This window comes from Mauremys reevesii, linkage group 1, assembly GCF_016161935.1.
Source record: "Mauremys reevesii isolate NIE-2019 linkage group 1, ASM1616193v1, whole genome shotgun sequence".
Lineage (NCBI taxonomy): Eukaryota > Metazoa > Chordata > Testudines > Geoemydidae > Mauremys > Mauremys reevesii.
The window spans coordinates 106,569,921-106,642,009 of record NC_052623.1 but is presented as its reverse complement, the minus strand read 5'-3'; the positions used below and the strand labels follow the sequence as shown (position 1 = coordinate 106,642,009).

Below are 72,089 nucleotides of genomic sequence, written 5' to 3'. Positions count from 1 at the left end.
TGTTGAGATCTTATTAGGTACACCTATCATATTAGGGTAACACTAATTACTTTTTTAAAAAAAATTAAATATCAAACTCCAGTGACAAACAGTTCTCATTTTACTACAGAACAACCATATTTTCTCTTCTCCTTGGTGTCTCACTGTGTAAAAACTAATACTAAAGATCCAAGACACTTGATTTGCCTCATTTTTCTGTGGCTCACAGAGAGAAATAAACACTGGCTCAGATCCTCATACTTCAATGGCTTCACTGACTTCAATGGTAGTACATCAGTTTCCATCTCTGGAAGCCCTGGCCCGGCCCATTGTCTTATAAATTCAAGGAGACTATCCAGTACAGGTATGACCACATAGGAACACTGTAATAAGCTTTCTGGTCCATTATTGCGTGCTTTACTCCCCCTTAGGCTGATATAGATGGAGAGGATTGAGCCAAAAATTGTCACTGGTGAGTCATTGACACAGCTTAGCACCTAGCTAATAGATCTAGTCTAGATGTGGCATGTTTGTAGAAATTTTGGTGGTGCCCAGAACCCACTTGTGCCCAAACTCCGCCTCCTCCCACCTGCCCAAGGCTCTGGGAGGGAGTTTGGGTGAGGGAGGAGGTCTGGGGTGCAGGCCCTAGGCTGGGGCAGGAGATTGGGGTGCAGGCTCTGGAAGGGAGTTTGGGGATGGGAGAGGTGCAGAGGGATGGGGTGCAGGGGTGAGGGCTGTGGGGTGTGGCGTGAGGGCTGTGGGGTGTGGCTGCAGATAAGGGGTTTGGAGTGTGGGAGGGGCTCAGGGTGAGAGTAGGGGTGTAGGTGGTGAGGGCTTTGTCTGGGGCTGGTAATGGGGAGTTTGGGGTGTGGGAAGGGCTCAGGGCGAGCGTGGGAGTGTGGGGGTGAGGGCTCTGGCTGGGACTGGGGATGTGGTGTTTGGGGTGTTGGAGGGGCTCAGGGCTCGGGCAGAGGGTTGAGGGTGACGTGGAGGGTGAAAGCTCTGACTGGGAGGGTGGGCTCTGGGGTGGAGCAGGGCTGGGGATGAGTTTGGGGTGCAGGCAGGCTGCTCCGGGACAGGGGCCAGAGAGGAGGACTCCCCCCAGCCCTTTCCCTGCTGGCAGCAGCAAGCTTTGGGGGAGGAGTCCCCCTTTCCTGCCCCCCCAGCAGCACACTCACCCCCACCACTGTCACTACATGTGCTCCTAGGGCCCCTCTCAGGTCCAGGAATCTCCCTTGCCTCCCCCGTGGTGGGTGCCGGGGGGGTACTGCGTGCGCCTCCTCCCCTGCTATTGCCCCTGACTGTAGCCTCACTAGGGGTGAGGGATGGGGCTGTCTCCTTGCCCAGCATGGAGCAGGAGTAGTGACTGTGGGCAGGGGGGGGGGGCTGTGCTGATGGAGGGTCCTGCTGGAAAAGGGAAGGGTCTGAGGTGGAAGGGCAGGCTCAGAGTCAGCCCTGGCAGTGGTGTAAGGGGGCACTAGGACCCTGCGACAGCAGCTGCTGCAGGGAAGCAGCATGGAGGAGATAAAGACAGAGATGCTCTGCTCTGGGCCCGGGAAAAGGCGAGCGGGGGGTGGGGGCAGCAAATCGGGACACTCGGGGGAGGCGTGGGGGGGGTGTCCCGGCCCCAAATTTTGGTGGAGCTGGACCCCTGGCTCTTCATATTGCTGGTGCTGAGCACCATGTGGGTATGGAACTCACCACTTATGGAGAGTACCCCAAAACAGAAGTCATGTCCAAGGATCATAAATATGATGACTGGGAGAGTGTGTGAGAGCAGCAATTGAGAAAGCTGAGGACCGGTCAGATAACAGCGCTTGCTAGATGGCTGCAAATAGCACCTAGGAGACCTGAGGCTAGTAAAAGCAGCCCCCGAGAGGCTGGGGAAACCTATGTACTCTGGTACAAGTATGGTCTCCATCAGAATAATATCTAAGCAGAGAAAAGTATACATGGGCTGACCTAGCCGAAAGATGAAAAGCACCTAGCAGAGAGGCAGCAGTGGAGTCACATAGTAAGAGTGGGAGGGGCCCAGGGAAAGTTTGAGGGACAGCTGCTGTGATCAGTAAAGCTAGCACTGGAGAAAGACAGCCATGCTGTTGGCAAGGGGGAGCAGCAGGAGTTGGCACAGCAGGCACAAGCAGCCTCCAATCTGCAGGGTAGCGACTGGCAGCAACCCAATTTTACAGAGAAACATCATTTTAGTTACAGAAATTCAAGCAGAAATCTCTCAGCGGGTATAAAAAAAATGGAATGACTTTAAATACACTTGGAAGAAAACACAATTAGTGAGGAACCGCTGCCAATTCAACACCAAAAAGAAACATTGTCAAGTAAGAGCCCTTGATCCAGTTTTTCCATATGAATTTCCCTAATTTGTAATATTTGTCGAGATTCCCTGTCTGCCTCTCTCTGTTCAGCTGATTATTCCTCCTGATATTATTTGTTAAGCATCAAAAGTGTGCTCAGCACTCTACAAACACAAGCAACCCCTTTCTCAAGGAGATTGCCACATGAGTTTTAAGGATGGAATTGAATGAAGAGAGCTTAGATGCTCTCCAATATTAGTAGCAGGTGTAAGGGGCAGCTTGAAAGAAAGCATCAAGATGAGGCTAAGAGATTGCAAAAGGAGCAGTTCAGTGAGAATCTGAGGCTCAGCACAGGTACCAAGGATCAGGAGTTACAGGGAATGGAACTTTCCATATAATAATTAAAACGATTGCAGCACTGCTTAAATGGACACAGCAGCTTTTCTTGTTGATGTTATTTTATTGTAGTAGTCTGCCAAGACAGTCAGGGCATTCACCAGCTGCTTCTGATAGGTGACCAGAACTGCCCTTGTCAACACAAATTCCATGTGCGGAATGATGGCCCATAAGGCTCCATTCCTGTTTCTTTTGTAGTCAGTAGTAGTTTTACATGGGAGAAGGAGCAAGCAATTCTGTATTGCCAACCCAATGATCTTCCTTTACAAAGTTTTAACTGCAATTAACAAACCTTTTTAAAAATAATTACTGTTTTAATGTGGGGATCTATAAATCCTAGCACAAATCACATACATTCCTCTTCCCCTATACATACAGTATTTTTTTTGTGAAAGGAAAAAAATTGATATATGCCATTTTGAGGGGCCTTCAGGATCTATAGGATGCAGACAGAGGCCTAATTCCTTCAACAACTTTGAATCTTACCCCAAACATTGCCAAAAACATTGTCTTTTACTTACCAGACCATTTTCCTGTGATATATAGATGTCGTATTGGGTCTGTCTCCAAATATAAATCTCCCTGCTGTGCTACAACATATACTGAGACATTACTAATTATCAGTAGTCTATATTATTGTTCAGTCTGCCATCCTGTCCTTATATATTTTGTTACAACATATCCACACCCAAGAACTACCTACTTAAATTTTGCTAGATGCCTCAGTCTACTAACTAAACCCATACAGGAGCTACTGATTTTTATTTTCAATACGAAAAATATTTTACCTCTGCATCAGCTAAACTTAGCCAATATTCTTCCTTGCCTCACCAGATATTTGTGTACGTATCCTTTACATTCTATTTAGCATAAAGACATAATCTATAACATTTTTTTAGCTTTAAATACAGTTTATCAATAAGGAAAGAGGACTTGCCATGTAATAAAAACGTCTTTCAGATTTGTTCTAAAATAACAATATTTTTCCCTGAGTAGTGCGCTTTAATATCACTTATGTTTCATAAACTATTTTATTTCTGTCTGTAAACATTTATAATTTCCATGCCAGTAATGATAAAAAGAATAAGACCTCTAGAACTTTATTACTCTCTGGACCATGCCTTAATTATATCTATTCTAATTCAGGAAGATAGGACCACAAATATTGTAAAGATTTCAAAATCCTACAATGGCCAGTTCCTCAGGGGCATAGCTCCATTTGCTTCAATGGGACTATTTTAATTTACACCAGCTGGGGATGTGGTCCTAGATGCTTTATTTCTTCCATATGCCCTTGATTAAAGTAAACAAAAAAGAGAAGTTACAGGCTTGTTTGTTGTTGTTTTCAATCAAACATGAATGCACAACATGAAGTGTTAGTGCTCTTGTGGTCTGTGGTGAGAGAGGGTTCTGCCTGCAGGGCGTGGAGTATCAATACTCTACCCCCTGTCTCTGCAGTGTGTCTGGTGCACTGGTGTCCTCATGTTAGTCAGTCACTTCTGGTTCCCCCGGGCCTCATCTTGAGTATTGTCCCCTTTGTCCTCACCTTGTAATCCACGGGCACTGGGGATCCTGAAAGGAGCTGTAACCCTTTTCTTCCTGTTGGCCAAAGTCCCACTGCATTCAGTTGAAGTGAGAACACTGTGTAGAGACCTCATAGTCTGCTAGGTGCCATACAAACAAACACAAGAAAATAAAATCCCTTCCCCAAGCAGCTTTAATTTTTTCATATGACAAGAGACAATAGGTGAATACAACAAATGTGCCGAGGACTGTTGAGTGAAATCTTGTTTTGTACAATAAACAGCGGCATCAGTACACCAACCAACCCCTTGGCTATTAAAATGTTCAGACTGATCATTAATGATGCTTAAAAGGATTAATGCAGATTATTATGATTTTAAAATGTCCAATTACTTTTGCTAATCCACATTACAGAATTTTTTTATGTCCAAGGTGTAATGTTAATGGAATACAAGTTGTGTATAAATCTTAACATAATTAGATAGCTTAGAGTTCTGTTTATGACTGATTTACACAGGGATTTTTGTGCATATTGCCCAATAGAAATGCACTACAGGAGCAAGCCAGCCATATGAAGTGGGTAATTTTAATAAGGAACCTATTTGATATGCTTTGCCCACTGAAGAGGGATTATACTTTCATGGAAGTATTACTGGATGTTAATATAAAGATATTGTTTTAAATTATTTTAAAAACAATGTATCCAATGTTCTAAGCATAAAGTTTGGGCAAAATCATGCCTTCCTGCAGGAATACTGGCAGGAGAGGGACAAGGGTCCATACAATCTAGTGAGGGGAACCTCATGGAGTTTCCTTCTAACTTTTTCCTTAGGTTAGAGGGATATTGGGTGCCACGGAAGTGGCAAGGGACAGAGCCTCCCAACCCCATGTGTCCTGGTCTGCACCCTCACTTGAAACTGGGGGGTTTCAAAGTGAGGACCAGCATGTATTCCTCCACCCTAAAATCCTAGGGTAGGTCTCCTTCGCTGCCACCAGTCAGGTTAAAGTGTCTGACACACTGCCTGTCCCCCAAGTTTCCCCTGGGGAACCCAGATTCAAACCCCTTGAATCTCTACACACAGGGAAGCAGCCCACTTCCCCACTCTCTCTCTCCTAGCCACTTTGGAGAGATATACACCGAGTCAAATCCTTGACTCAACACAAAGAGGGACTCACTTCCCCCCTCCCCTTCCATGTCCTGGAAAGAGATACCTGATTCAAACTGCTTGAATCAAACCCAGGAGGAACTGTCTCTTCCTCCCTCCCCTTCCCCTGAATTTCCACAAGAGAAGGAATTAACCAAGTCCAAAGAAAATAAAAGAATTTATTAAGAGAACAAAAAGAAAATACAGAATCTCTATGAGCCCAAGCTGGACACTCATAGGGTATAACCTTATCAATCTCTGGAGAGAATTCCCCCTCCCCCCTTTCTCAGTCAAAGCAAAATCAGCAAACAGGAATAAAGCATTTCCTTTAGCAAACACCCAATTGCAAATATAGAAATCAAATCATAAGACTAATTCACCTTTCTAATTAATACTCACTATTAATTAGTAGAAACTACTCCAGGAGAACTTGGAGACATGACTGTCCCTCTTAGATTCAAAAAGAGTTCTCACAAAGAACACAGACAAAGGCTTCCCTCCACAGAGATTTGAAATTATCTCGTCTCTGATTGGTCCTTTGGTCAGGTGGTCACCAGGTACTGCATGTTAACCCTTTACAGGTAAAACAGACTTTAACCCTTAACTATCTGTTTATGACACCATGAATCCTGAATTCCACATGGAGAGAATCTCTAGTGCAACAGAGGGTTGACCTCTCCAGATACCCCTCTGAAACCCCCTTCATTATAGTAGCATGGCTCCTATAGGAAACAAGCTAGAAAAATGAACATGCTACATCTCTGTCTGTATAAAACACACAACCAATATGCACCATTTACATTCTCTTCACCACCCAAATTTTTCTGACACCTCCTTTTAAAAAATATGTTTTTATCAAACAAGGCCTTCAGATTTATAGCAACAGCATCTCCCTTCTGAGTCATGCTGTATTACGGGCCTACAAAGCCAGGGAAGCAGGGCTCCGGGCCCCCTTCTGGACCGCCAGGCCCCGGTAATTTGTACTGGCTCCCCCCACCCTCGTCGGCCCTGCTGCTAATACAGTGCTAGAGACTCTGTGCTTTAAGGTTTACGACATTCGTCAAGGTGGGTTTTTTGCAACACTGCAACTCAGGAGTTTCTGCACACTAAGTGGCTTGGCAGTGTTTACACCTCGGGAGTTATACTACAGAAAGCTGCTGCGCAGAAACTTGCCAGTGTAGACAAGACCTCAGATTTCTACCTCTGTATCACCCACAGCAATTGTGATAGAAGCACCAGTGTAGACCAGGTGATGATGTTTTAACCAACATGTCTTCTTCTAACCCCAATCAGATCAGGTTGCATGACTTGGTGATTAAAACACTGATGGACACTTCTTCCCTGTCAACATGAGTACTCCCACCCTAATAGTTTACAAATAGATAAGACTTTGCAGTATGCAAAGTTTTAAGTGAGAAGTGGCTAAAGGAATGCATAGTATAAAAGCAGCTATCACTCTGGGAAGAAGAGAACCAGAAAATGATATAATAAAACAGACAGTAAGTTGAACTTACTTGATATAGATACATGTTCATGCCCCATGGTAGCTTTGCCCAATCCCATTCAGTAATGGTTAACAGGTCAAAATGCAGATGAAAATGGACACTTTGAAAGTGCACTGCACAATTCAGTAGCAATTTTTAAAACAACTGTGTTATTTTAGTCGTTTCCAATGAATACACACATTTACCTTCCTAGAATATGTCAGATTTATTCAGAACATGTCTGTGCTCTTTCTGTCTGCTCCTGACCAACATAAAGCTCCGATGAACAATGTCACTGCTTCAATGAAATGATTATACAGAAAATGCCAATTCACAAGTGGCTGTTTTCTCTTCAGCCTGACTATAAAATTACTATAGAATACATTACATCTTCCAATCTCACTTTGTTGATGACATGTTATATTTATTACAATTATTTCAATTGAATGGTCTTTCATTTTGAGCTAGCCTAAAAGCTCCAAATAAGCTAGAGTGCCATACTAAGAGAAAAAAAAGGGGGAAAAAATCATTGAAGAGTTTTTATTGTGGCACCCATATCTTTTTTCAGTTCAACAATACTGTATTTGTTACCTAATCTTCCTGATAAATATCAGCTGGATCTTACCTAAAGGCTCTTTTAACTGTAATTATTGTAATTCAGGATGGAGGGGAAACAGCTTTGTATCTGCAAACATGAAATATGTTACAAAAAGAAAATGGCTGGTGATTGATGGCTTTTTGTTTTATTTTAGACGTCAGAGTCCCAACTTTCAATTCCTGCAACTGCTCTAAACATGAGGTCCATACTTTTCTCATGTCTTAAAATCCAGATGCCTATCTTTGGAAATCAGTCACCAAGTCCTCAAAAACCTATTACAATGAAGCCATTGTGTCATTATAATGTGTTTCTGGAAGTATATACTACAAAAAAAAGTGGCATAGGCATAGGCATAATAAAAATTGAGATATTGTTTTCAAAGGTTAAATGTTTGCCTATAGCCATGGATAGCTGTGTAGAGCAAACACTTGCCTAAACTAAATTACAAGGAGATATGCATTGTCTACAGAAGCCTTTGATGTCACCAATTAATATTCAATCCCTGTATATCTTACAAAAGAGTAGACTTTTGGTTCTGTTCTCTCCGACTATTGTGACAAGTCCTTTTGAGAAATGTGATTATACACTCAACTGCCATATAAACTTTAATGATTCACTCAATGTGTTCAAAGTGATTGTGATAGGATATGGAGCCATATTATTTTACTAATGACACTTTTCCTAGGCATGAGTCACTTTGGAAAACAATAGAAGAACATCTTTCACTTACACAAACAAATCTTCTCTCCAATCTCAAAGCAAACTATTTTTTCTTGTTCAGAAAAGTTTGGTTAACTCCTTGTTATTATTATAAGAACATAAGAATGGCCGTACCGGGTCAGACCAAAGGTCCATCTAGCCCAGTATCTGTCTACCGACAGTGGCCAATGCCAGGTGCCCCAGAGAGAGTGAACCTAACAGGCAATGATCAAGTGATCTCTCTCCTGCCATCCATCTCCATCCTCTGACGAACAGAGGCTAGGGACACCATTCTTACCCATCCCAGCTAATAGCCATTTATGGACCTAGCCACCATGAATTTATCCAGTCCCCTTTTAAACATTGTTATAGTCCTAGCCTTCACAACCTCCTCAGGTAAGGAGTTCTACAAGTTGACTATGCGCTGCGTGAAGAAGAACTTCCTTTTATTTGTTTTAAACCTGCTGCCTATTAATTTCATTTGGTGACCCCTAGCTCTTGTATTATGGGAATAAATAAATAACTTTTCCTTATCCACTTTCTCAACATCACTCATGATTTTATATACCTCTATCATATCCCCCCTTAGTCTTCTCTTTTCCAAGCTGAAGAGTCCTAGCCTCTTTAATCTTTCCTCGTATGGGACCCTCTCTAAACCCCTAATCATTTTAGTTGCCCTTTTCTGAACCTTTTCTAGTGCTAGAATATCTTTTTTGAGGTGAGGAAACCACATCTGTACACAGTATTCGAGATGTGGGCGTACCATGGATTTATATAAGGGCAATAATATATTCTCAGTCTTATTTTCTATCCCCTTTTTAATGATTCCTAACATCCTGTTTGCTTTTTTGACCGCCTCTGCACACTGAGTGGACATCTTCAGAGAACTATCCACGATGACTCCAAGATCTTTCTCCTGTCTCGTTGTAGCTAAATTAGCCCCCATCATGTTGTATGTATAGTTGGGGTTATTTTTTCCAATGTGCATTACTTTACATTTATCCACATTAAATTTCATTTGCCATTTTGTTGCCCAATCACTTAGTTTTGTGAGATCTTTTTGAAGTTCTTCACAATCTGCTTTGGTCTTAACTATCTTGAGTAGTTTAGTATCATCTGCAAACTTTGCCACCTCACTGTTTACCCCTTTCTCCAGATCATTTATGAATAAATTGAATAGGATTGGTCCCAGGACTGACCCTTGGGGAACACCACTAGTTACCCCTCTCCATTCTGAAAATTTACCATTAATTCCTACCCTTTGTTCCCTGTCCTTTAACCAGTTCTCAATCCATGAAAGGACCTTCCCTTTTATCCCATGACAGCTTAATTTACGTAAGAGCCTTTGGTGAGGGACCTTGTCAAAGGCTTTCTGGAAATCTAAGTACAGTATGTCCACCGGATCCCCCTTGTCCACATGTTTGTTGACCCCTTCAAAGAACTTTAATAGATTAGTAATACACGATTTCCCTTTACAGAAACGATGTTGACTATTGCTCAACAGTTTATGTTTTTCTATGTGTCTGACAATTTTATTCTTAACTATTGTTTCAACTAATTTATATTTATTAATATACACTACTGGGTTCTACCTGCGACTGGAAGAGGAAGTTCCAGGAGACCATGACAAAGTATCCAGGGGTCGGCAACCTTTCATTTATTCACTCTAATTTAAGGTTTTGCGTGCCGGTAATACATTTTAATGTTTTTAGAAGGTCTGTTTCTATAAGTCTAATATATAATTAACTATTGTTGTATGTAAAGTAAATAAGGTTTTTTAAACATTTAGGAAGCTTCATTTAAAATTAAATTAAAATGCAGAGCCCCCAGGACTGGTGGCCAGAACCGGGGCAGTGTGAGTGCCATTGAAAATCAGCGCACGTGTGCCATAGATTGCCTACCTCTGAAGTATACTTTGATAAGTAAAATGAGTGGGATTAACCCTATGATTATTTTTACAGTGTTTCTGACATGACCAAAAGTAGGAAATATTGGACATATGAGAAATCCTCTTTGTGAAAGATTTCCAATCAGTTTTGCACACACTAGTGGGTACGATAAGGATCTGGTGTGAAATCCTGTCTCCACTGAAATCAATGGCAAAATTCTCATTGACTTCTGGACAGATGGATTTTCATTTCCCCAATTACCAAATAAGGTCAGAGTCTGTTATTCTTCTGTTGAACAATACCTAGTTCCACAAAGGCTGAACAAAGGCTGTTTTGCTTTCTTCTAAAGTTATTTCTCAAAAGCCACAATAGCAATATAGTTAATGTGTTACCTCCATTTATGAAGCAGTATTACACTGATGAGTATATTCTTTTTAAAAAAGTCTCTTTCTCTGATGAACTCAAAGTAAGGGAGGGAAATGGTTTATATGCTAAGCTGGAACAATCAATAATGAATGACAACAAGGACATTCATAGTTAAAAGTATGAGCTTATTTCAAAGGGAATTATGTCAGACTGTAGCAGGGTGGACCTGCCTCCGGCCTCTGGGCTTTTTGATGCTGCTGCTGAGGGGGCTTGAGGGCGTGGCTCTGGGCTGGGCTGATTAAACAAGTGGCTGTGCAGCTGGGGCACGCCCCAAACCTGAAGCCCTGGGGCTTAAGAGAGAGGCAGGAAGCCAGAGATGGAATCATCTCTCTGTTCAGAGAGAGAGATGTCTCTACTGAGGCTAGAGGCCTGAGCTAGCAGGAGGGCTGGGGGGGGCTGAGGGAAAGGGAGGCTAGGCTGGGGCTGCCAGGCAAGCCCCAGGCAGCAGCCTAGCCAGCATATGGGGGGTGGGGGGGGGGGGGGGGGGGGGGAGGCAGCAAAAGCAGCAGGCCCAAACCCCTTTGATGAGTGTGATGAGTGTGATGAGTGGGTCTGCCCCAGGGTGTGGGGGGGGTGTGGGGCTACCTGTGTGACTGTCTATAGGAGTAGTGGTGGGGATGGGGGGGGGAGGGATGGGAGGGAGGGGGGGGGGGGGTCCAGGGGGGGGGGGGGGGAGGGGGGGGGGCGCTGACCCTGCCTGCCGGGTGGTGCAGCAGCAGAGAGCAGGGGACACTTGAGCCCAACCAGCAGGGCAGGCCAGCGGTGACACCCAGTACCACCACAGACACACAGTACTAGTTTGTTTTCACCAAAAAATCTAATATTATTTACAGACATTGATCCTTTTATTTCATGTTAAGAAAGATTAATAAATCCTGTCCATTAGCAATGCTAGCAACTTTGAATTTTCAGGTTGTTTTTACAATACTGATTTTATTTGATCCTCGGATACCATTTTGTTTAAGAAAGTGATCTAAAATAGAGCATGTTGAATACTTGACCAAATGCCAGGTTTTGCAATTCCATTAGCAGCACATTCACACCTATCCCAGTGTATTTCCCACCAGCTATCACTCAAGTTGTCATTTAGTTTTAACCTGTTAAAAGGATGCTCTGGGTGAAATCCTGTTCCCAAGGAAGTTAATGGACATTTTGCCATTGGCTTCAATTAGTTTGTTTCTCTCTCTCTCTTTCCTCACCACCACTCCATTAACATTGCACTCTCCCCTTCTCACTAACCTCAAGACTCAGTTCTATTGTTTGGCTTTCCAAACTTTACTTCCTCTCCACTGTATGCCCTCCTGATGGTCTTTTTTCCCTCAAACCATAAGATAAGGATTGCATCCTGAAATGGAGTTAGGGGTAATGATAGATAACCAATTAAACATGAGCTCACAGTGTGATGATGTAGCCAGAAGGGCGAATGCAATCCTTTGATATGTAAACAGGGGAAAATCAAGTAGGAGTAATGTATATAGCATAAATGAAACCATTACTGGAGTACTTAGTCCTGTTCTGATACACACAGTTCAAAAATGATATGGACAAATTGGAAGGTTTCAGAAAAGAGCTACCAAAAGGATTTAAGATCTTGAAAATCTGACATATTGAGAGATTCAAGCATCTCAATCTATTTAGTTTACCCAAGAGAAAATTAAGAGGTGACTTATTCACAGTCTCTGAGTACTTACTTGGGGAAGAAATTTCTGATAGTTCTTTCATCTAGCAAAAAAATGGTTAATGAGATCCATTGGTGGGAATCTGAAGCTAGACAAATTCAAACTAGAAATAACACACATGTTTTTAACTGTGAGGCTAATTAACTATTAGAACAACTTACCTTGGAATAATTCTCCATCAATTCAAGTCTTTAAATCAAGGCTGGATCTCTTTCTAAAGAACACTCTATGCTCAAACAGAAGTTATGGGCTTGATGCAAAATTACTGGATGAGGTTTTTTGGCCTGTGTTATTCATGAGATCAGTCTTGATAAACATAATGGGCACTTCTAGGCTTAGTCTATAAATCTATAATATATTAACATAAAAAAATTATATTTATATACACACACATTTTGAAAGGCGTGCATGTATTTTTTTTCCAGTTCTAGCACTCCATGATCCCTTAACAGATGGAAAGAGGTACTGTACTGATTTTCATGTTGTTATTCTCACTTGTCTCATTTGTCTGTCATTTTTATTGTGTTCTAGAATTCAGTGGAATTACTCTTATTCATGAAAATACTCACAGACACGTTTGCACAATTGAGCCCTTAAACTGAAATCCATTAAAAGTCCTGCTGATGGCACAGCATGGGGCTAAGGAAGGCATCCAGGGACTGGGAAGCTATGTGCGCTGCCTCCACCCTGAATACGCAGGGAGACGGTGACCACTTCCTCGGTGCTGTGGAAAGCACCAGCGGGACCCCGCACCTCCCCCTGCACTCCAGCCTCCTGCCCCAGCCCAGAATCCCCTCCCACACTCCAAACCCCTCATACCCAGCTTCACCCGCAGCTGGCGCCTTCACCCCAAAGCACTCCAATCCCCTGGTCCAGCCTGGAGCCCCCTCCTGCACCCCAAACACCTCATCCCCAGCCCCACCCCAGAGCCTGCACCCCATCCCAGAGAACATACCCCTTCCGCAGCCCAACCCCCTGCGCCAGCCCAGTGAAAGTGAGTGAGGTTGGGGAAGAGTTAGGGAGGGAGAGGGGATGGGGCACCAAAGTGGCACTATAGAAAGATCAACATGAAAATAAGAAGTGTGATTTTTGAGCTGACTGTGTCTTTCCTTAAAATAAGGAAAGAATCCATCTTGATTTCCCTTTCTGACAATATATCTGGCTTGGTGGAGAAAGGGAATATGGTGGACATAGAATCATAGATTATTAGGGACCTCGGAAGGTCATCTAGTCCAACCCCTGGCTCAAAGCAGGACCAATCCCCAAATTACCCCCTCAAGGATTGAATTCACAACCCTGGGTTTATCAGGCCAATGCTCAAACCACCAAACTATTCCTCCCCCATAATATACTTGGACTTTACAAGATTATTGACACAATCCCACATGACATTCTGATACGTAAACTGGAGAAATGTGGGCTGGGCAGAACTACCACTAAAGTGGATACATAATTTGTTAAACAACTGTAAACAAAGAGTAACTATTAATGGAAGGTTTTCAGATTGGAAGGAGGACTCAAGTGGGGTTTCACAAAGATCTGTTTTGGGTCCAATGTTACTTAACATCTTTATTAACGACCCATATGTTGGTATAGAGAGCATACTGATCAAATTTGCAGATGACACAAAGCAAGGGGGCTGGCAAATAATTTGGAGGATAGAGCTAAAATTCAAAGAATCTTGATAAACTCGAAAATTGGGCTATACACAACAAAATTAAATTCAACAAAGAGAAATGTAAGGTGCTACATTTAGAGAAGAAAAACCAAATGCACAAACAGAATGGGGGACAACTGGCTTGGCAGCAGTGCTGCTGAGAATGATTTGGGAGTTGGTGGATCACATCCTCAACAACAATGTAACGCTGTTGCAAAAAAAGCAAGTGCAATTTTAGGTTTCTTTAACCAAGGCATAGCATGCAAGTCAAGTCAGATGGAGTAGTGTGTCCCATTTTGGTCACCAATGTATAAAAAGGATGTAGCAGATCTGAAAAGGATCCAGAGGAGAGTAACAAAGATGATGGAATGCAAGCCATATGAGCAAAAGCCAAAGGAACTGGGTATGGTTAATGTGGAAAAGAGGAGATTAAAGGGGATATGATATCAGTCTTCAAATACTTGAAAAGCTGCCATATGGAAGATGGAGAAAAATTGTTCTCTCTTGACACAGAGGGCAGGACAAGAGGCAATGGGTTCAAACTACAGCATAGCAGATTTAGATTAAATCTCAGGAAAAACCTTCCTAACTGTAAGAACAGTAGGACAATGGAATAGGCTGCCTAAGGAAGTCATGGAAGCTCCTTCACTGGAGGTTTTCAAAAGGAGGCTGGATAGCCATCTGTCTTGGATTGTTTAGACAGAAAAATCCTGCCTCTTGGCAGGGGGTTAGACTAGATGACATTTGGGGTCCCTTCTCACCCTATGGTTCTGATTCTATAACCCAGTGGTTGGCAACCTGCGGCCTGCAGGCAGCATGCGGCCCACCAGGGTAATCTGATTGTGGACCATGAGACATTTTGCTGATGTTGACTATCAGCACGCACAGCCCCCTGCAGCTCCCAGTGGCTGAAGTTCACCATGGTTGGCCACAGGGACATGCTGGACATTGCTTCCTGGAGCTCCCATTGACCGGGAATGGTGAACTGCTGTCACTGGGAGCTGCGGGCAGCCATGCAAATGTAAACAAACTGTCTCATGGCCCACCAGTGGATTACCTGACAGGCCATGTGCGGCCCGTGGGCTGCAGGTTGCCCATCACTGGCTTAGACACTGGCTAATTCCACAACACAGCCCAGAGGGATGCAGACATCTCATATTCTTTAGCCCAGTGGTTAGGGTATGCCCCTGGTAAAGGTGGTGGGGTAGTACTGTATATCAATAAAGCACTGTACAGTAAACTGTAAAGAAATACCAAGATATAGTATGGACAGAACTGAATCTCTTTGGGTCAAAATCACTTTGGGGAAGGATTTTTAAAAAGGTTCTGTTGGAATAGTGTTTGGGGTCTTCCAGATACGGATGGTGATCTTGTTAAAGTTATTAGAGAGAGAAATACTTCTGTAAATTGTGTCATAATGGAAGACTAACTTCCCGGATATAGACTGAAGAATAAACTAATAATAGTAGGGCCCACTTATTCCTGGATGTGATAGATGACAGTTTTCTTCATCAGACTGTCACTGAACCAACAAGAGGTCATGCAATTTAGACTTGGTTTTAGTAAATAGTGATGGCATCACAGAAGAGTTGGTTATAGGAAATAAACTTCTGTTGAGTGGTCATGAGTTGATTCAGTTTAAATGCAATGGAAGGATAATCAAAATCAGGTTATCAACAATGTTTTTTTTATTTCAAAAGGGCAGATTTGGGAAAATTAAGTGCAAGTTAAAGTCAGCTAGACTGAAGAGCTCAAGGACTTAAATGTAGAGGAGGCTTGTAATTTCTTCCAAATCAATTACACAAAATGGTCTGAAATTTGCATCCCTACTGTGATGCTGTGAATGAGAAAGGTGACCATTTATATCACTGTTACACAGTTTCCACAAATCTTGTTACATGAGGTATCAGTGGAAAAGTTATGATTTGATAAGTATGATTATCTTGTTTATATGCATGTATCATCCTTGAATCTGAAGTTATGAATATTGGCTATATAGCTGGACCTTAAATATGTGGTGATTCCTGGGTGACACTCTGTAGGTAGATTTATATCAGGCATGGACAGCTATGTGTTATGATAATTATAATATACTTAGTTCAAAGAGCTGGATGGGACCCTGAAAAGTCGTTGAGTCCAGCCCTGTGCCTTCACTAGCAAGACCAATTATTGATTTTGCCCCAGATCCCTAAGGGGCCAGCTCAAGGATTGAACTCACAATGCTTGACTTAGTAGGCCAGTGCTCAAACCACTGAGCTATCCCTCCCCCAGTTAGGGTACTCAGCTCACAATGGGCCAGTAAGCCTTTCCTGTGGATGCCTCAGCAAGGATATGGACAATGGCTGCCCCTGAGTCAGCAAAGCATGTAATGACATGTGACCCTGGATTCCATTTTGGGCCAGTAACTTTCCATGCACTTGGGCTGTGGGCTTTATTTGGGACAGTAAATTTCCATGCACATGGTAAAGAATACAAAATACACCCAGGGCCGCCCAGAGGATTCCGGGGACCTGGGGTCTTCGGCAGCAGGGGGCCTTTCCGTTCCGGGACCCGCCGCCGAAGTGCCCCGAAGACCTGTGGCGGGGGCCCCCCCGCCGCCGAATTACCACTGAAGCAGGACTCACCGCCGAAGTGCAGCCCGGTCTTCGGCAGTAATTCGGCGGCAGGGGGCCCCCACCGTGGGGCTTCGGGGCACTTCGGCGGCGGGTCCCGGAATGCAAGAGTTTTCCGGGCCCCCCGGAGCGAGTGAAGGACCCCGCTCCAGGGGCCCCGAAAAACTCTCGTGGGGGCCCCTGTGGGGCCCGGGGCAAATTGCCCCTTTTGCCCCCCCCTCTGGGCGGCCCTGAATACACCTCCATTTTGCCTCTTTCCTGCTCTCATTCTCTTGACTGTGGATTTACAATTAAAAGGAGCATCTTGAACTATGGTCTGAGGACCTTCCAATCATTTGGAAGTTACCAGAGAGCCTTTGGCAAGCTAGCAGTCTAGCCCATTGTCTAGACCTGATATAAGCACTTTGCAGTCATTTGTATGTGTATAGTCTATTGACTATTAATAAGAGAAAATTAGAGAATTATAAATGAATCTTTAGTTAGTTTACTAAGGATTGGCTGACTGTGATATTTGAAAAAAGAACAGGAGTACTTGTGGCACCTTAGAGACTAACAAATTTATTTGAGCATAAGCTTTCATGGGCTACAGCCCACTTCATCAGATGCATTGAATGGAACACATAAGAAAAGTATATATGTACATACAGAGAAGATGCCATACCAACTCTGAGGCTAATTAATTAAGATGACCTGTTATCAGCAGGAAAAAAACTTTTGTAGTGATAATCAAGATGGTCAATTACAGACAATTTGATGAGATCTGAATTATATATTGACATGGAGTAAGTGTCTGATCCTTTTAGATTAGTAAGAACTTCACATATGGTGAATTGGGTTTTCAGTAACCTATCATTATATTAGACTTGGTTGTCTGGATGGGAGCCAAGGTTTGGAATGCCAAAGGGGACTATGTGGGGCTTCTGGTTAACCAGTGTGGTACACCATTGTTGTAGGGATGGTCTGCCCTATTTCTTGCAGTTTGCCCTGAGTGTGGCATTCTCAGTGTTGTCCATCCCAGACACCTGATCACACTTTGTGCTGGGAAGAAACTTGTAGGGAAAGGCTCCAAGCCCAGCTGGATGAATAACCACCACAAAATGGTTATTAGGAATAAGCAGAGAGCCTATAGGGAATGGGAAAAGGGGGGATCACCAAAGAAAACTACGTCATGGAGATTAGAAAATGTAGGAATAAAGTGAGAATTGCTAAAAGTCATGCTGAATTAGTTCTTGCTGAGGAAATTAAAATGAATAATAGGGTTTTCTAGTTATGTTAATAAAAAGAGAATAAAGGAGGAGGAGATTGAGCTGCTAGGTATTGTAGATGGGAAGGAGATTAAAGGTAATCTACAGATGGCCCCAAAGCTAAATGAATACTTTGCCTCAGTTTTCAATAAGGGTGATAATATGGAACATGTGCATGAAGGCAGCATTACTGATGGAAATGTGTGTCAAGAAATGGAAATGACCACATCTAAGGTGGAAGAAAAATTTAAAGAGCTTAATGCACTCAGATCAGGGGAATCAGATCATTTCCATCCAGGAATACTTAAATAAATGGTACATGAGATTGCTAGTCTGGTAAGATTTTTAATAAATCTATCTATTCAGAGGTAGTACGATATGAATGGAGAATAGCTAACATTATATCTAATTTAAGAAATGGGAAAAAAGCGAAGCAGGCATACACCAACCTGTTAGTCTGACCTCAGCATTATGCAAGGCTTTAGAACAAATTGTGATGGAAAGAATAATTAAATTTATCAAAGTAAAGGGGCTGTAAGGCAACATGGCTTTATCAAAGGCAGATCACGCCAGACTAACCTGATTTCCTTCTTCGAGAAAATAACAGATTTAGATAAGGAAAGTGCAGTACATCTAATATACTGGAACTTCAGTAGAGCACTTGACAGAGTACCACATGGGAAATTATTAGGAGATAAGATAAGGTAGATAAGGAGTGGGATAAAAGGCAAGAAGGCAATGGGCTGTGCTGCAAGGTGAATTATCAGACTGGAGGGAGGTTGCTAGTGATGTTCCTTAAGTATCAGTCTTGGAACCAGTCTTATTCAATATTTTTATAAATGACCTTGGCAGAAAAAGTAGCAGCATGCTAATGAAGTTTGTTGATGACACAAAGTTGGGAGGCATTGTCAATATAGAGGATGACTGGAGTATTATACAGGAAGATCTGTAAGACCTTGAAGATTGGAGTGACAGAAATGGGACGAAATTCAATAGTACAAAGTGGAAGATCATGCAATGAGGGTCTAATAATAATAATTTCTGACACAACCTGGGGGCTTATCAGTTGGAAGTGACAGAGGAGGAGAGAGACTTGGGTGCTGAGTCGATCACAGGATGACTCTGAGTCACCAATGTGATGTGGATCTGAAAAAGGCTAATGCAATCTTTAAATGTATTTGGTGCGGCCTTTCCAGTAGAGCTAGAGAAGTATTAATTCCAATGTACAAGTCTCTGGTATGACTCAATTGGAATACTATGTACAATTCTGGTCACCCATGTTCAAGAAAGATGAATTCAAACTGAAACAGGTGCAGAGAGGATCTACCAAGATGATCAGGGGAATGGAGGGTTTGTCTTATGAGAGAAGACAGGACGAGCTTGGCTTGTTTAGTCTAGCAGAAAGAAGCCTGAGAGGGGATATGATTGCTCTCTATAAGTTCATTAGGAGGGTAAATATCAGGGAGGGTGAAGAGCTATTTAAACTAAAGGACAATGTTGACACAAGAATAAACAGATATAAACTGGCCAGGAACAAATTCAGGCTGGAAATTAGAAGAGGCTTTCTAACTATCAGAGGGGTGACATTCTACAACAGCCTCCCAATAGGAGTTGTGGAGGCAAAGGATTTAATTAGTTTTAAGAGAGAGGTGAACAAATTTATGAATGCAGTTGTATGACAGGGTCACTTGTGATGAAAGGGTAGGGCTCAACATCACTGCAGCTCACTTCTGGTTTATGTCTTATGTTCCTAAAGTCATGCTTCAGGGTTTCAGCCAGCCACTGGCAGGGGTCAGGAAGGGAATTTTTCCCCCAATGTATTTTGGGCAGGTATTTTTTTTTTAAATCTTCCTCTGAAACATCAGAGAGGGCCACAGCTGGAGATAGGACATTAGGCAGAGTAGACTAAAGCTTTAAAGTGGCACCAAGAATTCTCTCTCTCAGGTGCTTTGCTGGCTAATTCATGCTCATGTGATCAGGGTCTAAATGACATATGTAGGGTCAGGCTCTGGGTCAGGGGAGAATTTGCCCCAGAATGGCAGTCACCTTGGAGGCAGTTCTCCTTTCTCTTTAGGCTGTGGATCACTTACCAGGATTATCCTGACATTGCGGGTGCCTCAAGCACTTGGGCACCTCAGTCCCTCCTTTCTCTGCTCATGGCACATAATAATATAGTCTCCTGTGGGCTGTAATATTTTGGTCTCATTTTGTTTGCTGGGTTTAGTGTGCGGGTGCTGGCTGCTTTGATGGCCTGTGATACAGAGGAGGTCAGATTAGATGATCTAGTGGTCCTTCCGGGTCCTAAATTCTATGGATGTGGGAGACTGCCAGTTCAAATTCCCCTTCTCTCCACACCTCACCTGACGGGAAGAAGGAATTTGATCTGGCATCTGCCACCTCAAATGAGTGCTCTAATCCCTGGGCTATAGAGTGATTTTTCACTCTCTGGCCCAATTAATATTGATTTATTCAATTATTTAACTGAAGTGGAACAACTTCAATAGGCCAGTATGAGGGAGCCCCACATCCCATACCACGTGATTAGAGCATTCACCTGAGAGGTGGTAGATCCCTGCTCACATTCCTTCTCATCAGGCAGAAAGGGGGACTTAAATCAGTACTCTCATCATTGGGCAAGAGATTATAAGGGAGGTCCTGTCAAGGTGCCTATCTCCATGAGAGGAGTGGGCCTTGGAACTTATCCCTCCTGTTATCAACTCCTATTTGACCAGCAAGCTGTCTTTGTGGATCCCATTCTAAGGATCTCTCTCTCTCTCCATTCATTGTAGAGGGAAGAGCAATCTCTCTCTCTCTCTCTCTCAATTCATTGTACAAGGAGCCTAGGCACCTAACTCAGTCTTTGTGGCTAGCAATGTTGTTCCTGTAATTTTCTAGGTGTCTGAAAGTTAGGCACTGCAACGCTGAGTGTCGCAATGCCTAAGTACCTTTGTGGATCCAAGCCTGTGTGTCCTGTATACAGAAAAGAAAGAAGCAATCAAAGTCAGTCAGAAGCATGAATCATGGGAACTGCTCTGGCAGGCTGCAATTGAATGTCAAAACTGCCAGCGACTGAAACTTTCAGTGAAGCGATAAGACGTGATTATGACTCAAGGTGGGGTGGCAGCCAGGCCATGGAGGCACAGTGTATATCCAGCATGGGTTATGTAGCAAAACATGCAGCAAAAATCCAGGAAGAAAACTGATTTGTAAACAACTAAAACTGTCACTTTACAGTCATATAGAAATGTTATATCTGTAATTTACAATAAACCTCAGGATACCATAAATGATTTCATTAGCTTGTCACTTGCTGTTCCAGTAATAGATAAACAAATAATGCTGGAAGTGTACAACAACATATCTGAGCTAACCGCCTGGTTAAAAAAGGTTCTATGATAACAATTTCTTCTTAACTATATGCCAACGACTATTCAATTTAAGGGGGAAAAATGTCAAATAATTAAACTCCAGGAAATATAAACTTTTGTCAACTGAAATTCCTCATCAGAACCAGCTTGATTTTCTTAGGAGGGGACAACAAAACAAACCCCCCACAATTAGAGTATTTAGATGTCAATTTCCCCCTACCATCAGCTCAGAAAATAACTACCGCACCTGTTGCTTATAACTTTCCTAGGAAAAAAATCCACTTGGGCATCACATTTATTAAAAGTAATTAATCAAAATAAAAAATTTAAATCTCCAATTTGAGGAGTATTTTACAATATTAAGACACATTCAGGGATATTTATAATAAAATATTGCTTTTTTTTCTTTTATGTATATATCGAGCTTTGGTTTTTGGTTTTTAATACAAAGAGAAAAACTATTTAAAATGTCTGACAAATGTCTTATCCAGAACTTCCATTACTATTAAATGAAAAACAAGAAATTAGACCACTAAACACCTTTTCACTAATGAAAGGCTGTTCAAATTTAACATATAAAATTTCCTCCAACAAAGCAGGTAAGGTACTAACCATATTTTTTCCTTCTAAACCCTGGTTTAAACCTAATACTTGAAGATTAACCACACAAGAATTGTTCTTGAATATTTATATTTTATATTGAATTGCAATGTTTTTTCAGCTAAAATAACTGGAAAAAAAGATTTCAAATTGTTAAATTCAATTTTCATTTAAGCCTGTACTTTTAACAACTCCAGATTTTTTGTTTTTGGCTGTCTACATACTGAACCCCCAATTCAATAACTATTACAGCACTGAATTTTTCATCCATTTAATACTGTATATAAATATAATCAAAGAAATTCCTCCATATTCCAGATGAAGAGACTCCCTGGCCAAAAGGCCAGCGACCATACCCACGTCTGGAGCTTGCTTTCCCTATACCGTGCTTAATCCTTGTTTTAGACATTGATCCAATGATTTCAGTTGCCAAGGTTTATTTGATGCCCTTCTCTCCATAGGAAATCAGTCTTGAAAAAAGAGTCCCAAGAGAGAATAACCAATTAAACAGATTTCAAAACAAAAGTTTAGGTTCTCATAGAGAAAATTTACCAATTAATTTACAGTTATCCAATAATGGTCCCCATCAATGATTTACCAAAGAGAAAAAAATATTTTTCTCTCTGTAATGGAATAAAAAAAGTTAGCTTTCCAAAACAGAAGGCCATTTCTTCACTCATTATCCGACAATAATGACCTTCTCTTAAAGTAGAGTCCATAAGAACATAAGAACATAAGCAAAGTGGGGGCTATCCAGTTTATTGCACTGACTGTCGCATGTATGATTACCTGCCCTGTGGGCGGGTGGCGTATGTGTGCAATCGGTGCAAGGAGCTCCTGGCCCTCAGAGACCATGTACGGGCTTTGGAGGCCAGGGTGGCGGAACTGGAGGAGCTGAGAGAGGCAGAGAGGTATGTTGATGAGGCTTTCCGGGACACTGTAGAATTGTCCCACCTCCGCTTAGACAGCTCCTGTGCTGTTGAGGAGGAAGAAGGGCCCAGGGAAGTAGAGCAGTCGATGGGAGCAGAGGGAAACCTTCCCGTAGTTGGGACCCTCCTTCCAGATGGTGCTGGGGTTGCCTCTCGCACTGAGGTTGCCTCTCCGGGGGAGGGAACTCCAGTTTCTAGGAAAAGGCAGGTGTTAGTAATGGGAGATTCGATTATTAGAAATGTAGATAGCTGGGTCTGTGATGACCGGGAGAACCGTATGGTGACTTGCCTGCCTGGTGCGAAGGTTGCGGATCTCTCGAGGCATCTAGATAGACTTATGTGTAGTGCTGGGGAGGAGCCGGTGGTCGTGGTACATGTAGGTACCAATGACATAGGGAAGGGTAGGAGAGATGTCCTGGAAGCCAAATTTAGGCTGCTAGGGAAGAGACTGAAATCCAGGACCTCTATGGTGGCATTTTCAGAAATGCTCCCAGTTCCACATGCAGGGCCAGGTAGGCAGGCAGAGCTTCAGAGTCTCAATGCGTGGATGAGACGATGGTGTAGAGAGGAGGGGTTCACGTTCATTAGGAACTGGGGAAACTTCTGGGATGGGAGGAGCCTATACAGGAGAGATGGGCTCCACCTAAACCAAAGTGGAACCAGACTGCTGGCACTAAACATTAAAAAGGTTGTAGAGCAGTTTTTAAACTAGGAGATGGGGGAAAGCCGACTGCTGCAGAGGAGCGTGTAGATCGGACACAGACTTCTCTTAGGGGAGAGTCTGATAGAGAATCTCCAGGTTATAGTCGGGAGCAGAGGAATGAGAAGTATAATGTAAGGGCCGGATCAGATGATAAACAGTCACATAAAAAAGAATCTGGCACATCAGAAAAAGGCAGGCTAATAAACAGGGACAAGTTTGTAAAGTGCTTGTACACAAATGCCAGAAGTCTAAATAATAAGATGGGTGAACTAGAGTGCCTTGTGATCAAGGAGGATATAGATATAATAGGCATCACAGAAACCTGGTGGACTGAGAGCAATCAATGGGAAACAATCATTCCGGGGTACAAAATATATCGGAAGGACAGGACAGGCCGTGCAGGGGGAGGAGTGGCACTATATGTGAAAGAAAGTGTAGATTCAAATGAAGTAAAACTCTTAAGCGAATCCACAGGTTCCATAGAGTCTCTATGGATAGAAATTTCATGCTCTAGTAAAAATATAACAGTAGGGATCTATTATCGACCTCCTGACCAGGACAGTAATAGTGATGATGAAATGCTAAGGGAAATTAGAGAGGCTATCAAAATTAAGAACCCAATAATAGTGGGGGATTTCAATTATCCCCATATTGACTGGGAACATTTCACTTCAGGATGAAATGCAGAGATAAAATTTCTCGATACTTTAAATGACTGCTTCATGGAGCAGCTGGTACGGGAACCCACAAGGGGAGAGGCGACTCTAGATTTAATCCTGAGTGGAGCGCAGGAGCTGGTCCAAGAGGTAACTATAGCAGGACCGCTTGGAAATAGTGACCATAATACAATAGCATTCAACATCCCTGTGGTGGGAAGAACATCTCAACTGCCCAACACTGTGGCCTTTAATTTTAAAAGGGGGAACTATACAAAAATTAGGGGGTTAGTTAGACAAAAGTTACAAGGTACAGTGACTAAAGTGAAATCCCTGCAAGTTGCGTGGGCCCTTTTTAAAGACACCATAATAGAGGCCCAACTTCAATGTATACCCCAAATTAAGAAAAACAGTAAAAGAACTAAAAAAGAGCCACCGTGGCTTAACAACCATGTAAAAGAAGCAGTGAGAGATAAAGACTTCCTTTAAAAAGTGGAAGTCAAATCCTAGTGAGGCAAATAGAAAGGAGCACAAACACTGCCAACTTAAGTGCAAGAGTGTAATAAGAAAAGCCAAAGAGGAGTTTGAAGAACGGCTAGCCAAAAACTCCAAAGATAATAACAAAATGTTTTTTAAGTACATCAGAAGCAGGAAGCCTGCTAAACAACCAGTGGGGCCCCTTGACGATGAAAATACAAAAGGAGCGCTTAAAGATGATAAAGTCATTGCGGAGAAACTAAATGGATTCTTTGCTTCAGTCTTCACGGCTGAGGATGTTAGGGAGATTCCCAAACCTGAGCTGGCTTTTGTAGGTGACAAATCTGAGGAACTGTCACAGATTGAAGTGTCACTAGAGGAGGTTTTGGAATTAATTGATAAACTCAACATTAACAAGTCACCGGGACCAGATGGCATTCACCCAAGAGTTCTGAAAGAACTCAAATGTGAAGTTGTGGAACTATTAACTAAGGTTTGTAACCTGTCCTTTAAATCGGCTTCGGTACCCAATGACTGGAAGTTAGCTAATGTAACGCCAATATTTAAAAAGGGCTCTAGGGGTGATCCCGGCAATTACAGACCGGTAAGTCTAACGTCGGTACCGGGCAAATTAGTTGAAACAATAGTAAAGAATAAAATTGTCAGACACATAGAAAAACATAAACTCTTGAGCAATAGTTAACATGGTTTCTGTAAAGGGAAATCGTGTCTTACTAATCTATTAGAGTTCTTTGAAGGGGTCAACAAACATGTGGACAAGGGGGATCCGGTGGACATAGCGTACTTAGATTTCCAGAAAGCCTTTGACAAGGTCCCTCACCAAAGGCTCTTAAGTAAATTAAGCTGTCATGGGATAAAAGGAAAGGTCCTTTCATGGATTGAGAACTGGTTAAAGGACAGGGAACAAAGGGTAGGAATTAATGGTAAATTCTCAGAATGGAGAGGGGTAACTAGTGGTGTTCCCCAAGGGTCAGTCCTGGGACCAATCCTATTCAATTTATTCATAAATGATCTGGAGAAAGGGGTAAACAGTGAGGTGGCAAAGTTTGCAGATGATACTAAACTACTCAAGATAGTTAAGACCAAAGCAGATTGTGAAGAACTTCAAAAAGATCTCACAAAACTAAGTGATTGGGCAACAAAATGGCAAATGAAATTTAATGTGGATAAATGTAAAGTAATGCACATTGGAAAAAATAACCCCAACTATACATACAACATGATGGGGGCTAATTTAGCTACAACGAGACAGGAAAAAGATCTTGGAGTCATCGTGGATAGTTCTCTGAAGATGTCCACTCAGTGTGCAGAGGCGGTCAAAAAAGCAAACAGGATGTTAGGAATCATTAAAAAGGGGATAGAGAATAAGACTGAGAATATATTATTGCCCTTATATAAATCCATGGTACGCCCACATCTTGAATACTGTGTACAGATGTGGTCTCCTCACCTCAAAAAAGATATTCTAGCACTAGAAAAGGTTCAGAAAAGAGCAACTAAAATGATTAGGGGTTTAGAGAGGGTCCCATATGAGGAAAGATTAAAGAGGCTAGGACTCTTCAGTTTGGAAAAGAGAAGACTAAGGGGGGACATGATAGAGGTATATAAAATCATGAGTGATGTTGAGAAAGTGGATAAGGAAAAGTTATTTACTTATTCCCATAATACAAGAACTAGGGGTCACCAAATGAAATTAATAGGCAGCAGGTTTAAAACAAATAAAAGGAAGTTCTTCTTCACGCAGCGCACAGTCAACTTGTGGAACTCCTTACCTGAGGAGGTTGTGAAGGCTAGGACTATAACAATGTTTAAAAGGGGACTGGATAAATTCATGGTGGCTAAGTCCATAAATGGCTATTAGCCAGGATGGGTAAAAATGGTGTCCCTAGCCTCTGTTCGTCAGAGGATGGAGATGGATGGCAGGAGAGAGATCACTTGATCATTGCCTGTTAGGTTCACTCCCTCAGGGGCACCTGGCATTGGCCACTGTCGGTAGACAGATACTGGGCTAGATGGACCTTTGGTCTGACCCGGTACGGCCTTTCTTATGTTCTTATGTACTTTGAGCCCCACTACTCAACTGATGATGTTTCTGAGGGAACCAAAAATCTCAAATGGGTAGAGCCAAAACCAAGCAACAAAAGATGCCAAGTTATATTAATATTGCTGAAAAGGAGAATTAAGGTTAATGCCTTCTCCACCATCTCCTTCCTCCTCCAGCCATATCATAGGCTGGGATGTGTATGGGAAGGGAGGGGATGGCAGCAGTACTGAGAGAAGCATCGTTTGAACCACGGCTCACCACTTTTTCTCTTCTAGACAGCTCAAAGGAGAAAAGGAGTGACTGAGGGGATTCAAGAAGCAGAAGCACTGGAACAAGGAGATAAACTAATCCTTGCTTCCATCTCCCTTTGTACTCTGGTTAGCCTGGAAGGAGTAGGGAAGAGTTGTCCAAGGGGAGCTAACTTCCTGCAATTGCATTGTGACCCACTAATGAAATAATGATCATGACTCTCCATTGATATTTTGTTTTGCTTTCATTGTATTTTTGGACCTAATTATGTAACTTTCACATTCTTTTATATATTTGTATACACAAACACCCACACACACAATATATATATATTATAAGCTATTCACTAGGATCTAGTATCCAGCAGACAATAGCCAAACATTTTAAACAGAAAGATCCTTTCAAAAAGGTAAGTACCCAATTTTTATAATGTCACTTTCTTTATTAAAATTCATCATTTATCTTATAGAAAAGAGACACCACCTATCAATCATTGTCAAACTCTAATCAAAAGCTGTCACAACAATATATATTTGTTCAACTGTGATCCAAAATAGTAGCAATGGCCAACCTTTTCTGAACAAGGACACAAAAAGAGAGAAATATATACATATGTACAGAACATGTAGATGTTTGAAATGCAGTATTGCACTATTTATTTAGTCTCTTTGAAAATGAAGGTCTAATACTAGCAGACTCAACAGTGGTGGGAAGGAGAATGGGAAATTAACAAGTGAGCCTATACTCTGATCATCTGACACCAACTAGTTCCCAGAGAATGCTGATTGGGGTAATAGAAGTTAATTATTCAATCAGGTGGGGGAACTGGGTGAGTTATTTAAAAAGCCAGTTAGCTCAAGCTGTGCACACAAAATAGAAACTAAATTCAATCAATCCTGTAGTATCATCACAGGGACTTTGAACCCAGCTCCCACATTATCACTATACTGTCTCACAGAGATTGCAACATCATCAATAAGGTGGGATGCATTCAGTAAAAAGGTGCATGATCCAAGACATCTGCTGAATGGACACATTCCACTACTGATCTTGGAGAACCTGATTCCTTCAGAACAACTTCCTCCAGGCACTGACCTCGAGCAAAAATATTGGTGTACAGTACTCTTCTTTGTGACAAATAAAACAAGTTTGGGATATTTTAATCAACCTATGGCTTTTGGGACTGCCACTTCTGTTTCTTGGGACATTGGAGAGCTAGGATGGCAAAGACTCATGACAATTTGACCAAGTGGAAGCTGAAGAATGACCCCAAATGTGAATGTGGAGAGCTTACGCAAACACCTGGTCTCTGCCAGATGGAGTGCCCTCTGTTAATGTCCTGTACTCCTGAGGAACTATTCAAAATAAGTGACAATACCAGGTCTTGGATGCTGTTTTGAAGTGACAAGCTATTATGATAATGACTAAACCTAGCAACATGTGCCTCCTTCTATGCAATTTTTTCTCTCTCACCTCTACTTTCCCATTTCTAGTCCTCTGTTTCCCATGCTGCCACATACCTTCTCTATATGCTACACTTCTGCTTTTTCTTTACTTCATTTTGTTTTTATGTTTCCCCCTATTAACATATACATTTCCTACTTTTCTCTCATTCCTTTCTTCTGGTCCATTGTCTAGTCACATCACCTCTTTCTTTTCCTCCCTTACATTTTGTGTTCTTTTTTATCCACCAAGTACCCAGTTTCCCTGCTCCCTTTTCCTTTACTCTCTCCAATTATGTTTACCATTCCTTATATCTTAGGGTCCCTCTAAAATGTCCTTTCCACAATTTCTCCTCAAATTTTCTCCCTGACTTCTTTCCAGGGCTCCTCTCAGCTTTGGTTACTAATCAGGCCTCATGACTTTGAAGATGAGGCTGGTGGGAGCCTAACATTGTTAAAATCTATACAAATTGACAAATTAGAAACAGCGTCCAATTCTAAAACAGAGATGGTTAAATAATACTTTAAATACTTTAAATAAAACATTTTCAAATAGTTTAATGAATGATCATAGCATGTTGCTAGTATTTGTGAGATCATACTCATTGGTTGTTTTTGAATAATTCAGATGAACTCTGGTTTATTTGTGCAAATGTTCGAATCCAAACGTTTCACAAACTTTTGTATAAGTGCACTACTCTTCATTTGAGATGAAGTTTTCTCCTGTTTATAAACTTCCCATCTTCCAGTCAGGAAGCAGAAACAATACTACATGATCGAGGTGACATCTATTCCAAATAATGAGGATCAAAGTACAGTTTTTGAGCAATCTCTTGGATGAAATTTTTCAACCAATTCTTATTTGCACAGAAAACAGGATGTGTGTGTAACGCATACTTATACAGAAATCAGGATGAGTTTGGGAATAATTTTCAAAGTGAATAAAAGGAGAAATTCATCAGATAATTTATTCACAAACTATAATTTCACCAACTCTACCTAAATCCTTCTAAATCAACCCAAACTGAGATTTTTTCTTTCACCTATGCACCATGTGTCAATTTGGGATCTTAAACAATTATTAGTGGGCTTTTTTAAGCAATCAGTTCATCTTAAAAATCACAATAAACTTTTTTTTTCCCCGCCACAGAGCTTTTGATACAGTTTTCCTGGAATAATAAAGGAAAAAAACTTTTATTGTTGGTGTTTAAGATATCTATCTATATATTCTTTTAATTCAGTATGCATTTAAGTTGTCTCCTATCTCTACTGAGTCATCCAAAACAGCCCCTTTTGTGAGACATATTGCAGCACTACATGCCCATTTCTCAGCTCTTGAGAATCGCTGTCTCGAGAGAATTTGATAAATTTACCAAGTCAAAATTATCTTTGCATAGAAACACCACAGACATTTTGAGTTCTCTCAGTCAAAACACAGGAAAATAAACTTTATAAATGCATAAATAAATTTTATAGTCTATCTGGAGCAGCCCAATAACAAAGTCTCTTAATAACATTCATTTTTCACACAATGAAATGTCTTCACTTCTAAATAAAACTAATGGGCAGTGGAAACATGCATGCCCAGATCAGATCTTAAATGAATAATGTCATTAGATTAATAAAAGTATGAAATGCAAAGTCCATAAATACTGATTAGGAAATTAATGGCGAGTGCAACACTTACTTCATTATAATAATCAGCTGAGCCCCTGGAAAATGTTATTTGTTTCGTTATGCATGCAACATAATTTACATTTGAGTGTAATGCTGCATACACAGTTCAACGTTATATAACTGTACCACTTGGTTGCTCTTGATGTCTAACACTGACGTTCCTTAAATTCAACTAACAATGATATCTCAATTTATTTAAAAAATGTGCATAATTTTGTGGCATGTTTTGTATATTAAAAATGATGCCCAGGCCTATTGCATAGAGACAAAATAGAGCCAATCTTTATTATCTCACCAAAAATTTCAAGAGCTTCAAAAACTAGGTCATATCATAATAGTGACATTGAACTTTTCAACTGAAAATAATTAGATTTTATTTCCAGAGCTCAGTGACCCACTCTGAAATTTAATATAATACAAGAATAGTTTGGTTTTGTTTGTCGTAATTTAGCAGCTTTTTTATTGTTTCCTTTTGTACCTTACAAATTCATAATTATTACCTACTCGGAAAACAACAGCTGACAGCTGTGTCAGATACTTCTGCTGCTTAACATGTCATGAAGAATCTGTTGCAGGCAATGATGATATCATTAGGGAACAAGCATGCTGTCTTTCTTCAGAACCAAATAATCCAGTATTAAATCATTTCAACTGCAGTGTCACTTGCAGGGAATGGGAAAGCACAAGAGTTACTGTGTATAAAATAAGCTTTACAGTAATAATACTTACAGCTCAGAGGGCATATGAAGCACACTTGCTTATGTAGCCCCTCTAGGGTGTTTTAAAAGTCTTTTCTTTTATTTAAGGGCTGACTTCTAATGCAAAGAGACATAATAGAATGCACTTGTGTCTGCTAGCTCAAATAACAAGACATGTTTTCTGATTTTTTTTTCATTCCAGGAGCCATTAGATACAATTCAGACTACTGTATGCTGCAACATGAAATTATTCCCTCCAGTGAGTTTTAAATTTTTTATCTGTAAGCATTGTCATTGCAATAAACAATGCACCATCTGTGTCAATCACGTGTTTGCCCTTATAGGTGTTCAGGGTGGCCTGCTGAATCATGTCAACCTGCATTATAATACGGCATGCACAGCATAACTTGACATAGTGTGAAAGATGTGGCAGAACACAGTAAGGCATGTATGAAATTTTCGTAGACAAGGGACCACAATCATGTTGGGACATATAGTCATTGCTCTTTACATGGGTGTGCACTGGGAGAAGGGAGATCAGGGATCCTTGTCCACTCCACCCTCATCTCCACTTGCATGGTACACATAGATTGCATGAGAGACTTTCCTCTATGTACACAGGATTCATGTACACAGGGGTTTGCAGGGACTGCTTCACGTAGCACTCCTAAAAGATGAGGAAGAGAGGAGTCTGGACTGAAGTAATAGGGGCATGTGTGGGGAACAACATGCTGCACATCAGAAAGGGGTGGAGCAGCAGACATACTTCCTTTGTGTGCTGAGGCACTATTCTTCTCTGAGACAGGTTTGCCTCCCAGTGCTATTCCTGGAGTGCTGCCACTTCACATTTGGACGGGTTTGGGCCCTTTAGGGTGTCACCTGAAGTGCTGGGGTTTAACTGAGCCTCCCCTGCTCAATCAGTCTGTTCTGCCAGCCTGGGTCCCCTTTACCTGGTTTTGCTGGGTTAGGCTCACAAGCCTCTTCCACCCAAGGACACAGGCAGGGCCACAACCAGCTGTACAGAGAGACAGAGATCCATCGGCTCTGGAGAGATTCAGCCTTAGGGCTTACCCCCAACACTCTGGTGCCCACCCCCTTAAAAGGGGTACAAACCCAAAGGTTTTATGAAATTCACCCCCTCCCTCAATGTGGAGGGAGATATGCACATCTTCGTGTCCCTCCTCCCCGCCACACACACACTGCCAGTTAGAAATTACACAAACCAGGTTATATTATAAAAAAGAAATAATTTTGTTAACTACAAAAGGTGAATTTTAAGTGAGCATAAGAGATAACAGACAGAACAAAGCAGATTACTGAGCAAATAAAAACAAAGTACACAAGCTAAGTGCAATATACTTAAGAAACAGGTTACAAAATGTAAATTACCATCCTAAATGTTATTTTAGGCAGGTTGCAAAGTTTCTGTGGTTCAGAGTTTCAGTTATATTCCTTTTCAGACCCCTGTCTCAGTCTGGACTCCCCCCCCTTGCCTTCCCTTCAAGTGCCTTTAGCAGTCTTTCTTCTTGGGCAGACAGGCCATGGAAAAGAGGAGTCCCATCTGCCTTACTCCCCACCCTTAAACAGGATTTATATAAGACAGGAATCCATTGTTTCCCCTAACTTGACCCCCCCTTTCCTTCCAGTGGAAAGATACAAGAAGTCCCAGGTAATGTTTAGTGTCAGGTGACAAGACCACCTGACTCGGTAGTGTCACAGAGTCCATGAGTTAGTGGCAGTATGGAGCATCCACAGGAAGGCCAAGCCTTTTCACGGTCCATTGTCCCCACTGATGGGTCATCAGTCCTGACTGGCTTTTCCATTATTGTACCTGAAGTGTTAGCAGTGGATGTCACCCAAAGTAGCATAATTGAAATACAGATACATAGTCAATATTCCTAACTTCAGATACAAAAATGATACAGGCATACAAAATGGATAATCACATTCAGTAAATTATAGCCTTTCCAATTATATCTTACAAGACCTATCTTGCATAAAGTACATCTCAGTTATGTCATATTCATATCATAAGCATATTTTCAAAAAGAATACGCAGTGAAATGTCACACACACCTCCTAGAACACAGGAACATGCCTTAAAGACACAATTGAGTCCAGAATCTTTTCCATTCTATGTCCTATTCCCACTGACATTTTGTCATTTATTTCAGTGGAGAAGAAGTGGGCCTTCATTAAGGAAACAATCCAAGTTTTCTTAGGTGGTATTTTTCAGCCTTTCTGATTTGTTTAAAAGAGTGGTGCAGGGAAATTTTTTTTAAAATAACAGAAATCCATGATGAATCCTTTCCAAACTTTCCAATAGTCCTTAATTTTCATATTCAGGTCATATAAACCATATTTTTAAACAGCTCAAGAACGTGTAAAATTAGGGTGATCAGGTGTCCTGATTTTTGTAGGGATAGTCCCGATATTTGGGGCTTTGTCTTATATAGGCGCCTATTACCCCCCACTCTGTCCCGATTTTTCACAGTTGCTGTCTGGTCACCTTATGTGAAATGCTACTGTGCAATTTAGGCATGGCTACAAACACACTGTGGATTATCTTTGCACTTTGAAGTTAAATCAGTGCTTAGGAGTAAGCAGCCCACGTGGTGATGTCATTAATAAAGGTACAGCACAAGCAGTAGAGGTGTAACACTTCAACCATGTCAGCCTCTAAATCCAGGAAGCTCTCAGCCTCTCTGCCAAGTGACTAACAAGAGTATACTCAGCACCAACGGCCTTAGTCTTTGTTACTATGTGAACACCTGTTCATTGGGAGCTGGACTGAGACACCAACCCTCCTTCCCCTCTCAAATATTTCAGCTTGGAGTAGAATTTAAAAAAGCAACCTCGAGATGAAAACCTCCATTTAGTGGGTATTTTTGTTGCAAATAGGTGGAAGGAGCTGCTTTCTGGGCCCTTTTTGTTGCTGCACAGCCATCCCACAATATTAGGAAGAATGTATGTAGTAATAGTAATATGTAGCATGTTTATTACTACCAATTACTGTGGGACGCAGAGAGCTAAAGATCCCATATTACAAATCCATCAGCAGATAAGAAGAGTAATGAGACCACGGTAAAGGCCTTTTTGTTATGGCTCCAATTCAACAAAGCACTTAAGCCCATGCTTAAGTCCATCCTATTCAGACGAGCACTTAAAGCTATTATTAGGTATTTTGCTGAATCGAGGCCTGGGAGAATCATGCCTAAAATAATATTTCAAGGAATTATGATTTTTCAGAGGAAAATAAAATACTTTTAAAAATCTTTTTTAAAATCAATTCATGGAAATATTCAAGACAAATGTTTCCTTGTGGCTTTGTGGGGTACCTGATGTGCTCAATGCTCCTCAAAAGCAGGGAAATTTTCAGTTCAAGGCAGCTAGAAGTAAATCCTAGGTATCACATTTCAAATCTGGCCAATTCACAATTAACTCTCTTACAGCATCTGTCTGTGGAGCTTTGTAGCTGACTGCTTTAGGGAAAATGTGTTGAAGCCAAATTAGTAGGTGCTGCTTTACAACCAGAGTCTTTCTCTAGCAGTCTGTGAGTGGGGCACACACAGACCCAACTAAAATATTACAAAATTTATACTACTTACACTCAACTACCCTTCCTCCCAACACCAAGTACTTTATATTACTTTTAGGATATTGTGGTATTTGTGGTGCATGTACAGTAAGTCAAAAATTATAGCATTGTGAGTCTGTCAGATTGCCCAGTATACATCCCTTTTATCAGAGATTTCTAACTCATCTATATAAGAATGATTTAGACTGGACAGAAGTGAAGTTCATTCAGAGGGTTTTATTTGGATCTTTTCCAAAAGAAAATTCCCAGAAATCTGTCTAATGACTTGATTTTCCAAATCTCAGGAATAGATTTTACAATTTAACAAGTAAAGGATTTTTTTAAATTAAGCTTATAAAATACAATTTGGATAGTGAATCTTTCAGTAATCTAATGAAATTAATTGTTGTATCATAAGAAAAGGATTTAAAAATCTAAGTGTTCATAACATTTGCCGGTCATTCTGTGCCGTAGTTTCCTCTTAAGGCACATAGAAGGCAGCCATTAATAGAGTGAGTTATGTGCAGACATCAAGAGGAGAATATACACCACAGCTTGTAATAGGTACTTTAGTGATATGAGTCAGTAATCTGCAATCTAGGGTATACCATAAAAAAAGGCTGTCAGTTTATGACAGTACGGCAGGGATTTTACAATGTACTATGGTGCCACAACCTTCTTCCTACCTTATCCCAAATTTTAAGGCCAGATTACATGAGTGAACCAAGTGATGTCAGCAAGATTAAGTGGTGAGTAAGGAACAGCTCAATGTGAGTAAGAGTGTGCAGTAATTCCTAATGGCATCAGTGGAACAAGTCACTTAAGTAAGGATTACTCCATGAGTCAGTGTTTGCAGGATCAGGACTTTAATTTTAAAACATTCTCATGAAAGTAAAGAACATGAGGATTTCGTGGAGAAGGAAGATTAAATATTTTAACACACACACACACCCTCATTTTATTTCAGAAACGAGGTATTTTCTCCATAACATTGAGAAGCCCATGTGAGCAACAACATTTGTTTTAAAAGGTGGTCTTCTGATAAAGCTAAAACAATATGTTACTCAATGCATTTGAATAGCTTTTGGGGGCAGTCACTTAGGACTGGGGGTTTGATAATAAGGGTGATTATTGTACAGGTTTCAATTTAATATTTCTACTCTTATTATTTTTAGTAAAAAGAGGAAGCTTTGCTACTGGAACTGCACATCTGAAAAAAAAACATTAACAAATTAACAGAATATTGATTAGTGTCTGGATAAAAAAAACCTATTGAGAATAAATATGAGTGCTTTTAAATTACAATTAAAAGAAAATTCAGCCTAATAATCCTGTTTAAAGAATGCCAGAAGAATACACAGTGAAGATTGTTCTCCAATACCTAGGTTCAATACAGCAATATATAACTTTCTGTGCAAGATGATTCAAAAGACAAGTCTGCCTTTACTGCACTGTATCAGATCTGTTTGCATTTAAGCACGTTAACCTATGTGACTATCATTCAAGGAGCTTGTAAACCCAGGTACCCACCCACCCCACAACACTATAGTTGTGGGCTTCACAGATACTTTTTTTGCTTGCTCTGCTTTGGAAAGCTGCAATAAATTTGGATCAAACTCTCTGTGGCTTGGCTCTGACAACATCTTCCATAATTCTTCAGAACTCAGTTATGTGCTGACCAGTCCAATTCTGAACGGTTTTTGTTATTTTTTTAAAGCTTTTTGTAGATCAGCTACTGTATCAAAAGTGGGTGAGTGGATAATGTCTGGGTCCAGACGATCCACCCACAAAAGCTTGCTGGCATTATTAAGGGGATAAGGAAATGGATGCTTAGTCTGCCATGGGCATAAAGTGAACTTTATCTGCCCTGATATTTTTAGCCAAATAAAACAAAAACAATAAAAAACCCAGATGGAATTTTATCATCCAAAGTAAAATTGGAATCGGTCAACCATCTACCTGCAGTATAACAAAAGATTAAAAATGTAGACCAGCCCTTTCAGAACAGGAGAAGTGGTGGTGACCCTGTGTACCTCACATTAGCTGTGAAACTAGAGAATGCACTACGTGTGGTGAATGAGAATACAAAAGGTTGTATAAACAAAATAGCATTTATCTATTTTTTCCACATTTGTGCAAATTTGAAAAAAAAACAAAAAAACATTATCATCTGTCACAAAATATTTGCATCAATGTTAATGGATGCCACATTGCTGACATTAGTGTTATGGCATGTACTATTACTGGGATCACATGATGCACAAAACCCAGAGCTTGAACTCACCTTGGGATTTTTCAGTTACTTGTGATTGAATGTTTTAAATTAATCATTACAAATTTCTAAGTTTCTAAGAAAAGTTTACAATGAAATAAATAATTGTACATATTACTGTTGTGATGTAGCCAAGGAGAAACTGAGTATTTTAACAAGTGCATAATATACTGCTTACCTGAGAAGCCTGCAATGTGTCTCAAAGTATCTTATGTGCTATAAAAAATATTAAATTTCCGATCATAATATCTTGTGATTTTTTTTAACCTTTATCTATTCATACAGAGGTTTTATACATTTTTCCAGTCTTGAAACCATTCCCAGCAACTTTAAAACCCCTCACAAATAATCAGTAAATTATAGGTGAAGACAATAGTTGGAAATATCTAAATTGCACATATTGTGATAAAAATTTCCCTACAGAAAATTCAACCTGTTAAAACATTTTAGTATCCATAAATAAATAAAAATAAATACAATTAAATTAAATTAATCCATGAGAACTATTAAAATGCCTTTATCTTAACTTTACCATGTTACATTTTTTTTCCCAGCATTGGGTTGCAGAGTCAGTATAGGGAGGTGCGGGGACTTGAATACAGGGCCTGATACGCCGCTTCATCATTGTAGTTTTATCCTGGTGTAACTCCACAGTAATCAGTGTCGATTTACTATTGTAAAACTGGAGCAACGCAGTAGTGAGTCAGGCCTCTCTCTCTTTCCTGACATTTAAAGAAGATCTCTGCTTTAGATGAGATACTGAATTACCGACCAAATACAAATGCAAGATAGAAGATTAGATGAGATGGTGATCTCTGAGGGGTGAGCCTCAAGAGGTCTCAAAATATCCACGCTTGTCTGGAAATGTTATAAAATAAGTTTGTTTCAAGAGATTGTAAGTTATTCTGGGTTCCAGCTAAGAAAGAAATACCTTTCACCCTTGGAATATTTCAACATTTTTCTCCTGGCCCTCACCAAAATCAGGTAGTTCAGAGGCAAAAAATAAATATATGACCAAACTTTTTCCAGTCAAAAATATTCCGTTTGATTCAGGTTGAGCTGAAGGTTTGGGTATAAAATGGACCAGTACAGGGAGACTGAAATGGAATCAGAAACCGAAGTCTGAGAATGGGTTTCAATATTATGTTCCAGACTGGGCCTGTTACAGAGATGAGCCTTAACCACAAAGTTCAGATCTGGACTTGAACTTCCACTGTGTTCAGACCGGGAGAAGCCAGGGTAGAGGGACTGGATATGTTTGTTCCATTTTGGGCCTCTCTTTAATCTGACTCATCTCCTATATTATCTAAACCTGTTCTTTCATCCATGATAAGGATCTATACTTTTGGGGGGCTTACTAAAAGTGAACCTCTGACCATTTAGAGATGCCTCCTTCCCTAATTAAAATCCATTTTATAACATAATTAATGGGTCAGTATTGTAACAGAAATCTGTCGATAGACATGCAATTGTGTTAATAATTCATAAGCTACAGTAAAAACTTTCATTCAAGGCACACACAAAAATGTTGACAAAATTTCAAATGCCTACCTTTTAGAGGGTTACAGACAAATTTAACAATCCTGAACCTTTAAACACATAATAGTGATGTCTGCTAAAAACTCAATCATATCAGATTGCAGTTTGTGCTCACTAGATGGGAATTTTCTACTCTGCTGAACCAAAGCTTTACACTTTCATTAGCTCACATTCCCTGTCATGACACCCGTGCCCTCTCATCAGATGCAAGGCTGAGCTGAGTTGTAAAGACAGGGAGAGGCAGATAGAAGGAAACGGATGAAAGAGCTAAATGTTTGCCTTGTGGGTAAAAGCTGCATTTGGCTCTGCTGACCACTGATTTCCTTCACACGGTTCCAAGGAGACAGGAGTGTGGCTTCTGCTCAGTTTTTACACAGTGTAACTTTGAGTTCAAAAAATTTCATTTTGGTGTCTGCAGAAAAAGCTATTTCTGCCCAAGCTGAAATAAAAAGGGGGTATTTTGCTACTTCAGTTGGAATCATTCAAGACTGGGATTTTGAAAAGTAAAGGGGAGAATCAAACATAATCCTTGAATTTAGCCAAACTCACCAAAGTCTATAGAAGTCTGACTACCCTAAAAGGAGTCCAGGGAGGTTACTTTGTGCTCGATTGGGTACCCAGGATAGTCTTTAGGTGTGGCATAACCAGAAAGCCCCAGGAGCTAATTTGGATATGATCCTGTACAACGTTGAGCTTTTTCAAATTCCACTGACATCTGTTGGGGTTGCAGGTATTCATATCATCTTACAGGAGGCATTCAGCCCTAGAACTGGTCAGAACATTTTCAACTAAATCAAGCTTCATGGAGACTCATAGGTTTTAACAAAGGTTTTTGTCAGATGGGAGGAGACAGAAGAGTGATAGATTCACACTCTATAGCTCAGTGATTAGGGGCAGTGGCATGGGATGGGGGGAAATCCAGGCTCAAGTCTCTTTTGTTCCTGATTTAGAGTAGATTTTTTTTATTCTAGATCACTCTGTGTCAGGAAGGAGGGACCTGAACCTGGGAATCCTCTAGGCCAACACCCTAATCATCAGGTGGACATGGGCATAGACTTGGACACACACACACTCTTTCTGTAGGAAAGAGTCATTTTGACAAGTCAGGTTTAATTTTAAAAAATATTCAAAAATCAAAACTGGAACAAATACAAATTTCAAAACCCTGAAAGTTGCTGTCAACCAAAAGTCTCATCCTCGTCTCAATACTACTCAGCGACTTCTGTATTCTGGTGTCACATGTAGGGAAACCAAAGTAACACATACACACCCCAATGAAATGGTCAGAACCAATATGCAGTGATCACTGAGATAAAGCACCCCTCACACAGCATATTTAGTTATTAGGTTATTTAAGTAACTCCTCAGCTCCTAACATATATGCATATGGGAGGGTAAGTCTATCTAGAAACATACAAACTATACCTTGTATAACACCAGAAACCATATTCCATTCATTTGCCCAGAAAAGTAAAGCAGAACATGGCACATAATAGTACATTACAGGAGCACACAGTTATCTAATAATGGATGGCTGTGACCCTAAGCACCTATGTATTCACACTATTGTAATAAACTTTGTACAAAATATGCTTAGTGAGGTATCATTTGAAAACTAATATCTCTTAACCATTAAAATTCTTGTGTGATGTATGTACAGACTATGTATTAAGAGTTATCGGTATGTGCTGGGGGTTTGACTAAAATATATTTAAACCAAGCTTGTTAGGGGAGTTGATAAACAGATCTGCCCTAGACAAAGGAATGTGTTTGCCTCTCTGATCAGCCCAGTCATCAGGCAGAGAAAATGAAGGTAAATTTACATGTAAGCATTACATAGGGCCATCAAATTAGCAAGTAGAAAGATTGCAGGAAACAGAACAATTTGCACTTTAGGAAACACCAGAATCAGAAGAAAGCATATGGCTCTTCCTTCATCACCAGGCTCCATGTCACCTTCCTCCCAGCCTGAATAAGCTTTACTTTGAGAGGTAACCCTCCTAAGAATCCATTTTAAAGGTTTACTGGTCTAAAAAGACGGGGAGAGGCTGAATCTCAAGTGACAAGTAATTGAATCATCTAATTGTCTACAATATTACTGTATTATAAAAGTGTTTAGAGCAAGGTCTCTTCTGAAACCTATTGACACTGGTGATTAATATCACTGTGCAATATATGATTAACACTTTATGATGAAATATGGATACCTAACAATATGCTTTAAAGTCTATGGCCAAACAGGGAGAAACAGATTCCTTCCCAGAAGGAAGAGAAGGCACTTATCTATCTGTCTCCAATATAAATTAAGCATGGTGGAATCAAAACAATTAAAGTCCCATTTACATTCAGGGGGAAAGGAAGCCCAAAGGAAGGGCAGAACATCTTGAGGTCATCCTGCCTTGTGGAACAAATTCATTGAACTTTGGAAGACATAAGCAAGGTCAAAAGCCATCTTTGGCATCCAACACTAGACAGAAACAAGTGAACAGAGCTCTTGCAAGCTGAAAAAGATTGGTCCTTGAACCAATGGGGGACGGGGGTTAAGTCTCTTTAAACTAAATATAGGTGAGAAACCTGCTTAGGCAAAGATCTTTCAGGTAGGAAGAAAAGGGAAGCCAACCCCTTGTACTTCCGTGGAAAGTCCTGACTTAGGGAAAGCCAGTCATGACTGAGGAAAAGAATGATTGGTGGGAGATACCAGCTTGAACAAAACCTGTACCTTGCTAGATTATATTTGTGTTTTCACTTTTATTTGCTTGTAGCCCTTTCTAACTTCATTTCTTTTACTTGGCATTACTTAATCTATGTCCTGTTAATACATTTGTTTTATTTTTACTATAAACCACCTCAGCCCTGTGTTTGGAGGGAAGGGTGTATTTATTCCAGTTAAGTTAAGAAGACATGATGTGTTTTTGTCTCTTTAAAGGAACAAATGAACATTATTTCTCTGAACTGTCCAGGAGACAGCTGGACATCACAGAGCACACAGTTTTGGGAAAATTCAGGACTAGGTCATCCACACCAAGGCTGGTGGAAGCCAGAGTGGGACAGTAGACAGGCTACGGTGTCAGAGCTGCTGAACCAGGACTGTCTAGCACAGAGGCACTCAGGGTGTGACCTACACAGTTGCCTGCTGGCATCAAGGTTGTGGGCCACAGCAGCGGGGCATTTCAGGCATCCACTGTTTTAGGGCAGGTGGTGACACAGCCTCTGACTGGTCTGAATTGCACCCCAGGATGTGACAACAGCATGTTTGTTTAAAGCAGCATTCTTTCTTTAAAATAATTAAGCTACAAACAAAAAAGTTAATATAACTTGAAAGGTCTAAACCCAAAGAAATGATAGTTAATGCTGAACCTTTACAAGTGTTCTTAGTGGTGTTTTTAAATTTGCTTCTGTATCTGGGACCATCATGGAGATTCAGAAATAAAATTTCAACTCAGACTTTAAGACAAAAATCTAAATCTCTCTACTTGTGGGCATTCAACTATTTTTTACATTAAATCATTTCTAAGGGAAGCATTTTCAAAAAGAAAAATTGAGACCAATTCTCTTATGAAAATATATAACAAGTGACAGTATGTGTTCAGATTCACCATGTTCTTACAGGCTATATCTTTAGTCAAAATCTAGAAGGTGTATTTTATCTTGCTGGACCATAAAGACTACAGATAAACCATTGCACGCTGTCCGATAAATACGTACATAGATCACTAGTGTATATAGAACTGTTTCACTTCACACTGTGTGTACATAGTAAGATGATCATTTATGTGAAGAACTATGATGGCTTCATCATTTTAACTAAAAAATAAAACAAAGAATGGCTGAAACATTTAAAAATTAGGACCCAAATTCTTTCCATGCTCAACGGATTTTTGAAATGCCTCAGATTAACAAGATTTATGGGGCCAGAGTTGGTTTGCCTACATTTAGCACTGTTTTGTTTTACTGTAGCCATTTCAACCATTGATTGTGTCTGTTCTTCCTCACTGATTGAACTTTTTACCTTTTAATCGGCCAAACACTCATCTGGCTTACAGTACATTGAAATGGCATCATTCCACTTTTCAAACTGAAGTTTGACGTGAACAAGACCGATTATCCATTGCGCTCTGCACTTGTAGCCCATGAATTTATTTGATTGTTTCTTTGTCATGTTAATCTTTGACTCAAATGTCTGACAGTAAACGGTTAGAAGCAGTAGGCTGATCAAGAAGTACTATTCACCAAACACTTAGCAAAACATTCAGCTCAAACCCTGGAATTTAAATTTTTTTTTTTAAAAAATGACAAAACAAAAGGAATTTCTCAGGGTTCTATCATCACCACAATACTAGTATTTTCACATGTCCTTTCACATTTCAGACTCAAAGTGATTTGCTTTCTTCCAGGGCTCGCCATGAATGCATGGCCCACCACATTGCATATTTTGCTGGAGTACAGCCATCTTGAAAATATTGCAACCCAGAGGTGTCAATAAAAATGAATGTAAGACACGGCATTTACTCTGTTTTTATGTGAAAATATTTTTAAGACAAGTCTACTTCTGAAAATTTGTTCTCAGCTCAAAAACTTACTTTGGGAGGAAATAATTAACTTCATTCATTTTTTATTCTTTGTATATGGAGAGTAAAATCCAGCGTGAGGTATGTGAATTCTGTTATCGCTAGCATTTTCCAAACTTATTAATAAGAACTGTCATCTTCAGCTCAAGCAATTATATACACTGTGCCTCAGTACTTCCAGTGTTTCAACCATATCTGTCATGTACACCAATGCAAACCACAGAACAATCTACAGCAGCAAGGAGCTATCCTGAAATCTTTTAGTAGAAGTGAGCCAATGCATTTACTTCATTTCTCTGGACAGACACAACAGTAACAATATTTTCATTTATTTGACAGCCTTACACACTTTTTCAAGAAGTAGCACCTCTTTAAAAAACTGCTGAAATCAGCAAATTTTAGAATGTTGTATTTCTTTGTTCTCTTGTTTAAAAACGCGTTTATGATGACACAGAGGGAGGAAAATTGTGCTGCTAAGTATAAATGTGTACTTATAAAAATATCTTCAAAAAATGTACAGTACCTTTAATCCTAAATTAAAATTATTGCCGGAATGCTATTACTTTAGCCCTAGGGCATATGTGATTTCTAAAGAAACAAATTCAGCATTTAATTAACTCTGAAATCCTCCTGTAAATGGAGCTTATGTGTCTGTGTAAAGTTCAAGGCAGGCAGGCTGAATCTATAGAAGAAACTGCTTGGAGGTGCTGCTGTCCTAGAGAAGAAAGTCTGCCCTATCTGAGGCAGACAGGCTTTACCACATGGCTACATGTACTAAATTAAGAAGTGGGGAAGTTCATCCAAAGTGCACAGATTAAAATTTTCAATAGGCCTAAAAATGACTCTAAGGCATGAATGAGCCTGTCACTTTTTCTCTGCCTCTTCAGCAAATGATGGATTCACTCTATGCCCATAATATAACCCGTGAGATATGCCTGACTTCGTTGGTTATTCTTCATTCTCAGTCATGCTGAAATAGAGGCTGTGGTTAAACAAATCTGCTTTTATGGAGCAAAGCGCTGTGAAACAGAGCTGATTATGGCCTGACACATTGAATTAGACTGTGGTGTAAAGTAGTGCTGATGACTGTTGTTTCAATGAGTTTTTCCTGGGTTTTATTCGCCTTTCTCAAGCCACACACATTTCTATTTTCCCCCTCTCACTTCAATTTATTTACTATTTGCAATGGTCACTTGAGCACAATATCATGTATAGGTCAGTTCAGAAGAAGGCGGAGACTGTGCTCCTGCCAAAAGGAGTCACATTTGTTTCTGCCTCACAACTTGAAAAACTCAGTCAATTGCTATGTAGTTAAAATATAGTAATATTGGGCAGTTACATTTTTCATCTTCAAAATAATTTACAAACATTAACTAATTAATGCCTTTGAGTGGCATGGTCTAGAGCAGGGATCAGCAACCTTTGGCACACGGTCCATCAGGGAAATCTGCTGGTGGGCTGGGACGGTTTGTTTACCTGCAGCATCTGCAGGTTCAGCTGATCACAGCTCCCACTGGCCATGGTTTGCTGTTCCAGGCCAACAGGGGCTGCAGGGAGTGGCACTGGCTGAGGGATGTGCTGGCCAGTGGATTTCCCTGATGGGCTACATGCCAAAGCTTGCTAATCTCTGGTCTAGGGTTTGTGCAGAAGAGTAGGAGTCAGGAACTCCTGAGTTCTAATCCCAACTCAGATACACATTTCCTTTGTTCCACTGGACACAAAACCATAACCTTTTTGCATCAGTTTCACAGACTCCTATCAACGCCTGACCTCAGTGATAACCTGTGACAGTGAGTTCCACAGGTTAATTTTCAATTGATTGCTTTTCAATTCACTAGATTCATTGTTTCATTCATACATTATTCTTGAACTATGAAAATATGAGTAATCAATTCAATTAATTTAGATCGGCATTTCATGTATTTCTATTATGTTCCTTCTTATACATCTCCTTTCTACCCCTCTACCCTCACAGTCCAAAGCTTTTCAGTCTCTACTCATATTAAAATTTCTTATTGTCTAATGATTTTTGTCGCCGATCTCTGAACCCCTTTTATTTCTACTCCCCCAGATAGGATGTCCTGTATTAAGCACAATATTCCAGGTCAGGGTATACCATCGATTCAGGACTTGTCTACACTTGAAATGCTACAACTGCACAGCTGTGCCACTGAAGCACTTCAGTGTAGAGACTACCTATGTGAACAGGAGGGGTTCTCTTATTGGCATAGGTCAGGGGTCGGCAACCTCTGGCACGCGGCTCACCAGAGTAAGCATCCTGGTGGGCCAGGCCAGTTTGTTTACCTGCCGTGTCAGAAGGTTCGGCTGATCGCGGCGCCCACTGGTTGCAGTTCGCCGTCCCAGGTCAATGGGGCCTGCGGGAAGCGGCGCGGGCGAGGGATGTGCTGGCTGCAGCTTCCCACTGCCCCCATTGGCCTGGGATGGTGAACTGCAGCCAGTGGGAGCTGCCATCGGCCGAACCTGCAGACGCAGCAGGTAAACAAACTGGCCCGGCCTGCCAGGGTGCTTACCCTGGTGAGCCGCATGCTAGTAGTTGCCGACCCCTCGCATAGGTAAACCACCTCCCGAAGAGGTGGTAGCTAGGTCAATGGAAGAATTCTTCTGTTAACTTAGCACTATCTACCCAGGGACTCAGGTGGGCTTAACAACATTACTCAGGGGGTTGGATTTTTCACACCCCTGACCAACTTAGTTAAACTGATCTAATTTTCTAGTGTAAGTGATGCCTTATAAAAGGGCATATTCTCAATATAATTTTCTATATTTTTGTACACCCTAACTATTGATGTGCTTTTTTGTCCACCACTGTACACTGAGCAGATATTTGCAATGAGATAGCCACAATGACTCCTAAATCTTTTTCATGAGTTTCTATAGTTAAGAACTATGGATGAGAAAATCAAATTATTCTTTTGGATATCCATTATCAATTCACATATATATGCAACATATGTCACAACTATATGACAATCTCTGCGCATACAGGGCCAGTTTTCAGAATTGCAGAGCATGTATCTTCATCTCCTTTTGACTTCCGTGGGAGCTGTGGGTGCTCAGCACCTTTGAAAACTCTGTCCAAAATCCTTTCCAAATGAGATTATGGACACAGCTGTTCCACCTGCATGTCTAGTGCCCACTTCCCCAAATACCTCCATAAAATGTACATTTCTCAACCGCATGAAGGTCAGCTTGAGGTTTGAGAGACTTGAGTTGGTTCAAAATAACCAAAGAAAGTAATACTTAGTGGCTAAGGTTCTCAAAAGTGACTAATGGATTTCTGGAACCTTAATTGTTGGATACCCAACTTGAAACAACTAAAAGCTGCCTGCTTTTCCGAGGATCAGAGTTAAGTGCTTTCTGAAAGTCAGATCTCTCAAGAGGGATAACCAGAAATTGAGGTACATAAAAATCACCTCATTTTAAAATCTTGGCTAATATGAGGACATAATATTGTTTTATGCTTCTTATACATTTTTGTGAGTGTGGTTAAGACCTATATCATGCAGTAGAATGATCAGTACCCACGATGTATAAATCAGACCACTATTGGAAAGAATTAAAAAAAAACCCACAACAAGAAAATAAAATTCAACTACTTAATATATACAAATGTAGTTAGTGTGGATTGACATACTTCTGATATTTTCAATCCCTATTTCTTTACTAAATTTCCTCATGCCTCGTTTTGAGTTTTAACTTGGTTTTATTTCTTTTGCCTTTGGTTTTCTCTCTCTCGTAGAACACCTACAGTATCAGTCTTTTTACATTCTCTCTAGGCTTTCTCTTGTGTGACATCTGTTTGTTAAGTCTGTGACTGCCATGGGAGCTACTGTACTAACTCAAGCATCTGACATCTTGACCTGATGGTAACTTCCAGCTGGCAACATCAAGGTGACAGACACTAAAGCCAGATTGTCCAAAACTGGCTTCATCAAACAAAATAGGACACACTTTCTCCAATCTGACACATTTTCAACTGCAGCATTTTTGCCAAAAAAGTAAATATTTTGGAGATTTAAAAAAAGATTGGAATTAATTTTCTCAAAAATAAAGAATCAGAGAACATCTCCACCTTGAATGAAATTGTCACTTCAGTGCCTGACAGCATCATAATCCATAAATAAATATCACGCTGGGTTTAGTCTGAGTGCTGAAGTTCTGAAATGTGCATTTGAAAATCTACACAATCAGCCAACTAACAATCTCTTGCACTCCTACAAATTTTCAACGTGGTGAAGCCGGTAAATTACTTTTAGGTTTTTTTTTTCAAATTTGTAAATGAAATTCACTGAATTATTTTTCACTCTACTCTAGAAAGAAGATGAAGCAAAACCAAGGACAAGGGGAAAAACAATTTGAGAAACATACTGAAACTCAGAAGCAATAATAGGATTGTATTTACTAGCTGTGCAGTGAACATCTTTCTTTATTAGTAGATCAATTCAGTTAGTGATAGTTTCCATTTGCAACTTTAAAAAAAAATCTGAAGTGACAGTACAGCTTGTGAAGAATGCAGCCCTGATAACACTGGAGAGGAACCTTCTCTGTTCATATAGAGATTGCATGTGCAGCAAATGAGCTGTGCAAGTTTCCCCATATTGCCCTGGCAATGTGCATCAAAAAAATGTCCTAGAGTGACTCTAGGAATTTAGTCATAATAGGCTTAACTTTGTATCCAAAAAACTCTCACTGAAATCAATGCATAAAAGAGACTAATGGGTTTAGCCCCATCTGCGAATATGCAGTTTTGTCTTCTCTCCTAAAACGGGCTACCAAACTTTTGAATTTTGGATCTCTGTCCACTAGGAAATTAATAGAGGACACTGATGTTTGCAGTGTTATTGTATCCATGTTGTTCCCAGGATATGAGAGGGACAAGATGGGTGAGGTAATGTCTTACCTTAATAGTGTTTCCTCCTGCACCTTCTTTCTCCCATATCCTGGGACAATGTGGCTACAACAATACTACAAACAACAATGGAGGATATCAAATGTTGCCATCTGAAATGGAAACTCCACAACATGAAGAAGGAATTTCAGACTTAATAGAGACATTTACTTCCTGAGCAAATTCAAGAAACAAATCATCATCACTAGAGGACTCGCCATCTATAAACCTCTGACCATTACATACAACAAAGTCGGTCCAATAAAAGATATTACCTCACCCACCTTGTCTCTCTCAGAGAACACTGACTCGTTTCACATACACAACTGCATAGTCTTTAGATAATAAGTTTCATTTCTTTTAAATCTGGACTGGATTGGACCATTCTGCATGAAATTCACCTCAGGATATAAATACAGCCTTCCACAAACTTCCAGACTTTAAGTGAGGCTCAGGTAGTGTAAAGGGCCCAAAACAGACTCTCTTCACAGAAGTAACTGCTTAAGCTTGTACTTAATAAGTAACTCAAGCAGAAAAGAAAAATTCAGTGTCTTCATTCAGTCGATCTTTTCATCTCAGTAGTTGTCCATGCAGTTCCCATCGATTTCAATTCATGCACATGCAACTGATGGGATAATTGGATATATAATTTCTGGCAGAAGTGATACATTCTGAAATATATTTTTCCCTGTGCAGAATTTATATTTTACAGTAAAAAATAAATAATGATGCTAATTTTTCTAATAAATGCAGAAGTAATGTCATGCAGCTATGATTTTTATAATACTGAGCAAAAATCTGCGCTTTCAGGAACTCAGAAAAGTGTTCAGAGATGCTGCAGGAGCTTATATGCAATGTTAGTTAAAACTTCACACTCAGGGCCTGATCTTTTTTCCAATAAGATCAGGTGGATCTTTTCCATTGGCTTGTATAGAAGTTGGATCAGGCTTTAAATGTTATTGTGAAAAGAAATTCATAGAGTCATTTTTATTTTACATTAGTGACTTTCAGAGACTTCAGGAAGACTATGTAAGATAAAAAGAACTTGCCAAGGAATTGCTGGTTTAAAACTATGTCCTGATACTTTAAATATATTTATACTCCCATGTGGGCTTGTATATTTTCAGTTTCAACAGTAATTATTTATCTGAAATATTTTAATAATTAAATAACAAAACAACCTGAACCTATCCCCACTATTATATTTATGCAGTCATTTTAATGCAGTCTTTTTACCTCCATTCAGTCTTTTATCAGTCCATTACAAAGACAGTCATAATCACTATTTCACCTTTGGTAGTCATGGAACTTTTTCATGTTCATTATCATTAATGGCTTAATGGTCTCCAAATTGTTACATTAATCTTTTTCCATATCAGTGAGATATTTCCTCAACAATCAGCATTTTGCATCTATTACATCTATTAAGAATAGCCATAGTTGCAATCATGTTCAATAAGTGGAGAAAATAATTATATTTAATGAAATGGAAAATGTTGACAGTATTTCTCTTTTTCCATTATATGACCCTTTAGAAATAGCCTGTTAAAAATACATACATATACTAAATACATTCTATAATACAATCTGACATGAATATATATTAATTAAATATATTTAAAATACAATCCAGTCTATAGGAATTAATGACAGGTACAAAGTTGATCTATTGGTTCCTATATTATCCAATGATATATGGAAATCAGTTTTATTTGTTTGATGATGTTTTCTATGTAATGTTTCTTTATACATGCCTGTGCATTGTCTTTTTATGTACTATTAATATTATAATAGAGGCCCCGAATGAGCTAAGTGAGACACACAGGGTTCCTGCAATTTACAGTATCATGGCCATTTCTGCAGCTGGATATGTGCAGACAGACTGGCATTGGTTTCAGTGGGGACCCAAAAGGGGGTCCCCTTCCATGCTGATCCGATTGTGGAAACGGGACCTTCACAGACAAAAATATGAAAGGTGTGTGTCGGGGAGGGAATAGCATAGAGACAGGTTTTGTTGTATGCACCAAATTCACCCCTGTCTAATTATTAGTGGGGCAACTCCAAGCTGGTGATCAAGGCACAAGTGTTAAGGAAGGCGTTGAATGAGGAGAGAAGAGAGAGGAAAGGAATCTCATCAGTTTAAGAAGGAGCTCCATGTGTGAAGGGTCATAGTATTAACAAAAAATTGTCATTTCCATCGAAATTCATTCAATTTAATACAAAAATATTACAACAGAAAAAGTAGGGATTTATTGTTCAAGCTCCCTGGAACCATACCTTTGTCTCCCGCATTTACCTGCATAAAATCCTTAGAGATCAGTAGCTCACACACTTCTTACAGCACAGCAGCATGGATTATTCAAAATTATTTCTGCACACCTTGCCCTTCTGAACTAGTGCCTGAGTCTAAGGCGGGGAGAGAGGGAATTAGAATTAGTGTAGCCTAAGGCTAGATACACCATAAGGAATGGTTCATCATAGGTTCAAACTCTGATGAACAAACCCTTTAAACTTAAGACTCACTTGAAAGACTCACCTGCTATTGAGATCACATCTACCAAAATTATTGTCTTAATTTGTTTCATCCATTTTGAAGCTTATAACACTTTTAGACTCTTGCATACATGTGGCATCGTTATATTATTTGGGCCTGTGTTTTATGGGGGAATATGAGTGCTACATTCTTCAGTAATATTATTTGGAGATTTGTTTGTTATATCTGATGGTAAAACCAATTAGGTAGAGAGAAAAAATGGTGCCAGCCAGAATAAAAACCAGGACAATATGTAGCTTTATTTTCTCGTTTGGAGATCTCTATTATTGTTAATCAATCAAACATATGGGTCTCAAGCTTGGAGAATTTGCTGTTCATTTACTTTCCAGGTAGATTTTTTACAAACTCTCAATATAACCTTTAACTGATTTTTGGCTAATGGAATACAGTGGTGTAAATGTTTAAATAAGATACCTAAAGCTGGACATAACATATGAAATTGCCATATACAGTTAGTGTCAGATCATGGAATAAAAAAGGTAAATAAAATACTGTAGGTCCCTAATATAGTTCAGTTAATTCTTCTGAGAGATAAATTTTTGTTTCCTTTTTCCTGTTATATTAAGCCAAGTCTTTGCCAGAACTATAGTGTCTAGTTTTTTAGCTCTTTGAAGACAGAGCTCATGTTGATGAAGATCACTAATTGCAAAGTACAATGTCTCAATCTGTCACACAATATTCATAGTTAATTACTTTAGTGTGTAAAGTATCACGCTGAATGATAATTTATATTTTGAAGCTCTACCTTTTTTCACACGCAGAATTTCAAAACCACATTAGTTTTCACGTCATCAATAGAATATTAAAGAAGAGAGTCTGAATAGATTTCAAAGGGGAAAGTTTGATCTATATTTATTAGGCTCCAGGCGAAAACTGGTTAATGACTGAATATATGCATAAATGAGATTTTTCTGTGTATTAAACAAGATTTTTTTTTACCAGTTCATGTCTAGGTCAAATAAAGTTCATTTATGTCCAATAGATTATTCCAGTTAAAAGGAAAGGCAGAGATTAAAGAGTATAGTGAAATACCTTCCAATCTGCCATGGATGCAGTCTTTAATATTAAAGTCAGGTGACACAAATGCAGCTAGCCCTTGGTAGCTAACCTAGAGACCTACGGGTGTTGAGCTGGAAAAGATGAAGTCTGATTTTGACTTCATAGTATAAACAGAATGTCATCCACACATCAAAATTCCACCCTCAGTGAACCTCCGGCATGGTTAATGATTATAATCTTCACATTTAATCATGGGAACACAGTGACAGGCAAACAAAGGTTAGCTAAACTGACAGTTCAGACTGTTTCAATGGAAGAAGGGAAGTTTTATTTTAAAATGCATATACCCTTCCAACAGCACTTTTCAGCTTTAAACCTTGTTGCTTGTACAAAACCTAGCTGCTTGGAAGAACTGGCAGTGTGTATAATTAACCTTTAGATGGCAGAAAGGCTGGAAATTTTGATTTCTTTAAAACTGTTGCTATGCCAATACCACTTTCAAGGTTAAATTAAGTTAAGGGCACCTAAAGGGTGAAGAGAAGAACACAACACTAACATGTCAAAGGGAAAAATGCCATTTTAGAAATGATACAGCTATCTTGAAGAGATATTCTCTTGGGCTAAAGGACAATGACAACTTATTGAGAACAATATTTCAAGATATATCATATTCTCTGTTCAATTTTTGTTGTCCATAAATCCATGTGTCACTTTCACCCTCTTTCTTCCCCATACCACAATTTCAAAGAATTGTGAGTCTTCAAAATAGTCTGTAAGAACTTCAAAGGGTTTATTATTATTTACACATATTCAGTGTTCTTTCAGGTGTATGTTATAAAGACATCCAGCTTCAATAAGGAATAATTAATGAAAAGATCAATTTTCATCCTTACAGATAAAGTGAACCTAATACAAACAGTTCCTATATTTCATTATCAGCATTTGAAATAGCATATAATTACTGTCCAATATTTAAATAAATGCTTACTTGCTGTTTTTAAACCATATTTTGAATTATTTTATTGCAATGTACTCATGTGCTTCAGCAGGAAGGTGCTTCATAAACAACAATAATAATACAAACGATATTATTAATTGATAACATTCATGCTACATTGATCATTCAATTTCAGATTTCATTAATCCATTAATACTGAGGTATCAAAATGCTTAACAAATACCTATTTGAAGTCAAAATAAAACAAGCAGAATAAAATAAGATCTATTAGTAAGTTATTACAATAAAATTAAAACAACTTAATAATAAAAATACACTACACAGAAGGCCAGATTTTCAAAGGTAAAGATGCAGCTAAAGATGCAGTTAAGTCCCTTGGAGATTTTCAAAAGTTCCCACTGCACCTAAACGGATTTAAAAATCTGGCCCAGGATCTTTAGAACTTAAATCAGATGATTTATAGTGGATTAAATAATTGCATAGACAGACCAAAACAGTAATAAAATACTGCGAGTATAACAATACTAAATAAAACTGATGTATCTTTCTTCCAGTTGGAAATACAAAAATATATTTAGGAAATGGGTAATTTAGAGTCAGAAGTTAGCAACATATTGTCTTGATTTCTTTTATGTTTTATTAATGTAGACTGCTAAACAAAATAAAAACAAAAGATAGGGGAAAATTCTGTACTGACTTATCATCTCTGCCATCCCACGAGCTCAGCGGCATGGATATAGCCACTTTCATGGGACAACTGCACAGTTAACGTGAATTCAGTGAGCTCTTTTCATCTAACCTACATTTTTGGCCAAATTCTCTTCTCAATTTACTGACTTCCATGGAGTCAAATGGGATAACAGAAGACTTAAGTGCCTTCCGGTTCTCATTTCTCCTTTTTATTCCAGCTTCTGATCTATTTGTAAAATTATTTCTGTTTTACTTTTCATTCATTTCTACCTCTATGAATCAGTCTTTTGGGGACAGATTGCAGATAGTACTGTTTTCTTTTGAATAATTACTTCTGAACTTTTTTTTTGTTTCATCCTTTACTATCTTACCCTTTGGATAGCAAGGACAGCAATTGTTCCTGCAGCTTACTTCCTGAGAGGAACCTTTATTTAGACACCGTAGCTATCTGGCTTCCAGGCACACACAAGTCAGAACAGAGTTACAGACATTAGGCAGAAAAGTGACTCTACAGAGGGATAACAGATGAGCTTTTTTTCTCTCCCCAACTCAGAGTGTTGATGTTGATCAGCCATTAAATGGCAAATATTAGCAGGCAATGCTCCTATTTGCAGACTGAAATTTAGCATCCTTTATAATAATAATTTAAAAAGGAGTGCCAAACCAAAAATTGTTCATGCAAAAATAGGTTATTGCACACTTAGCTTGTATGCACTGATACAGCAGTGTGGTGTACAGACTGATTAACTGCACCACAAATACCAGACAGAACTGTTAACGGGCTGTTTGCAAAGCTGCTTCCCGAGGGGCATGAGCAATTGCGGTAATTAGATGTGGAAACCTGGTGTATAACATTTTAAAAATCAAACCCAGAGTGGTTTAGAGAAGGAACAACTACGTTTCTAATTTTTCTGTGGTAAAACAAAGAAAAAAATAAAATTGGGCCTTCTTTTAATTTGAGGTCTGATCCAGTAGACTGAAATTACTGGGCATTGCCCCACTGATTTCAATTGGTATATACCATATGATAACACTGCACTTGCTAGCATGTGTTTGGAGAGATCGGACCTTTAATAATATCATCATTAATGTGGCCTTTAAAAACACTCATAAAAGAGAGATTTAAGAGCTTGCTATATTTTTGTGACCAGCTCACACAGCCATTCCCTTCTAAAGAGGCTGTATCCCAGCATACTATTGTAACACAGGCCCATTTGCTGAACTGTTTAACTATTCTTTAACTAACAGTCTTGTGTTACAACTCCAGCTCTGATGAATAGGCCACATCATGGAAAAAAACCCACCTCCGATTCTTTTTAGTGTGTTCAGGGAGACAAATAACTATTCAGGGGGGAAAGTAACAATTAAAAAAAATGCTATAACTCCAAAACAGAAGGGCAAAGCACATGCAAACAAGAGAACAGCATTAAATAAAAAGGCTCGGCCACCAGCACCAGAGAGACCATTTCAGGTTGGTTAGTGAATCCTTTCTCCTTTTCACACTAATAACTGAACACTGTCTGAATTAAACACACCATGAAATTTATTGATTGTGCTGTGAGAGATGTCTGACATAGAGAAAAACATTTGCTGAAGCTGCAGTCTTATCAGCTTCCACAGTGAAAGGGCAGTGGCGGGAGAGTGGCTACTTAAATTCATCCCAGTTAGAAAGAGGACACCACCAAACTATATATTTTCTGCCCTGGTTAATCCAAGTCTGTCTGCAAACTCCATTTTTATTCAGATTAACAAATCCTTGTTAAATGCAGGCTATAAGATAGGTTACAGTTTAAATCCTTCAGATAGCCAGACATATGGATAAACCAAGCATGGATTAACTAGCTGGGACTGTAAATCCAGGAAACAATGTCTATTAATTAGACAGGGTCAGGACTATAATGGGAGGGGGGCAGGAACAGGGAAAATAAAGCAGCTGCCTCAACCCCATAGAGTGTGAGTGTGTGTGTGTGTGTGCACGTGTCTTCGGTCCGTCCGTCCTTTCTGGAGTATAAAGACAAGAATAATCCCACTTTTTCACTGCAAAAGAAATCTGAAGTCACCTCCTATTTTGGGTTCTCCCCTTTCCCCTTTTCTGGTGGAGAGAGGGAGGAGGAAGGCACTTCATTTCCCACTGTTTTTCAGAATTTCGTTTTCCTGTGCTACTTACAAAGAATCAGAACTACAGTCTCACAGGGAAGGGGGAAAAAACATCACATAATAAACTGCTGGTATCATTAAGATTTCTATTCCCTCCCCCCCAAAACACAGACAAAAGAAATACCTTCAAAAATAAAGTGCAAAGAAAACACAGTTATGGATCTTGGGGTATGCATGATCAAGGCATATGATATAGAGAAGTACAATAACAAACTGAATGATTTCAGCATCACTAAATTATGGTAGCACCCAACATTCCTCAAGACATGTAGAGAGAAAGCAATTATTATGATTTTACAGGTGGAATCACCAAATCTCTACAGCTAGAAAGAATAAGAACAGAAGTCTCTCCACACACCATCATCCATCCCTCCCTCCATCCCTTTCCTAGCTCATTTCTTATTTCCCCCCCCACACACACACACACACTGACCTGCTCATCTCATTACAGGAAACAAAAGAGGGAAATAAGTAAAAGTTGTTCAAAGGAGGTCATCAGTTAACAACAGGGCCGCCTCAAGAGAGGAGAAACTCTTTGGGGACTTCTGAATGCTAAGAATGAGAAGTTCTCTCTAGGAAACAACATTCAGCTGAGGGAGAACGCCCCAGAAAGACACTCCATAGCTATGAGAATTCATTGTGAAGTTCACCTGCCCTTTGGGATGACAGCTACTCTTGTGTGAGAAATTCTCATAGGAAATGAGATCATACTCTCCTAGCCCTAATATTGAGTATAGTGAAAACCTTTTTGAAAATCATTCCTTATATGTTCCAAAGCAGTGAAAAAGTTTTGCCCCCAAATACAACCTCCTGAGCATGGCTTTTCCCCAATTGTCATAATCCCAACTGCCCTTTTAATTTGTGAAAATGATCGTGTCGTCAGCAACACAGGGAGATCAGCAAAAGGTCAATTCTACTGGCACTTAAAAACATTTTCAAAGCCAGAACTGGGCTCAAATGGTGAGCTGAGTTCAGACTCATGAGAGATTTGTTTATACTGGATGTACAGTGTTAGTCTCTTGGGTGATAGGAAAAAAAAGGTTGAACTACATTTTCTCTGACTTTGATAATGCCACACCCCTTTTGGGAGCACAAGAAGCAAGTGGATGAATTTGGTGAGATAAATATTATGCTCAGTTTGAATATATGCACTCTATAATGGTCTGTCTTTTTCCTTTGATTTTTTTCTGTGTACTGGAGAAACAAGTTAAAAACTGTGTGAAGTTCATTAAAAAACAAACAAACAAACAAAAACCTGTGTGGATAACAATATACTCCAAAAGCTATGTATTTCTGTATCTCACACAGTAACTCCCTACACACACAATTTTTGTTTTGACTTACTCTTTAGTTGTATTTAGGGACCTTAGTCTATGTACCTTACAAAATACCATTAGATATATTAGGTTTACTCTTTTTTCCGATTCCTAAGAGACATTAACACATTTATGAAGGAAGAAGGGAGCGGAAGGTTCTGGCTAGAGGAAGGATCCTGTCAAAGAGATACTTGAGCATCAGAAGAAAACAAGCAACAAGCAAGTCTCCGGTATTTCTTCCATAAAGTGAAACACAGCCTAGCAGGGTCAAGTCAAAAAGTAGAGAGGTCTAACGATGCAACAAAGAATGCCAGAACAATGTGGAGCAACCCCATCAGGATTTAAAGTGTGGTTCTACTGTATGTCAAATAGGGCATCTTCTTACTCAAGAGATCTGCTCCCTATGTATATTCAGAATCTTATTACAAAAAAACCCCAAAACAGTTATTACTGCATTTTATTCTGGTTTACCCTGTAGATCCAACACAGCTAACAGAGTAAAATATTCTATTCCACTGTGTCATCAATCCCCCCCCACACACACACAAATTGACAATTATAGGGGCAACAGGACATCTGGTCAACCCCACTGAAGGCTATGGGTTTGAACAGGTGTCAGGAGCCATATAACTGAGGTCCTAATATGGCCAGCAATTTTTTATTATTGGTGATGATGCATGGGAAGGAAAAAACCTACCATAACTGTGGGTAGGTCTACACTTATGACAGCATGCAAAGTATAGACACTGCATGCCCAGCTAGCATGAATATGAATAGTAGTGTAGGTGGTAAGACAGCACCACATAGGCAAGCAGAGTACAGATACACCAGAACAGTAGGGTACATACCCTACCCAGCTCTCAACATGCCAAAGCAATGCTTCCCATGTCTACACTGTTATTTTAGAAGTATAGTATCCTGCTTCCTCTCCGATGCTTTTCCCCCCATCACAGTGAAAGACTCCAGCATCAGGGAAAGGCTCTGGCTGGGAGGAGGTGTAGGTAAAAGCTCCATATGGCAGTATGGACACAACCTGCCTTTCACTGCAGCATGTAGCTACAGGTACCCTATACACTGCACCAAGTGTAGAAAAGACCTGTAAAGGTTTGTTTACAGGATGCATTAGTCTACGTTAGAGGAATGTAAATTTTAGTGCAGACTAGTGTGCTGTGCACTAACTGGCCCACATGGACCCTCCCGGCACAAAATACAAGTTCCCTAGTTCCATTAGTGTGTACTAGGGAACTTTTAGGGCATGGTCCACAATAGGCCAGCTAATACACGAGTGTGTATTACAATTTACTACTAACTCACACCAGATAGGCAAGCCCTTTAAGTCTCGACTGAGTTTGCAGAGCTAAGAGTTGTGTGTGGGGAGAAGGGAATCCTAAATTAGCAGATGTGTGAAACAGAAAGGTTAGGAACATTTTGATGAGATAAGCATCAAAAAGTTCCAGATTGAAATTGTGGCCCATTGAAAAATCAATGGAAAAACATGCACTTCATTAGGACCAGGTTTTCAGCCCTGATGTTTATCTGACCTGCTGAGGTTTACCAAACTTTGCTGGGGATCTCACAAAAACATCCTCTCGTGATTTCTGGTACCTTCCTGCTTTTGGAATAAGAAGGAAATAATATGAGCAAGGCCTTTGCTGCATGAGATTTGAAACATCTGCTTCCTGTGCCATTTAGAACAGGTATACAAAAATGAAGACTACAAATTAATCAGACATTTTTGAACTTCAAAACCAAGGTGGTTGTAAAAACATTAGAAAATGGAGACAAATAATTTAAACATTCCCATACATGGTAGCTGTTTGAAAGATGAAAAACTATTTGAATGAAAAATTTCTACCTTTCAACGTAGTTTTTGTTTTACAGGTTTTGAAGTGGACCAATTTTTCTTTCTTTAGTTAATTTTTTTGCATGATTTAAATGGTTATCATAATGGTATATGACATTTTTCATATACCAAAATCCCAGGTTTGTATAAATAAATTTTGAATAGTCATTTCAATAATGTTTTGATAATGCTTTAATCATTTAAAAAAAAAATATATATATATATATATACTAATGATCAAAGCATTATCTATCTATCGATCTATCTATCTATAAAGACAGCACATAATATTTCATGAGCAATGAATACTGAATTTTTGGCAAGACATTTTTAATAGGCCATTTTTCAGCAAAAAAATAGTTTCAACCCTCTCTAACACACTTGTGCATAAATATACCAACACATGCTTTTAACTTTAATTAGAAATTTGCACTCCCATTTCAGTGCTCTCTTAACAGTCCCATGACTCTGAAACGCTGATAGTTGGTGTTCAATCCAGTCCTAATTAATCCCTGACATTCCCTCTCCAAATCTCCCTACCTTTATTAATATTTCATAAGTGATGGATTTGACAGTTTATCTGCTAGACTTTGACCATTCTCTAGCTCTCACTAGTTCCAGTAAGATGCCCCAGAATGCATTGCCTTCTCATGCTCAAATTCAGGAAAGTCAGCTTTTCACCGTATTACAGGACAGCAACTTACTCAACGGAGAGTGTCAGATCTGCTGAGATTGTTTGATTTTCCAGAAAAAAGAAGACACCTGTAGGAGGTCAGGTATTTTTTCCAAAACAAATACTGTTTTGATGCAGTTTGGTTCAAAAAATAGGTTAGGACAATGGCCTGTCGTCCTCCCCACCTCCTACCCTCAAACAGGTTTGTACATTTCAAATGAAGCCAAATGACTTTCAGCAACTATTGATATTATAAATTACACTATGTGAGTCACTATGAGAGACTGACAGTGCCTGTATTGCCTAGCCCAAGGCAAGGAGGGTCCTACTATATCAAGAAGGAAAGATTAAGTACTGGTAGCATCATTGATCTGTTTTCACTTGGCTTTGTATATCAACACAATAACTGTTCCAAACTGTTGCAGTCAGTGTCAGAGATGATGATGATGATCATCATGATGATGATGATGATGATAAAAGAAGAGGAAGGAACCAACTTTAGAAGTTGTAGCTATTTTTAATAGTGGTAAAATAAGACATTAAAAAAATAAGCTTTTCATTCCTGCTGAGCATGTGCTCTTTAACTTGGGAAATTTGGTGTAAAAGATGTTTGGAAACATAACTGGTGATAATAGGAATATAATTGGAATGGTAACATTTTAACCAGAGGTCCAACAGGCTTGTAAGATTGCAGCAAAATTGCTTCTATGTTAAAATGCCAATCCATCTCCTTTCTCTCCAGGTTGGGGAAGTAAAGGTAGGGCAGAAAGAAAAATATTCCTAAGAAAAAATATTTTGTAAAATTTTAAACTGACAACATTTGTAGTATAGAGATAGTAGCAATAAAGAAAATAAGAGGGGAATATTGTTCAGAGACAGAGCACCACCCTGCCAGCCACTGACTTGCTGCGTAGCTTTGGGCAACTAACTCACCCTCTGTGTGCCTCAGCTTGCCCATCTTAAATAAGGATATAAACAATACCTGCTTTCATCGGACTATTGAGATTCTTATTTAATGTTTGTAAATGACTTTGAAATTAGATTAAAGGTTGTGTTGGAGAGCAGAGGATCGTTAACTAGCATTACTAGAAATACACCTCTACCTCGATATAACGCAACCCAATATAACACGAATTTGGATATAATGCGGTAAAGCAGTGCTCCAGGGGAGCAGGGCTGCGCACGCCGGTGGATCAAAGCAAGTTCAATATAACACGGTTTCACCTATGACACAGTAAGATTTTTTGGCTCCTGAGGACAGCGTTATATCGAGGTAGAGGTGTACTATCAAAGTATGTGAGAGAAAGAAAATGCAGGCAGAAGTCCAGCACAGATTGGGGGCTATCCAGTTTATTGCACCCAATGCAGCATGTCTGACTGCCTGTCCTATGGGCAAGTGGTATATGTGTGCATTTGGTGCAAGGAGCCCCTCGCCCTCAGAGACCGTGTACGAGCTTTGGAAACCGGAGTGGCTGAACTGGAGAAGGGAAAAAATAGGTAATAATATACCTCTTTATGTGATCACAACTATATTTATGAAGCAGGGTAGGACCCAGCAGTAGGCAAATAATTTTTGAAGCAGTCAGTAACAATTGAAATAAACACAGTTTTCTACAATTAGGGAAAGAGAGCAGAGGAAATGCATCCACAATTAAAAGCATACAGACTGGCAGGAGCAATGATAGTCATATATATACATTCAGTGTATTCACTAATTAAAAAGGCAAGATGGAAAATGGATGTACTGGGGAATATCAGAGACAAGCATCACATTGAAATATAATTCACTACTTGAGAAATAATTTTTGGAAGACTCCCCAGTTGGCAGCAACATCCTAAAAATTATACTGTATATTGTATATAATCCACCCTCTGAGTGAATAGTTGTACAACAGCAACAGTAATCTCAGACCCAGTTCAGATCAACATAAGGAGCTTGGCCTAGTTCCAAAAATATGGAATATGTGTCTGCCTTTTCCTCTCATCAAGCATCTGTAAAATTCTCATCAGGAATTTCCACATTGGTGCATTCAAAGAGCACAAGAGGCTGATTTGCCAGTCTGTTTAATTCTCCCTAGGTGAGCAAAATGATATGTGGTGGTATTTACCCAACATAGATTAACAAAAGCAGTGCCATCCTTGCTTTTCCATCATACTATTCATTGAAAGTTGAAGTACAATTTAAATCCCATGCCAATCCTTAACCTAGTTTTTGTTTGACTGCACTTTTGTTAGGCAACTGACCTGCAATAGCATGCATTATCACTAGATTCCCTTGGGCAGTGAAGTAAACCTCAAATGAATGTAATATATTTGGATGAAACGTGGATTTCCAATCAAGTTGAGGTCACAAGTGAAATGATTCTGCTGCTCTCAATTTATTGCCTAACACTAATGTGTCCACATCACCCACTCAGCACAATTTCATTTACTCTGATGATGCAAAAGTAGAAGCACTTAAGGTGTGTAGACAGAATAGTACAGAGAAGCTTCAACACTATGCTCACTTGCACTATTACCTTACTCTTAACCAGTGTGATCTATGTCTATTTTTTGAGCACTGAAATTGATTACATTCCATCAAAAAAATGGAAAAAAAAATACAAAACATTTTAAAGTGAAAAGTGAAGAACATTAAGTTATGTCTTTTGCATATGTTATAAAGATGTTTACAAATATAGTATAAATTTGGGGATTAGCATCAATAACCTTATCAATAATGCACTGATTTAGGACACTTATTCACATACCTATGTATCACAGGTATGCATGTAGAAAGAGCCGCTAAACCCCTTTAGGGAGTTTTTTTAATCAAAAGAAGTAAGAAGAAGCAGAGTAACAAAGACAGGAAGAAGACAAACAGAATGGTATTCAGATCACAGAAGCAAGGGAATAAAGGGGAAGCTACGCAGTCTATTGAAATATCATGTATTTTCAAGGTTTCTCATCTAGACATTTCCCAGAGTGCATGTGAGATTTTAATGGAATGGCTGCCTGTGCTCATGAGGGAGGAAGTAGATAGCTGGTCCCCATTAGGAAGGCTTCTAAAGTCAGAAGTCATCATGTAAAGGTTAGAAAGAGTGACTCCTAGAAACAAAAAATGAAGTTCTGTTGGAGGTCATGTTGAGGTCCCAGAGAAGGAAATTAACTGAAACCTATATTTAAGCCTGAATCTTCTTGTGACACACATCCCTGTTACCCAGCTAACTTATGCAACTGTATGTCCTAGGTAGATGGATTTCTCTCTAGCCACATTAGGTATTTCTAAGCCAGATCTCTCTTTGGTATCTAAGCAAAGATTATATACCTGATGCTACTGTGCACTGCACTTTGTGGAAAGGAGCAAAAAGAGAAGTTGTTGATCCTGAAATGGAATGAACACTACATATACCGAATTGTTCTGAGTATAGGCCACTCCTGATTATAAGCCGCACCCTTAAAGTTTGGTGCTATTTTAAAAAAAATAAATTTTTAACTTTTGTTAACTTAAAGAAAATATACACATTAGTAGAACAGTAAAACAGTATTTTATTTAATGAATAGGAAGACATGTACCAGTATTTTTAACACTTTTAACACTTTTGGTAGTCCTGCTTTTGACGGCATATGTTATATACTCAGAAATATTGAAAACTATTTTGTAGTTATACTGTAAATAAAGAAGGGAAAAGGAATGGACAACAAGGAGACTTATGGGAACAGTTCTCACCCTCTCCCCTGCACAACAATCAACAACATTAGCAAATGTTCTTAAGTCATCCCTCTGAGACATTTTAGGCCTGGTCTACACTAGGAGTTTATGTCGAATTTAGCAGCGTTAATTCGATTTAACCGTGCAACCGCCCACACCAGGATGCTAATTAGTTCGACCTAGAGGGCTCTTTAGTTCGAATTCGGTACTCCACCCCGACGAGGGGAGTAGCGCTAAATTCGACATGGCTATGTCGAATTAGGCTAGGTGTGGATGCAAATCGAACTTAGTAGCTCCGGGAGCTATCCCACATTGCACCACTGTGTTGACGCTCTGGACAGCAGTCTGAGCTCAGATGTTCTGATCAGCCATACAGGAAAAGCCCCGGGAAAATTTGAATTCCTTTTCCTGTCTGGCCAGTTCGAATCTCATTTCCTGTGTGGACATCGTGGCGAGCTCAGCAGCACTGGCAACGATGCAGAGCTCTCCAGCAGAGGAGTCCAGGGAATCTCAGAGTAGAAAGAGGGCCCCAGCATGGACTGACCGGGAAGTCTTGGATCTGATCACTGAGTGGGGCGATGAGTCTGTGCTTTCGGAGCTGCGCTCCAAAAAACGGAATGCAAAGACCTACGAGAAGGTCTCCAAAGCCATGGCATTCAGAGGATACAGCCGGGATGCAACGCAGTGCCGCGTGAAAATCAAGGACCTGAGACAAGGCTACCAAAAAATCAAAGCGGCAAACGGACGCTCCAGATCCCAGCCCCAGACATGCTGCTTCTACGAGGCACTGCATGCCATTCTCAGTGGGTCTGCCACCACTGCCCCACCAGTGACCGTGGACTCTGAGGATGGGATAGTGTCGACGGGCAGTTCCTCGGCGATGTTCGCCAATGGGGAAGATGAGGAAGGGTTTGTGGAGGACGAGGCAGGTGACAGCGCTTACAATACTGCTTTCCCCGACAGCCAGGATCTCTTCATCAGCCTCACAGAGATCCCCTACCAACCCTCCCCGGCCGTTAACCCGGACTCTGAATCAGGGGAAGGATCAGTCGGTAAGTGCTATAAACATGTAAACATTTATTTTTTAAAAAACAGGAATAAAAACTATATGAAAAGAAGGTCAATACATATAGGGATCGAACAGAAATCCTCTTGGGACAGTTCCACGAAGCTCTCGTAGAGGTACTCGAAAAGCCTCCGCAGGAGGTTCCTGGGGAGAGGTGCCTTATTGGGTGCTCCGTGGAAGCACACTCTTCCGCGCCAGGCCATCCTGAGGTACAGTGGGAGCATTGCCTCGACCAGCATGGCAGCACAGGGCCCTGGTCTGTGCAGGGATTCATGCAGCATGTGCTCTCTGTCTCTCGTAGTGTCCCGCCTCAGGGTGATCTCGCTCGGCGACTGCTGCATCTAATTAGGGGAATTACTGTAATGTTACTATTGTGAATGCTTGACTTTTCCTTTGCATAACAATGACCGTCGTTTAACAGCCACGTGGTGGAGGCTGCAGAGGGAAAGCATACAGGGATCTTTCCCGGGGACAGCCGCGAGGGGCTGGAACAGGGTCAGACTTTATGCTTTCCAGATTGCCTGCAGCAGGAGGGCACTGCTATCCATTAACTGTTAAGCAGCCTAAAGTTTACGGCTTACCAGGCCTGGCTGCTACACGGATTCTGCTGTCCTGCCCCGCTTGTCTGATCTCCAGTGCAAGACCCCAGGCAATGAAAGCGAATGCCGAAAATTCGAACTTGTCCTGAGAGCACATGAGATAGGTGCCCTGTATGGTCTTGTTCACAGAAACTGAGTAGACTGTGTTCACTGTTCGCAAACATGTATCTTTGCAAGGAAATCACTTCCTTTTTCCCATCACACAGCTGCGGCTCTTTCCCGAACTGCCCCGGCATCCCCCTCACAGAGGCTGGCGCACATTAGGCGGCGAAAGAAAAAGACTCGGGACGAGATGTTCGCTGAACTGATGGCCTGCTCCAGAGCTGAGGCGGCCCAGCAGAGCCAGTGGAGGGAGACCCTCTCTCAGCAGCAGCGCTCACACAGCTAACGGGAGGACAGGTGGCGGCAGGAAGACCAGCAGGTGACTCAAACGCTGCTTGGACTAATGAGGGAGCAAACGGACACGCTCCGGCGCCTTGTGGATGTTCTGCAGGACCGCAGGCAGGAGCAGAGAGCCCCCCTGAACTGTATCTGCAACCGCCCTCCCCCGCCACAAAGTCCTGTCCCCCCCTCACCCAAAATCACAAGAAGGAGGGGCGCTAGGGGCCGTGAAAACTGTCACTCCACCCCAGCAGAGCGCTCATGTACCAAACAGCTCTCATTCCCTAAAGTATGAGAAATGCTTCCCTTCCTGGCTCACCCAATCCAAAATCCCAGTTTCATCCCCCAACTGTGTAGTTGAGTATTAAAAATAGTTTGCTGTTCATTACTGTTTCCGTCATGTTTCTTTGCAGAAGACTTTGTGTGAAGGGGAGATAGGGGTTTATTAATTGCATAGGACAACCACCATTACCAGGGTACAGACATGGGGGCAGGATCAACAGCAGGTCACACACAGAGTGCAGTCACTAGGCACCCGGGTCACTCTGGGAGGTGTCTGCTGCCCCAGGTCAGTCTGGGAGGTGTATGCTGCCCCAGGGTCCGAGCGCCTGGCATCCACAAATGGCAAGGCAGGCTGCCCTTACCATGCCCTTCCACCCTAGCCATGAACCTCTCCGATGCCCTGAGCCCCAGCCAGAGCCATCATCCCCCTACACCTACTCACCCTTCCCACACACCCCTCACCCCTTCATGCAAACCCACCCCTTCCTGCACACCCTCCTGTAACCGTCCTCCCCCCAGAGACCGCTGTAGGAGCAGGAGCCTGTCAGTCCTCGAGTGTAGAAGCGGTCTGTACATCACTGCACACCGTACCCACCACAGTCTGCGTCCCTGTTTGAACCCTTTAATGCGAATTCGTTAGTAAAGAAAACTTTGTTAATTAAAAATGTTCCAATAACTTTATTTTTTAAACGTCTGTTGGAAGGGGGGAAACCTGGTGAACGGGGTATGTAACCGCTGAAAAAAGTCAATAGTAACTGAAACAGGGGCAGGTTCAGCTTCTCTGTAAAGAGACTGTACAGTCATAGGTTACCCTGCTCTCTGAGGAACCTAGCTTTCAAAGCCTCCCGGATGCACAGCGCTTCCCGCTGGGCTCTTCTAATCGCACGGGTGTCTGGCTGAGCATAATCAGCAGCCAGGCGATTTGCCTCAACCTCCCATCCTGCCATAAAGGTCTCCCCCTTGCTCTCACAGAGATTGTGGAGCACACAGCAAGCTGCAATAACAATGGGGATATTGGTTTCGCTGAGATCCGAGCGAGTCAGTAAGCTCCTCCATCTCCCCTTGAGACGTCCGAAAGCACACTCCACCACCATTCTGCACTTGCTCAGCCGGTAGTTGAAGAGCTCCTTGTCACTGTCCAGGGCGCCTGTATAGGGCTTCATGAGCCAGGGCATTAGCGGGTAGGCTGGGTCCCCGAGGATCACTGTAGGCATCTCCACATCCCCAACACTTATTTTGTGGTCCGGGAAGAAACTACCTTCCTGCAGGCGTCTAAACAGACCAGAGTTCCTGAAAACACGCGCGTCATGAACCTTGCCCGGCCACCCAACGTAGATGTTGGTAAAACGTCCCCTATGGTCCACCAGTGCTTGCAGCACCATTGAAAAGTAGCCCTTTCGGTTAATATACTGGCTGGCCTGGTGGGCCGGTCCCAGGATAGGGATGTGAGTGCCATCTATAGCCCCACCGCAGTTTGGGAATCCCATCGCGGCGAAGCCATCTATGACGACCTGGACGTTTCCCAGGGTCACTACCTTTGAGAGCAGTAGGTCAACGATTGCGTGGGCTACTTGCATCACAGCAACCCCCACGGTAGATTTGCCCACGCCAAAGTGGTTCGCTACTGACCGGTAGCTGTCTGGCGTGGCAAGTTTCCAGAGGGCTATGGCCACTCGCTTCTGCACAGTCAGGGCTGCTCGCATCCGGGTGTCCTGGCGCTTCAGGGCAGGGGCCAGCAAGTCACACAGTTCACGGAAAGTGCCCTTACGCATCCTGAAGTTTCGCAGCCACTGTGATTCATCCCAGACCTGCAGCACTATGCAGTCCCACCAGTCCGTGCTTGTTTCCCGGGCCCAGAATCGCCGTTCCAGAGCATGAACGTGACCCATTGCCACCATGATCTCCGCGGCGTGGGATCCTGTGCTTTGTGAGAGGTCTGTGCCACTCTGAGACTTCATGTCCTCACCGCGCTGCCGGAGCCTCCTCGCCCGATTTCTCAGCAGCTGACTGTGGAAGAGGTGGACGATAAGGTGCGAGGAGTTGACAACGGCCATAAGTGCAGCGATGATCGCAGTGGGCTCCATGCTCGCAGTGCTGTGGCGTCCGCACTGTCACTGACCAGAAAAGTGCGGTAACAGATTTCCCGCCGGCGCTTTCAGGGAGAGAGGGCGGGAGTGGCGGTTGAATGACGACAGTTACCCAAAACCACCCTCGACACATTTTTCCCCCAGCAGGCATTGGGGGCTCTACCCAGCATTCCAATGGGAAGCGGGGACTGCGGGAACTGTGGGATAGCTGCCCAGAATGCACCGCTTCCAATGTTGACGCTTGCCCCGTTAGTGTGGACTCACAAAGTCGAATTAGTGTTCTTAGTGTGGATACACAAAATCGAATTCATAAGGTCGAATCCACAAATTCGACCTAAGTTAAATCGAACTACTCTTGTAGTGTAGACATACCCTTAGTCACTTTCACTGCCTGTCTCTCCATCAATACCGGTATCTGCTCAGGTTTTCATCACTACTTCCAATGCTTTCTACATCACTCCCACTGTTTTCTTCATCCCCAGTGATGAGCTGCCAAAATCATAACAACCGGTTCCCTCCTCACCCCAGGAGGAGTCATGGCCCACCCCCCTGGGACTCCTGCCCCATCCAACCCCCCACGTTCCTTGACACACCCCCCACCCCAGGGACCCCTGCCCCATCCACCCCCCTTCCCTGTACCCTGACTGCCCCCTGCTGCCCCATCCCACCCCTCCTCTCATTCCTGATGGCCCCCCAGGACCCCTGCCCCATCAAACCACCCCTTCTCTCTGTCCCCTGACTGCCCCTGGAATCCTTGCCCCTGACTGCCTCCCACCACCCCATCCAACCCCTGATCCTTTCTGACTGCCCCACCAGGACCCTTGCCCCTATTCAATCCCCCTGTTCCCTGCCTTCTGACCCCCCAACCCCCGAACTCCCCTGCCCTCTCTCCAACACCCCCTCCCTGCCCCCTTACCGCGCTGCCTGGACGCGACTGGAGCCGGGAGCCCAGGGACGCTGGGCCGGGTCCAGGGCCGGGTCCGGGGCTGGGGCCAGGGCCAGGTCCGGGGCTGGGGCCGGAGTCGCGGGGCCGGAGTTGGAGGATGTGGCGGGAGCTGGGCGGACGGAGCTGGGGAGGGCCGCGGCCAGAGCCATGCAGCCGGAGCTGGAGCCCGGCCGCTTGGCAAAACAGCAGGAGCCGGGCGGCTGGAGCCACGGGGCCAGGCCAGGCTGGAGGGCCGTGTCCGGAGCCAGGCATCCGGGTAGGTGGGGTTGCGGCCGCCGCTGTGCCCGGACCCGCACTACCAGAGCCGGGCCGCGGCTGGAGCCGAGCGGCCAGGGAGGGCCGCGGGGCCGGGTGGTTGGGGAGGCGGGACCGGGGGTGGCCGGGTGGTCGGGGACGTGGGGCCGGGGGGCCGGGGAGGGTTGCGGCCGGAGCTGGGCAGTCGGGGACGCGGGGCCGGGCGGTCGGGGAGGGTCACGGCCGGGGACGCGGGGCCGGAGAGGGTCGGAGACACGGGGACAGTCGCGGCCGGTGCCGGGTGGTCGGGGACGCGGGGCAGGGGCCGGGCGGTCGGGGACGCTGGGCCGGGGAGAGTCACGGCCAGAGCCGGGCGGTCGGGGATGTGGGGCCGGGCGGTTGGGAAGGGCCGTGGCTGGGTGGCCGGGGACACGGGGCCGGGGAGGGTCGCAGCCGGAGGCGGGCGGTCGGGGACGCGGGGCCGGGCAGGTGGGAAGGGCCGTGGCCGGGTGGCCGGGGACACGGGGCCAGGGAGGGTCACGGGGCCGGGGAGGGTCGGGGACACGGGGCCAGTCGCAGCCGGAGCCGGGTGGTCGGGCACGCGGGGCCGGAGGTGGCCAGGTGGCCGCAGAGGGTCGCGGCCGGAGCCTGGCCGTCGGGGCCGCGAGGTCGGGCTGTCGGGGAGGGTCATGGCTGGGGACACGTGGCCGGGGAGGGCCGTGGCCAGGTGGCCGGGGAGGGTCGGGGACGCGGGGCTGGGGAGGGTCGCGGCCAGAGCCGGGTGGCCGGGGAGGGTCGCGGCCGGGGACGCGGGGCCGGGTGGTCGGGGCTGGGGAGGGTCGCGGCCGGGCCGGGTGGCCGGGAGGGTCGCGGCGGGGCGCAGGGCCGGGTGGTTGGGGCCGTGGAGGGTCGCGGCCGGAGCCGGCTGGTCGGGGACACGGGGCCGGGGAGGGCCGCGGCCAGGGACCGGCCGGGGTGCACGGCCCTCCTCGTTCCCTCTACCCCTACCTCAGCGTCGTCTTCCTGGGCCTGAGCGGGAAGCCTGCTTGCTTCTCAGCCCTCCCAGGCTTCCCGCGCGAACAGCTGATTCGTGGGAAGCAGGGCGGGAGGAGAAGCAGGGAGGAGCATTCATGGCAGGAGGTGGAGGCAGAGCTGAGGTGAGCTGGGGCCGCAGCAGGGAGCACTTGTTAATTTTAAATGCCCTTTTAGAATCGGTAGTCCCACGCGGGACAACCGGTTCTAAAAGGGCTTCTAAATTTAACAACCGGTTCGTGTGAACCGGCTGCAGCTCACCACTGCCTCCCCCCGACTAGACCAGGCATGCACTCTGTAGCACAGGGAGTCCCCCTGCACCCTGTGTCCAGCCGCCCTGTAGGGTTTTTTGTTTTGTTTTTTCCCCTGCTTTGCCAGCCGCGCTGTTGTCCCGCTCGTCCCCCCTTTGCTGCTCCAGCCGTGGTTTTTTTTCTTCTCCCCCCTGCTTCACCACTCCGGCTGTGCTGCAGGTTTTTTTTCTCCCCTGCTTTGCCGTTCCAGCCGCACCGTTTTTTTTGTCCCCCCCACCCTGCTTTGCCGCTCTGGCTGTGCTATTTTTTTTGTCCGCCCCTCACCCCCCCCTCCACTTTACCGCTCCGGCCGTGCTGCCGGTTTGTTGTTTTTTCACCTGCTTTGCCGCTTCAGCTGCACCGTTTTTGTTTTTGTTCCCCCCTCCGCCGCCGCTTTACTGCTCCGGCCGCACCGAGTTTTTTTGTTGTTGTTTTTTTCCCCACGCTTTGCAGTTTCAGCCACGCCGTTTTTTGTCGTCCCCCCCTCCCCCCGCTCTAGCCGCGCTGTGTTTTTTATTTTTTCCCTGCTTTGCCGCTCTGGCAACCCCCCCCCTTTTTTGCAACATCCCGATTGTAGGCCGTACCCCTAGTTTAAAGACTTACCTTAGGGGGATAAAGTGCGGCCTATACTCGGGACAATACGGTATACACAATGACAGCAATCAAGGGGGAAGTTTACTCTCCCCTGAGAGTATCAAAGCCATACTACACAGCATCACACCTGGGGCTGCATAGATGTTGTCAAGAAGGCATATTAGTACCAACGAGAAGCAGAGCTGTGTGTTAATGATACAAACATTTGTCTCCGGAGAACCCAGTAGACACTCAGATGAAATTCATGTAGGACTTAATGTTTTACTCATTGGCATCACCAGCTCTTGTATCCTGTGTGAGTTCTGCTACCAGGAGGGAGGGAGAGTCACAGAAAGAGTAATGAGTAAAATAGCATAAATTCTCGAGACTGATTCCTTGGGATCTGGAGAAGCACGCAACACTCCCTCCTCCACCATCCACCAGCAAGCCCCTCCCCCACAGTAGAAAATGACTGGATTTTTGCATATTCATATTTAGTGCCAGATTTATCCAGGTCTCGTGCAGTGCATTGAATAGTACCTTACTCTAAAATTAAATCAGTTGGACTACTCCTAGAATAATGTACTACTAAAAGCAAGAATGGCAGAACCTGTCCCTTGGCATTTTCTGAGCATTTAGTTCCCTCAGTAGTGCAGGGAACTAGGATGGTCAGATTTCAAGGAGAATTATGTAATCACCTGATCGAAATTGTATGCTCCAGTCTTTAGTTTGTAGCCATTTATACGAAGAGCTGCTAGCATTGTTCTTTTAGAACTAAATCCTACGCCTAAACTGAGTAAATGACTGGACAGCTGATCGCTGACTGCATATTAGACAATCCTCCATGACAGGATGTGATGTGTTAAGGACAGTCACCACAATGTACTACAGCTGCATGTTATTTCTTTTGAGTAAAAAATCTGATCTCTGACTTTTTTCCCCCTCCCCAAAGAGTCTTACATCTATAGCTTTTTTATGAATCATTGCACAGGAATGTGTCAATTCTATCAACTAGAAACAGAAACAAGTAGGCTGGCCCACTTCTTGGCTCATTCCGCAGCTGGTAAAGAAATGGATTGCTCCCTTATTCCAGAAATTCCATGAGGTTGGCATTTCATTCCCCTGTGGAACTAAACAAAATCTGGAATTTCCCTCCAAAGAGAAATTCCCTTTTCCAACCAATTCTACCATATAAATATTAACAACAAATAATATAAGATTTAGTTCCCTCATTATAACACCCAAACCCGGAGTGTAATCTCCACAGTTAACCCAAGTTACTATATGATCTTAGTTTTTTTCCCCATCATGTAATGAAGATGTGACATATGAGAGTGCTGCAAAGAGACTGATATATCCTGACCCCGCTCACACAATATAGGTCAATGTAACAAAATATCACATGGGTTGAAGCAACATCAACAGATTCTACACTTGTTCCGCTCAGACTCTCCCTGTACAGAATGTGTCATCTCCTAGATTTCTTGCTTTAACTTAAATAGTAAAACTGGTTGGAGCAAGGAGTATGTATTTGTAGAGGACCTTGAACACAGGGGTCCCTATTGTAACTGGGGTCTGTAGATGGTACTACAACTTAGATTGTTAGTAGTTTGGAACAGGGATTCATTTGTATTGTAAAAAGTTTGTAAGTGCATCGCTGACACTGTATACAGCTACTAATTAATAAGCAATCTTTAGCTGATGGAAGCATGCACACTACCCTAGTGACATGACGCTCCTTCAAGTCTCTTTCCCACAGGTTGTGCTGCATGTTCTAGTTCAGTGCTTCTCAAAGCCAATCCGCCGCTTGTTCAGGGAAAGCCCCTGGAGGTCCGGGCCGGTTTGTTTACCTTCTGCGTCTGCAGGTTCAGCCAGTCGCAGCTCCCACTGGCCGCAGTTCAACGCTCCAGGCCAATGGGGGCTGCAGGAAGCAGCGCGGGCTGAGGGATGTGCTGGCAGACTGGCTTTGAGAAGCACTGCTCTAGTACATTACGGGCTGGATTTTCAATGGACCTCAGCTTCCACTTATGCACCTAAATAAAGGCCAAGTGTTCTGAAGTGTTCCGCACCCAGCAGCTCCAATTGTAGAGCCAGATTTTCAAATGAGCCCAGTACCCACCTTGTACCAAATATGCTGAGCTTTTTTGAAAATCTGGCCACTTATTTTGATGCCCTAATAGGAGCTAAGCTCTTTTGAAAACTGCAGCCTAGAAAGGCATAAGGTCTTACTTGCACTCCAGTTCCTTTGCTTTTCTCCTCTCCAAATTTCCACTGTTCTGCTCATCCTACTATCACCGAACCTGGAGAAAATACACCAAATGTTCTTGCTTGGAAAAAAGGAACGCGTG

The 72,089-nt window shown here is 41.8% G+C and overlaps 1 long non-coding RNA gene across 1 annotated transcript; it reads left to right on the top strand.

Moving 5' to 3' along the window:
- The first annotated feature begins 12,553 nt into the window (after positions 1-12,553).
- On the top strand, positions 12,554-28,614 carry LOC120395835. The gene is made up of 3 exons (XR_005592842.1): positions 12,554-12,590; positions 26,715-27,097; positions 27,647-28,614. It is a non-coding gene; the product is annotated as an uncharacterized LOC120395835 (long non-coding RNA).
- Positions 28,615-72,089: the final 43,475 nt, after the last annotated feature.